Source organism: Podarcis raffonei, chromosome 13 (assembly GCF_027172205.1).
Source record: "Podarcis raffonei isolate rPodRaf1 chromosome 13, rPodRaf1.pri, whole genome shotgun sequence".
Classification (NCBI taxonomy): domain Eukaryota; kingdom Metazoa; phylum Chordata; class Lepidosauria; order Squamata; family Lacertidae; genus Podarcis; species Podarcis raffonei.
Genome location: NC_070614.1, coordinates 25786543 through 25846656, shown reverse-complemented (window position 1 = coordinate 25846656; position 60114 = coordinate 25786543). Strand labels below are relative to the sequence as shown.

At 45.0% G+C, this 60114-nt stretch overlaps 3 protein-coding genes across 3 annotated transcripts; all 3 read right to left on the bottom strand.

The window, feature by feature from the left end:
• Positions 1-22909: 22909 nt before the first annotated feature.
• On the bottom strand, positions 22910-30152 carry LOC128399897 (keratin, type I cuticular Ha4-like). Its single transcript, XM_053361741.1, has 7 exons — positions 29323-30152; positions 27398-27480; positions 25993-26149; positions 25164-25325; positions 24923-25048; positions 24205-24425; positions 22910-23467 (listed from the first exon to the last, which is right to left on the bottom strand). Exons 1-7 carry the CDS (start codon positions 29818-29820, stop codon positions 23155-23157), a joined length of 1560 nt encoding a protein of 519 aa, XP_053217716.1. The 5' UTR covers positions 29821-30152; the 3' UTR covers positions 22910-23154.
• A 6605-nt stretch (positions 30153-36757) lies between these two features.
• Positions 36758-43121, bottom strand: LOC128400075 (keratin, type I cuticular Ha6-like). The gene is made up of 7 exons (XM_053362057.1): positions 42705-43121; positions 41588-41670; positions 40901-41057; positions 39897-40058; positions 39654-39779; positions 39083-39303; positions 36758-37009 (listed from the first exon to the last, which is right to left on the bottom strand). The coding sequence occupies exons 1-7, from the start codon at positions 43119-43121 to the stop codon at positions 36859-36861; spliced, it is 1317 nt and encodes a 438-aa protein (XP_053218032.1). The 3' UTR covers positions 36758-36858.
• Positions 43122-49564: 6443 nt separating this feature from the next.
• On the bottom strand, positions 49565-59382 carry LOC128399973 (keratin, type I cytoskeletal 15-like). Its single transcript, XM_053361872.1, has 8 exons — positions 58737-59382; positions 55354-55436; positions 54920-55076; positions 54047-54208; positions 53417-53542; positions 52859-53079; positions 51597-51619; positions 49565-49954 (listed from the first exon to the last, which is right to left on the bottom strand). Exons 1-8 carry the CDS (start codon positions 59298-59300, stop codon positions 49818-49820), a joined length of 1473 nt encoding a protein of 490 aa, XP_053217847.1. The 5' UTR covers positions 59301-59382; the 3' UTR covers positions 49565-49817.
• Between the last annotated feature and the right edge of the window lie 732 nt (positions 59383-60114).

Sequence of the window (60114 nt, the reverse complement as noted above, 5' to 3'; positions counted from 1 at the left end):
ACCTCTTAAAAAATGGAAGGTTCAACAAATCTCTTAGGAACTTAAGAAAAAGTTATTGAGACCTGTTCAGGGACTCTAGGTCAACCACAGCCTCTCTAGGAATGGACAGTTCCACCCATTTTGGCCTCTCTTGATGTTTCTCATTTTCCAATCTTAAGGTCAGTCTTCTGCATTTCCCTATTACAATTTATTCTTTTTAAATAAATTGTTGCTATGTAGGTGCACATTTCCCTAATATACCCAATCTTATGCTTTTCCCTGCTTTTTATATGCATTTCCCCCAATATGCATTTTTTTGTAGATTGCCTCGGTTCCGCTGCTGAGTCTGTTCTCCTAACGTTTTGCCAAAATCAGGAGCATTCACTGCACAGTGGAGCTGGCCTCAGCACCAGCATTGCTGCTGCTTGCCTCAATGGTGTGGCTGTGGGGACACATCATCAGGAGTGCTAGAGTATTTCAGCTGGTGCCCCCATGTGGTCCTGACCTCACTGCTGCCCTGCCTCATCCCTGCAGCATCCAGGTGAGCAGCAGAGAGATGGGTGTCAGAAGAGCGGTTCCACAGATCCACCATACCACACCAGCTGCTGCAAGCCAATATCTGTTTCCTTGCAGTCTCCACCAACTGGCTCATGTGAGGAGCAGAGAAGACGTCTGCGCCATCTTGGACATGGATGGTTCCCTTTGCCTATATATATATATATCCTGCACAAATGAGAGAAGCCCCCGTCTCCCCCTCCCTCCCTCTCTCACATGCCCTCTGTGCATGCCTGAGGTTACTGTTTCTCATTTTTCTTGTCTTCCATTCAGTTCCCTACACTTCTGCAGTCATTTGATATTTTTTTCAAAAAAATATTATCATGAAAATTCATCATCATTTCGGTGTGAATTTCTCCGAATAAATGCATCTTTGTATGCTATTTCGAGTAATGTACACATTTTTGCAAGCCATTCTTGCTAACATAGGCATTTGCAATGTCATATTCACTAACATGGCACGCTTCCTCTTCCACCCATTTTTGTAAGCATTATTTAAATGGAGAACTGCATCATAGCGTTCAGAAAAGTGCAACTTTTGAAGGATGGTTGTGTTTTGGTTCTCATTATTCTGAAAAGTGCAAATTTGATAGATTCACTTTTAAATGTAAGCTGAATTGAGTTTCTCTGCCACCCCTTGTTGCAGTGACCACAAATGATGGATGGCTAGTGAGCCAACCTGTTGTTGAAAGTCAGTGTAGTTTTGCATACTCACAACACAGCACCCAGGGCCAAATTAAGACCTTTAGAGGACCTAATTGTTGAAAAGATTATGGTGTCCCGCATATGTAATTCAAAATGTATGTGTAATGAAAAGAACAGAAAAATGGAGTGTCAGGAAGTCAATCAAAGTTCTGGTCCCCCATGAGGACTACTTTGATATGTGTTGGGGTTTTTTTAAAATTCAAATGTCAAATTACTTTCAAAGAAATTTTCTCTCTTGACATCCCTGCTTTGTCAGATCAATTCATTGGACAGCTCATTTATTCCTGAAGCTCAGGCTTATCCTTTTGTGAGTCGAGGAACTGAACCCGCGTGGTGGTAAATAAGAGACAAGGACGCAAGAATTTAGGTTAAGAATGAGGCGCTGAGGCTGCCATGGTCGCTTGAATGAGACTAAGCCCCTCCCCCAGACCAGAGGGGGAGAGGTTCCCGCTCACAATACCTCCCCTCTGTGAGGAGGAGAGGCTTTCCTGGAACCTTTAAAAAGCATCCTTTGAAACACAAAACAACATAAGAAGAGTTCTGCAGGATCTAATCAGAGGCCTATTGGGAAGTTCCACGAGCAGGACAATGGGGGGGGGCAGCAGCACTCTTCCCCCATGTTCCCCAGCAACAGGGAGACCACTAAACAGTTGCACTAGTGCAATGACTTTTAGCGGTGCATCCTCTTCTCTCCCTGCGTGCCCTCTAAATGTGCTCTGGGTTTCCCCCCAACCCTCTGGAGCAGATTTAGGCAGGTAGTAGGAAAAAAGAGAGGTCAGGGAAGCTACACCGTGCAGTTACAAGTTGCTGTGCTAATGTAAATATTTAGCTGAATACTGCCCATTACATATAGCCATCATGATAAGTAATCACTAATAGTTTTATAAATATGTCGAATCCTCTTCGTAAAGCCACCCAACTTGGTGGCCATCAACATTAATTTAATTGATGTTTGATTCTAGAGTATTGTATCTTTGTAAGCCACGTAGAGACTATTGTAGTTAAGCGGTTTGTAAATTGTATAAATAAATCTCATGTGGTTACGGTTGCCATATTTCAAAAAGGGGAATCTGGACAGAAAAGTTATTGAGCTTTTTTTTTTGCAAAATCACAAATAAATTGGGCTTTTGGGGGGGGGGATTGACTAAAACAACACTGCCAACATCAGTTGCCATACATATGGATTTAGCCAATTTCTGCCCAGACACTGCTTTCAGATACAGTATTCCAGATATGTCAAAGAAATTCCGGACGTATGGCAACCCTACATGTGATACTGGATTCCAGAGTTTATGCACAGTGTCTTTCTGTCCTGTATTTTCCAACATTCACCTTATTTGACTCTAGCATTATGAGAAAAATTATCTCCTCCTACTTTGCTCACACCATACACAATTTTATATCATGTCATACCTTACTTACAATTTTTTTCTAAACTGAAAAACTAAGGTACCTTATCTCTCCCCCCCCCCCCACATACAGGAGTTGCAATAGCCCCTGATTTTGCAGAGCTTTGTCTGAGTTGTGATGAGTTACCATGGCTAGGATGAAATATCAATTACATTTTGAGTATTTGATTTTTATATGGCAGTGTCCTAAGCTGGAACCTACCTTATGAGCTGGGATGGAATTATAAAACCAGATGAGCTCCCTGCCCCCTGAACATTTTGGGAGAAAGCTCATAAATACTGAATTCATTCTAAGACAAGTTTGGGGGAGTTTGTCTATCACAGGGATTGGGGCAGCGGCTTCGGTTGTGAACCTATCTAATTCACACTTCAGTGGCAGACTTTGGCCAGTGCAGCTGAACTGGTCATGCTACCCTAAAACTGCCTCTGCACATTTTCTGAAACAAGACCCCAAATGAAACGCAGCCGTCCTTCAAAATGTACACTTTCTTGAATTTTGAGTTATCCAGTCAAATGATGTGCATAAAAATGCATATATTCATGAAAACAATGTGCAACAATGCATTGTATTAGAGGAAATCGCTTGGCAAAAGCAGACACACTTGTACATACAAATGTGTATATTAGAAGAAATTCACACTAAAATGCTGAAGAATTTCCATGAGGGTTGAATGGAAGGGGAATCGCATACTGATGTTGAAATGTGGAGAACTAGAAAAATGGGAAACCAAGAGAAACTAAAATCGACGTATTAGCCCATTATTACTTTTTAAAAACAAGGACTGTGTTTTCACATGGATAGTATTAGGAATCACGACATCAAATGCTCTGATATGAGGTCAACTAGTGGGAATGCAAAGGGCAGCTGTAGCACCTGCAGATATTTTTCTTTGATGCCGAATTATCTCACCCTCCATTTCTGGAGTTTGTTCTGTGATGGTTCTTCTTCCTGTGCTTTCAGACACAAGACCCCTGTAATTTCACCTTCCCTCGCCCCCAGTTCCTACACAGTCAAGGTGTTAATGACATGATGGAGTTGCTAAGAACAGTTAGGAAGAAAATCCCAGTGTGGTTTCTAATTATAAAGCGGCAGAGAGAATGGCAAAGCTCTGCAAAGCCTTGTCCAAACAAATTCTGACTTGTCCTCTGCCTACAACCGTTTTCTGTTATGGTTAAAAGATTGCAAAAGCTGCCAAGCGACACCTTCCTTTCAGTGTCAGCGGATCCCATGTTTTTCTCATGCTCCCTCCAAGCAGTCAGCCCTGTTGCCTTTAAGAAATCTGTCTCCTGCTCAGTGTCTTCATACTGTGGTAGGATTTCCTAGGCGGTGAGTGATTTTCAATGGACGAATTGCAGCACAAATCCGTTGTTGGCTTCAGCAGAGCTGTGCAACTTGCCTTTAACACCTGTGTTCTGGCAGTGCGGATGTGGGCAGGACCTACAGGAGAGAGTGCGGAGACGACATAAACCATTCACCCACTGCTGATGCAAGGCATCACGTCGCTGGTTGCCCCCTTTTGTTGCCGAGATGTCAGGAACTGGCTGGACGAAGAGGAGTGGTGAGAGGCATCTATTAATGAAGCCTCATAGGAGGAATGTTCAGAGCACAGGGGATGGGGGGGGGACACTGAGGACAGGTCAGAGGATGAAGCAGAGGATGAATGGTTGGCCACCGAAAAAGCAACAGGCATGAGTGAGAGGGAAGAGCCAAGGGCAGAAAGCAGTCCAGACTCAGCACATGAGGCTTCCCAGGAGCTTGCCTGTCCTATTATGTTAAGCCCCCCCCCAGCTCCAAGGACATGAAGAGCTATGCATGTGGCTGAACAATGAGCAACAGTTGCCTCCCGCCATAGTTTACATCTACGTAGGCAGTCTCCGGAGGAGGAGAGGTCTTATGGGGAAGTGGGAAGCAGGAACCGTCAGTCCTGTGCAACTGTGGTCCTGCCTCGAGACTTCTCTGTGTTGTTTGCTGTTTTCTTGAATAAAGAATTAAACGTCCGGCTCGTCTCTGTGTTTGAGTGCTGACCTGCTTCTGAGCCAGCCCTGGCACTAAAGAATGCCAGAAAAAGAACTCAAACACCCAGCTCAGTTTATGCCCAAGACTTTCATGCTTAAATGAGAGCGGCACATCAGCGAGGCACAGTTGCAAGGTACATCAGGTGTGCCAAGAAGATGAGATACACAGCTAGGCACAAGCTAAGATGTTGAGTCAACAAGCGACATGCTTCCCGCACCTTTGTTTTGAAGGATGGGGCAGGCACAGCACTTAGGGCAGCAAATGGCCAGAGTCCCAAGACTGGGCAAGCAAATGGGCACTTCTCTGGGTGGGTTGAGCTTGCGAGGTTTGTTTGTGCCTGCACTGGCTTCTCTGTGTCCTAGGAGATGGAGTCAGAGTTGACGGCAGCTCAGCATCCAGTTTACTCTCAGTAGCCCTGTTCTCTGAAGCAGGCTCATCACTGACATGGAAGGAGACGCTGGGAATGGTTCTATGACAGGCAGGGTCTGGTTAGGGGTGTCTGGTGTCCCTGGAGCAGAGCACTCCTCTGCTAGCCTGCTCAGATCCTTCCTGGGTTCCAGCTCACCATTCTCCATGCCATCAGCCCCTTCCAAGGCTTCTCCTACCCCTCTAGGACCCTCTCCCAAGGCCGTCCTGCTCCAGTTCTCTGAGCTCCTCCCATTCTTCCTTGGGAGCAGGCCACCAGTCCATGACATCTCCATGGGACTCATGACAGGAAAGCAGGAGATATTATACCTGCTCAAGGACACATTCTTCAGAGGCCAAGGCACTCAAGGGGGGTGCAGAGCAAGGCTATTGCAGAGCAGGACTTGAGAAGGAGCTGTGTCCTGGGGAGTTCCCCGTGGGCCAGGTGGAGTAGCATTTGACCCCTGGGTTATGAGGTTCCCCACCCCAGACCTACCTGATTAGCCTTCAGGTGTCAGGCAACCTTCTTCTTATTCTTCCAAGCCTTTTTAGGGAGTTCTCTGTCTGCTGTCTTAATTCACGTTTTGTTCAGCTTGTTGTTCTGCTATTGTGTTTCTCGCTTTTTATTGAAATGGTTAAGTAAACCACCCAGGAACCTTTTGTGAAGAAGGGCGGGCTATACATTCCATAAGTCAATAATATACCCTGCTTTTGAAACTCAGAGAGTGCCTCCCCATCCACTATCAGGGATTTCTTAAAGGATTTGATAACAGAGACATGGTAGCTAGTTGACTGATCTCTATCGTTGCCCTTCTCTATCATTTGCAGGCACCTCTTTGATTGGCTTTCCTGTTTCCCCCCTGCTACTGTATTAAGTGCATAGAAACTCCATCTGCCTAGCAATTAGGAGTGGAAGAAAATAAAAGGAAGACTGCTTTACTCCACTGAGATAGGAAGGTTGGAGTGAGATTGCCTGTGGCATTAAGGATACTACAGAGCAAGGGCTCAGCCAAACTCAGCTTCATTCTTTGGCACCGTTTTCTGGGTGTTTCTTCCAAGGTCTCCAAGGGCTGGTTTGCCTGCAGTAAAACCTCTCGCATGTTAGAGACCAGCAGTACTGCAACTCCCGGAGCACCGAAATAATAGCTGCTTGTTGGCAGCTAGTGATAAGGCAGAGGATTTAAACCGGGTGAGCAGGAATGTGGGATGCTTACGTGTCCTTGGTTCCATGAACAGACCCTTTGTTTGAAAATGCTGGCAGCTCAGAAGGAACCCAACCATCTTCTGTTTTCCAAGCACGATGCATTCGATGCCAACTCAAAATAGGGAAAGGGGGTGGGGTAGTGAATCCAGAAACAGACACAGAGCAACCCAGCTTATGCAGGCATTTGGCTGAAGTTGATTCAGACCAAGGGCACCATGGTTTGAGTTTTAGTGGTCAAGGCAGAAAAGGGTTGCTAACTGCGCTTTCTCCTACCACAGGGTGAGTCCAGTTTCACAGCTGAAATGATAGACATGCAAGCCAGCTATCTGAACACAGGCTCAGCCACCAGTCCTGCTTCTTTGTTCTTCCCTAGGCGGGTGGTGCTGTGGGTTAAACCACTGAGCCTAGGACTTGCCAATCAGAAGGTCGGCGGTTCGAATCCCCATAACGGGGTGAGCTCCCGTTGCTCGGTCCCAGCTCCTGCCAACCTAGCAGTTCAAAAGCACATCAAAGTGCAAGTAGATAAATAGGTACCACTCCGGTGGGAAGGTAAACGGCGTTTCCATGCACTGCTCTGGTCCACTAGAAGCAGCTTAGTCATGCTGGCCACATGACCCAGAAGCTGTACCCCAGAGTCGGCCACGACTGGACCTAATGGTCAGGGGTCCCTTTACCCTTTACCTTTACGCAACCTGTTTGCCCTTTTTAATTTTTAAAAGTGCCACGTGAAGTTACTTGTGTTTATAGATGTATCAGTTGCATAAATATGTGTGTTTTTATGGCTTTTTTTTAATAAAGAAAAGTTAAAAACTGACCCAGCATTGTGGAAGGACGGGTTTCTTGGTGACATTACAGAGACAGCTGTGGCTGCTACAGCCTTGGGAAAGTGGCTTTTCTGGAGCTGAAACACAAAGAGTAATAGGTGTGTATGGATCTGGGGTGAGGGTCCTTTGGCCACAAGGCCAAATGCCTCCCACCAACTCTCCCTATCTAGCCCTCAGGACTATTCCCCAGTCATACCCCTCAACTGATCCTGCTTTGTATCTCCATGAGTGTTTTTGTCAGGTTGGAAAGTGTTCTTGAGCTTGGGTAATGTCTCTTCCTTGCCTGGATGGAGGATAGATAAGTGAGAGAACGTGTAGAAACTCCACCTGCTTTTGCATCTGGCTCTGTCTGCCACCAGCATGCTGTCCTGTTGTCCAGAAGGGAATGCAAACCTTGGGTGGAAAAAGCTTTCGATTGACTGGAGTGAGAGCTCTTCCGAATCTGCCCCTTCCTCTTTGGTCTCTTGTGTTGGTCCAGGAAACTGGCACTGGAATCCATAGACTGTGGTTGCTGTAGAAGCATTGCACATCGAACTGCAAAGCAGTGGTGTTGTGATCCACACAGCATCACTCTAGTTCTAGAATTGTGGGGTAAGCAGAGCAGACGCCGGGGACATCACTGAAAAGATGTGTGCCACAAATAAGTTGTGCAAGCAGAGCAGTGCAGGTTTAAGTTACTACAAAATGTAACAGTGTTGAACACAGCCAGTCACATGACTGCAACGACTTCGGAGAGCAGATTCACCTGACCCTGCCAGATAATGTGAAATGTTTTGAGTGTAGAGTAGCAATCAGCAGCCTGGGATGCAATCCTTCTCATTCAGATGCAAAGCCAGGCTTGTCAGAACAGTGAGTATTGCTTCTAAGCTGTGGAAGAGAAAAGAAGAGTTGATGATTGGAGCCCTAGGCTTATCTCCATCCAAGCATAAAATAAGTGCTTTGACAGGGGAACAGCAGATCTCCTTTTAACTGCAAAAAAGGTGACAGTGGGGTGTGGGGGAAGGAAGAGGAAAAGATGTCTCCATCATGAGTTTGGCTGAACTGCGGAAAGGAATTTTTCAGTACTGCTCACAGAATTTTCTTTTCGTGCATCCTCTGAACCACTTGAGAATTTCAGCCCATGCATGGAAGAATTTTTGCAGAAATGGCTCATTTTAATACTATTTTAGTATGATTTTCTTCTTGCAGAAGGAAGCAACAGGCTTGTCCTCTGATCTTTTCAGTCTTCTCTTAGCTCATTGCATCCGTCATCTGCCACCAGTATGAACCAACACTGTAGATTCATTCAGTATGAACAAATCTGAAATTTCTCAAAAGGGAATTTTCTGAAATAGTTGGTGAGACTTAATTTGCGCCCTCCACCCCCCCAAAAAAACTAATGGAAAATTCTTTCCCCAAGAATATTTGGCAACCTCTTCCACCATTTTTCCATTTGCAAATAGGGAGGCTATTTCTACCCAATCCTGTCTCCAGCAGCTCTTTCTAGGTTGAGTAGCATTAGGGCTTGGACAAACAAAGACAAAAACCCCAACAACACCCTTGTCTTCAATGCATTGTTTTCTGGGCAGATTACAAATACTTAATTTCTATGGGGAGAGAATAAAAAATGCTTGTGTTTTATACATAGTTTTATGGGCAAAACAACAACGGCCACCTACAATCAAACTAGCAAAATTCAGAAATAGTCTCTCTCTCTCTCTCTCTCTCTCTCTCACACACACACACACACACGTTGCTGTGTGGAGTGCTGTTCTTCAAGGTTCTAGCCAGCCATGCTGAGCTCCATGATACTCAATTTCATTCCTCCTGTTTTTCTATTCCCCCTCCTCCCACCAACAGTCATTAATCATTCTGTGCTCACTGAGCATACTCTGTCCTTATTGGAATGCTTTGGGTCCCTCTCCCTTTGGGCTTTCATTCTTCCTAAATATTGTTTTGTCTTCTGCAAACCCTGTAGTCCCCCCAAGCCTGCTGCTACCTCCCGCTTTTGAGTGGCTATTTTGTCTACATAAGAATCCCTCCTCAGAGAATGGGTTGGCTGCTAGTACAGTGTTTGTGAACGTGGCTCCAGAGAACAACTGCAGGAAACAAACAGGTTTTTCTTGGTGCCTTGGGGCCACTTGACATATTACTGATCCGGAGTGATTGAGACATGCTGAGAGAGATAACAGGTTGAGGGTGGAACAGCACATTATGATAATTTCGGGACAGATGCCAAAATCTAGCAGCCTTGAGTCAAGTTCTGTATCTTCATTACTTGTAATAAAATGTACCTGGTCTTCCTGACATCATGACCTCTCATGTCATTGACTGTGATAACATGTGGTTCCACGCTTATTTTGGGACTGTGTGGCTTCGAGCAACTGGCCTGCAGAAGCATTCTGCTTCCAATGGTGGAGGGAGAACCAAGCCACCGTAACTAAGAGCCATGTTCCCATCAGACAGATAAATTGGCCTAACTGATGGAGGATCATATGGGGCAAAATTTGCTTGCGTACAAAGAGCCTTTTCCAAGGAAATAGGACCCTCCTTACAGAGGGTCCTGGTTGCACACGGGCCCCGGGAATGACCCCTCAGGATTAAATTGTTAGGGGCGTAGCTAGCCCTAGCCCCCTCAGTCCAGGGATCGCGCCAGGCTGTTTTGGCCAATTGCACGAGGTGGCGTGATCCCTGGGCTCAATATAGGCAGCAGTGTGATGCAATTGGGGGCACTTGTTTCACACTGCCAGACACCCGCCCTCCCTTTTCTGTTAGGCTGTGTCGGGTTGGCCTTGCTTTGGATTGAGTTGCCTGTTTTGGAACAAGGGCTGGGTAGGAATTTTTCCATTTGGCAGATTGGCTTTGGCCACTTGGTTTTTGCCTACCCCCTCAGCAATAATCACAACTTGTAATGATTTGGTGTTAGGCATTGGCTTTTGGAATGCGGGGGAGGGGAGGTGCGGCCATCACATGCCCCTCCAGGAATAGGGTATTCCGGTAAAGGAATCTGGGTGACCTGGTTCTTGTCTGAAGACCGCTTGAGGGGCTAGGGCCATGTAAGGACCACAGGAACCCCGGGGTGAGCATCGGTTGGTCTTCTTTGATGTTGCTCCCTCGTTTGGTGTTTACCCTTTCAGACTACCAGCCAGAGAGGCGGAGTCAGCTATAGTCTGTTGCTAATGCCTAAGCCAATACAGCCCATCCTTTTGTAATTAATAAAGTTGTGGCCAAAATTTGCCCAATAACTTAAACTAAAATATGTGTCTGTGTGAAGTTCTTTCGGGGGGAGGTCTTGGGGCCTCGAAGCACAATTATTATACTGCATCAGAAGGAGTTTATATGGTGACATTCGCTCTGTTTCCATTTTGCTGAAACTAATGTCATTAATTACAAGCAATGACCGTTTTAGGCGTCCAATTATCATGTGTCTGTGCACATGCGCACTGCGTTAGCCCCAGAAGTGGCCGGAGAAAGGGGCATAATGGGGGTGGGATGAGGGTGGAGAAGGCTTATCTGCACTCTCCTGACATGTTGGGAACTCATCCCCAGCACAAAGTGGTCGTTGCCTGTACGTAATTAATTTCAGTGCATTTCAGTGGGAGGGAAATGCCAAAAACAATGCATAAAATGACGTAATTGTTTATACAGTATATCATTTGCAGGCTAAAACAACAATAGCAAATATTGCTCATAGTCTACCCATCGTACTTGCTTGTGTGGTTCTTGTTCTTGGCCTCGAGCAAACACACAGATTGTGGCAACTTCTGCTCCCATTACCGTTTCCAAAGGAATTCTGCAGCATCCCTACTCATCGCCCTCACCCTTAGCGTTGGAACAGCCGAGTAGGAAATGTTTCTTAAGAGGCCTTCTTGACCTTTCCAATCACAACGACTGTGACAATTGACACTTAATAAGGCACTTGCCTTTCGGAAGCCTCCCTTCCTGTTTATAGACTCACACTATCCCTTGGGCAGTTGTAGCAATTGCTTTCATGGGTGTTATCAAAAAGGAAGAAACAAACAAAAGAATTTTAATGGGTTGCTTTTCCAGTTTCTTTTAATGAACTTGAGAGCAAAGTGAGGCAGTGTGGTGAAGTGGTTAGAGGACTGGGCTTAGAACAGTCAGACCCAGGTTCCAAACCTTGTTTAGCCACAAGGCAATTCTTGGTGACTTTGGTCATGTCACTAACTCTAGTCCTAACCAACCTCACAGGATTGTTGTGAAGATAAAGCATTTGTCACTCTGAGCTCGCTTGGGAAAGATGATTTACAACAACACATTTCTGGACCACATGTGAAATGCAGTTTTCATCTCCAGTCATACATAATCATTTACTGACCTTGGCAACTTATATGAGTTTTATAAAGCTAGAGGCAGGTACAGTGTTTGTGGAATGCGTACTACTTGTAAAAGTTCATAGATTTTTACATCATTAGCCAAGGAACTTTTCAATTTAGGGTTGGTGGCAGGGGCCACAATTCATATCTAATTTGTAACATTTGGCAAGAATTTGTAAGGTTCAGAGCAGATTCTTTTTGTTTGTTTGTTTGTTTATTGTGAATTTATTCCTTTAACCATTAACGTCTATAGTATCTGCATTTTTGTACTTTTTATCATTCTGCATATAAATATTCAACAGTCAAGAAATAACTTTTTTTAAAAAAACATATCCAGTTTTCTTCACTTTCTTCCTAAAATGAAGCTGTTCATTGCTTCAGTTCTGCCCTGCTCCAAAAATAGGGACATCCCGTTTCCATTAGAGCTTTCAGAAATGTCATGATGAGTTTGTTTGACAAGAAGTGCGTTAAGATTTCCAAAATGGGAACTTGATTTCCCCCTTCCTTTTTTAAAAAATAATAATAATCCAATATGGTTAAGAATAAAGCATTTTTACTCATTCTATAAAGGTAGGGAGAGAGAAGCTGATGGTATTAATCTGAATCAGTTGCCCTTCGTACCCCAAGAGAACAACTTGATAACTCTTGAAGAGGGAAGAGGCATGTGTTTCATGATAAGGTGTTGTCTTTGTACAAGATAAACACAGATAAGCTTAAGGGAGGCTTTGAATCCTTCCCAGCAAGTCCAAACAACCTGCACAGTATATGAATGGAGATAATTCCATAATTACCTTAGAAAAAGAATGAAGTCATGAGAACATCTTATGGGCAGGTGACAGCCAAGGCAGGGGGTGGGGTGGGGGAGAGGCTGTTATGTGCTTGCCAGTAGGCACGGATATGAAGCAATTAGTAAAAACGAAGGGGGGGGGGAACCCTACAGATCGACTTATTAGGTCCTGGTTTGCACTAACACAGATCCATGGCTTAGATCAGGGACTTATTTAGGGAGTGAGAAGAGCCTAACAGGATCAAGCCAAAGGTCCGTTCAATCTAGAATCCTGTCCTCATAAGTGGCCAAACAGATACCTATGGGAAGCTCACAAACAGCAGCTGAGCTCAGCACCCACCCGAGCTTCTGTTTACCTTGAGAGTAGGTGGGAAATGGCCTTCTTTGTGGTGGCACCTTTAATTGCAGAATGTCCTGAGAACTGTATAGGATGAAGACCCTTTTATTATTCAGTCTTTCAATTCAATTTGATCTGTTTTGCCCTTTTACTGTGTATTTTTTTATGCTGTTCATTTAGATTTTGCTGCTTTTAGCATATTTTAGTGTACATTAATCTTGGTTTATTGTGTGTTCCATGTTTCGTAACCTGCCTTGGGAATTTTTTGATCAAAGGGCAAGGTATAAAAATCAGGGATCGAGAAGCCTACTGTGCCCCGCCCCCCAGATGTTGTGGGACTCCCATAAGCCCCAGCCAGTAGGGCCCATAATCTGGGATGGTGAAAAGTAGAGTCCAGAAACATTTTGGGTTGGGGTGGGGGGCGGTACAGATTCCCTGTCCCTTGTAGAAATCCTCACAATAAATAAAATAACTGTTAAGTTGTGGGTGAAAATATCAGACGACACAGCAATTCTTCAAACAGCTCTTGCTTATTCACAGGCCAGGACAGAACTGAACTGAAGGGTTCAGTCAGCCTGCTTATATAGAGCTCCAGTACAATGTAACTGTAACAATTTTCTAAAACTATCCAATCACTGAATGTCACTTTCGATCCCTTATTTGCATAACTATCTACAGTATCCCCCTGCTGGCCCAGGGTGAGAACTTCAGTACATAACAATAACAACCATATAATAAATAGGATAGCCAGAAGAGGATGTTCTGTATCAAAAATAGAAAATCATCAACACAAATTCTCTTTCACTTCAGCACACCAGGTGTTTCCACACTTATTTGCAATCAAGGAAAAGGCTTACCAGGAATTATTCTCTGCCTTTGACTCCAATACAGTTTGATGCATTTCCAGCCTCTCTCAATGTTATCCACACACCGCACCCTGCATAGCTCCTGTAACTGCTTTGCTTGTACCTCTGCCTTGGAATTTGAGAGAGTTTACGATATTTAGCTTGCACAATCCTGTCAGACACAATTAAATGACAGGGAGCCTTAGACTTCTTTTCCATTCAGGTTTAATGATTAATTAGTAGAAACAATGCAGCAAATGCTAGGTTACAGGGTTGTTGTTTTTTTCAGACGGAACTCACCGGAATCGAGTTCTGGCACCTCTGAGGTGGGCGCCATTGCCATTATAAGAGAACAAGGGAGGCGTTCGTGGTGAGTACTGGCACCTCTTTTTCTAGATAAATAGCAATGCTAGGTTAGCCTTAAAAACCTCCTCCCCTGGTACAGACTAAGCCATTCTTTGAGGTTTTCTGAGGGGATCCTTGTAGTCATTTCATGACCAGAAGATTGCCCCTTGGTGACCCATGTGGAAAAAGGTCCTCTCAGCAATAGAGTAGTACCCACCTTGTGGGATGCTCTCCCTCAGGTAATTCATGAGGTGGCAGCACCAATGTCCTTAAAACACATGTTTAAGACTTTTGTGTTTACCTAAGAGTTCCTGGACAGTGGACCTCAATTTTTATATTTGTACACTGCTAATTTTGAACTGTGATGCACACCTGTGTGGATTTTTTTTGGTCACCCTCCCCCCCCCATTGAAATTATTAAAAGAGGGTAAAATTAGATAATTACAGTTGCAAGTGTTATTTTCTGGTTTATTTACCTGGTTTATGTGAGCATAAGCACTTAAAACTCCCCCCCCAACTTTGTTCTCACACCCCACCTCTCCCCCTATGCGTTCCAGGGTTTGGGTCCTGAGTTGAGGGAGCTTTTGCTTCTCTCCTTCCCTACCCCCCTCCGCTTGTTTGCTCACCTGCCTCCTTCCCATCCTCCTTCCCGCCCTCTCCCTGCCTGCCTCCTCCAGCAGCCCAGGAGCGTGGAGCAACGGTGCACCACCTGCCCACGACTCCCAAGCCTCCCCCGAGCTGTCAAAACGAAGGGGGAAGGGGGGAAGGCCGCTGGCAAAGCGGCGCAGCTCCCCCTTCCCCCGATGGCTCGGGGTAGGCTTGGGAGTCGCGGGTGGGCAGCGCACCGAATGTCGCTCCCCTCAACAATGACACCCAGGGCAGTCTGCCCCCACCGTACCCCCTTCCTATGCCTCTGCCCTCCCAAATTTGCTCCAGAGGGTTGAGAGAAACCCCAGAGAAGTTATTTTTTTGGGGTGGTGGTGGCTGGGATTATGCAGGGGAGGAGCAATTTTATTGTGTGAGTGAAAGTCATCCTACTTGTGCAATGACTTTGTGAGATACAACCCTCTGCCTTCTTCCCCCCCCCCCAAATGTATTCTTTGGAACTTTCAGAGACTTTTATTTTATTGCTCAAGATCTTTTGTGTAACATTCGTGTACATATTTGCAGCCTCTGACCCCTCTCCCATGACTACTCTCTCTCCTCCACTCTCTGGCCGCCATTCTTCTACAGCTGATAGCCGTGTTGGCCTGCTCTGCCTCTGTGGTTGAAGGCAGCTGTCAGGTGTGCATGCAGGAGTCAGGCCCTGTGACCAATAGGACTTTGCAGGACTAGGGCCTTCCTAAGTTTGTTCTGAAGAGGCCGGTTGGTAACTCACAGCACCTGGTGGCAAGAGCTGGGAAAGGATATAAAGTCAGCATTTCCCTTCGGCTCTTTGCCACAGCAACATGCTTCCTGCCTTGCTCTGTTTGGCTTCTTGCTTCTTGATCCTTGAACCTCAGCTTCTTGACTCCCTGCTTCTTGATCCTCGGACCCCTGACTTTGTAACTTCTAGACTCCCAGCTCTCTGACCCCCGGACTCTTGGCTTCCTGGCTCCTGGCTTCTGGACCCCCGTTCCTGCTCCCACCCCGCCATCTTGCCCCCGGTCCTGACGTCCCCTGCCGGGACTTCGATCACCCATGAACCAGACCGTGACAGCAGTAATGCTTCTGAATACCACTTGCTGGAAACTACAGCGAGGGGAGAGTGCTGGAGACCTGCTTTGGGGCTTCTCATGGGCATGTGATTGGCCTCCGTGAAAACAGGATACTGGACTAGTTGGGCCATTGGCCAGATCCTGCAGGCTCCACTTATGTTCTTATGTTAAGGGAATGTGACCCACCCCTCCATTCCAGTAGCTGAAGGCCTCTGGTGAAAAGAGGTGAAACCACACATTGTGTGTCAAATGAAAACAAACCACCCTGAAAGTTGCCTGCACAAAACAACCACCACCAACAACCACCATTGTGTAAGAAGGTTGGTTGCTTCTCCTGGCTGCTGGTGTTACACAAATGGGCCGTGCCGTTGTGCAATTTCTATTCATGCGGCTAAAGGTAAGCATCGCTCCTAACGTTTCCAGCTCTCGTCCAAATATGTAAAGGGCTTAACTGTATACAGAGTTGTTCAGGAGCACCGGAGAGCCAGTGAGTGATGCCATTGTCCTACCTGCCACGGGTTTGAAAAGCACCCAGCGAACTGTGGAACTGTTTTGTTTTAATGGCTTCTCCTCCACCTCCACCCTTCGGCAAAAGGAGAAGCCAGCTAAACACAAACAGTTTGAAGGGTGGCTGTCAACATCTCAGGTCCGCCTTGGCCATCAGACAAATGCATGTTGCTGATAAAGGCAGTGGCACCTCATGGAGGCGGTGCCTATGAATGGTTATTAGCCACAAAGGCTAAGTTCTCACTTCTACCAACCTTACTGTACGCTTGTGAAACATGGACCACTTATAAACACCACCTCCAACTCCTTGAAAGATTCCATCAACAGTGCCTCTGAAAAATTTTACACATCACCTGGGAAGACCAGCGAACTAATGCTAGTGTACTGGAAGAAGCAAAGATCACCTCTGTCGAAGCAATGATTCTTCAACATCAACTTCGTTGGACTGGTCATGTCATGCGGATGCCTGATTATAATCTTCCAAAGCAACTACTCTATTCCGAACTTAAAAATGGAAAGCGTAATGCTGGTGATCAACAAAAGAGGTTCAAAAGCTCTTTCAGTGTAAATCTAAAAAAATGTAGTATAAACACTGACAACTGGGAAACACTGGCCTGCAAGTGGTCCAATTGGGGAACAGCCTTTACCAAAGGTGCCATGGGCTTTGAAGACTCTCAAACTCAGGACGAAAGGGAGAAATGTGCTAATTGCATGCTTGGCAAACCCTCACCACGATCAATTTCCTCCTGGAAACCTTTGTCCCCACTATGGAAGGATGTGTGGATCAAGAATTGGCCTCCACAGTCACTTACGGACTCAATTTAAAACCATGTTTATGGAAGGCAATCTTCCTCGGCTATGAGTGATCGCCAAAGAATTAGCCACAAAGGCTATGTTCTCACTTCTCAGCTAAAGAAGAGTACGAATGATTTGAATGCAGGTTGTTTGGAATCACAAGTAGGCTGTTGTACTTAGGTCTTGCTTGTTGGTTTCCCACAGGCATCTGGTTGGCCAACATGAGAAAAGGATTTTGGACTAGATGGGCCACCAGGCTGATCCAGCGGAGCTCTTTGTTATGTTCTCATCCAGCAGCAATGCCACACAAGAGAGACCTCTTAGCACAAAGTGTGGCCCATCCCCTGGCATTGAAGACAAAAGGGCATCCTATTGATGCCAAGCTCTGGATTAGATTGCAAGCTATGCTGGTCATTGACTGTAATAAAGTGATTGATTGATTGATTGATTGATTGATTGATTGCAGCCTGCGGTTAATTCTCACCATGTCTGCACTGGTGCAAATCCAGGAATTCTAGCTAGAGATATATATTTTCATTTCATTTTCATTTATTCTATTTCTATGCTGCTTTTCACTTGCATGAGTCACATACAATGAATAACAACCTAGTAGAACATTGCAATTACAGCACAAACCATATAAAATAATTAACAAATCATCCGTAAAAACAACCACCTCTATAAAACACTGTTAACAAAACAACTTTTAAAACAGGCTAAACAGTACAGCCACAAGGAAAGTCATATTCTAAAAATTCACAAAGCATTACAGCACTCCTGATCCCCCAAATATATTAACATCATTAACAAACTAACAACCAAAAGCAAAGTAAGCACTCATAGTCTCCCACTCAGTTCATTAAAATACACATAAACGTGTGTGTGTGTGTGTGTGTGTGTGTGTGTGTGTGCTTATTAGAATGTCTGGTGAATTTCCTGGGTTGCCAATTACACATTGCCAAATAAAGAGGCACATTTCCCCCCAACTGCAATGAAATTAAGGGGGAAAGGCTTAAGGGAACATTGTCTGCAATGCAACAATTTGGTTTCTTTCATCACTAGGCATGGCTTTGACTTCTGTTTCAGGATGTGGCCTCATTCAGGTTTGCTCTACTTCCTGCTAGAGACCTGTTCCTTTCCAGATTCTTGTCAACTTTGTGGAACCAGTCATCCTTGCTGGTGTGGTCCAGTTTCTCAATTTCCTGGAATGTCTCAGAATCCAAATCAGACACCTCCTCTATCCTGTTTATCTACACCAGCTGGAAGCTGTTCTGACGCTTTGTAGTTGCTGGTCCAGCAAAGCTTTTCCCTGTGTGCATGAAACATCCAGGGGTTCTCTGAACTGGCTTTTGAGAGATATTTAAGTTGTTCAGGCTTCCTTTACTTGTTCTGTTAGTCCCTAGTTACCACTGGTATCTGCTAGAATTGTTGCTGTTCTGTCCAGCTTGGCTCAGACACTTAAACAAGAACTTTCCTCCCAGGAGAATAACTCTGTCCCCCCACCCTTTAGGCAGTGTAGAGAAGTTCAGAGCAATGTTTATATCCCACAGGATTGCATTTAAAAGCCCTAAACAATTTACAAGAAATTTTAAGGTCATCAGTACAAACACAGTTAAGAACAATTGAAACATTCAGAAATAATTAAAATGAACAGTATAAAGGACGTTTTAGCACATCAGCATCTACGTGCCTGGATAGGTTTGCCTAAACAAAAATGTTTTAAGCGGGTGCTGGAAAAGATTGCAGCAAAGGTGCCCGACTGATGCCAACAGTTCCCAGGTTTAGGTGCCATCACACTAAAAGATTGATTTATTATGACACGGTTTGTGTGGCACCTGTGCAGTGCTGGTTCTGCCGATGGAAGAGGCTGAGGTTCCCCATCTCTGAGTTTTTCTGAGCTGTCTTTCCTCCATGCTGCCGTCATGAGCAGCTGATGCTGCTCTCCCTTGGATCATATCCAGACTTCCTGTTTATTTATAATTCATTCTGTTTCATTTGCACAAAGCTTGGGACAGAAATTAGGTGATGTTGGTATTGAAAACATCCGTTCTGATTCTTGGGGAGACATTGCATAATGTTCTGCCCATCTAGTGTTACTCTGCTTATTCCCATGAATTTCCCTGCCACTTTCCTAACAGCAAAAAGGCAAATTCTGGGGCAGTTCTTGTCATGCAAGAACACCAAATCAACTATAGCAATGGCAAGCTGAATTTGCCTGCAGCAGATAGAATCCCCCACAAAAAGGATAACAGTCCAAAGATTGGCTTTCATCACATGACATATTGCAAGTACGACTGCTGCATGTTTATAGGCACTCAGTTTACTTTGGACATAAAAAAAAACCTTTGTGAATTCTTATAAGATGACTTATTTTGATTGTACTGTTTAGCCTATTTTTTCAAGTAGTGTTTTTCTAGAAGGTGGTTATTTTTACTTACGCACACCCTTTTGCATGCAATTTCCCCAAACACAATACAGTTTGTATGCTGTGTTCACTATTATTTCATTTTTTTCTGCAGATTTCCCCCCAAATAAATGCATTTTTTAAAATACTGTTTGCTTAGCAAACTGCATTGCAAAATTCAGAGAAGTGCAAATTTTGAAGGACGTCTGTCTTCTGGTTCTCATCCTGTTCTGGAAAGTGCAGAGTTGATGGATTCACCTATAAATAGGAACCAAATCAAATTCCCACCATCCCTAGTGACCAGATGGAAAAGGGGAGAAGCCTGTGGTGGTTTTGTCAAGGAACCCATGACCACTTGTTAAATCAAAGCTGCTTTAAAAACCTTGAATTCCAGCCTTGGGCAAGAGAATCCCTAGGTTGGATTTCTCATTCAGTTGTCACAATTAGCAGTGGGGTATCCTACCCCCCCCCCGCTACCCATTCATGGACCTGATAGCCGTGTCTTCCAGGTGATGGAACAAACTACATGGGTTCTCCTGCCACTTTGCACAAGCTGAATAGCACTTTTGCTCCCCCTTGTGGTTACATGTCAGTACTGGACGCTGACTTGGGGAATTTATTTGTGGAATCCTTATTTTCCTTTGCTACCCCCTCATTCCAAGATATAGTTTCTTTCTGTGGCCATGCGCATCGGATTACAAAGCAACCTACAAGGCAAACGTGGGTGGGAGGCGATTTTGGCTGCAATCGCACCCGTCATTTTACTGATGCACCCATGGAAAGCATTGGTTTGGGGACCTTTTGGAGGCAAAGAAAATGGGAACTGCATTCACAGAGTCATAGAACTGTAGAGTTGGAAGGGACCCCGAGGGTCATCTAGTCCAACCCCCTGCAATGCAGGAATCTTTTTGCCCAACATGGGGCTCGAACCCATGACCCCTGAGTCTCGTGTTCTACTGACTGAGCTCCCTCCTTCCCTCCCTCCCTCTTTCTTTCTCTCTCTCTCTCTGTGAAACAGCATGAGAAATAATGAAAGAGAGGGAGGAAAGTCAGGTTAGGAAGAAAGATTATATATCATATTTATTTATAATAAAATTTATATCCCAGCAAAACAGACAGAAAGGAGAAGTGATGTATAGCAGGGATGGGGAATCTGTGGTCCTTCAGGTGTTGCTGATCTGCAGCACCCCTCATCCCCGACCATTGGTCATGCGAACCAGGGCTGCTGGGCATTGAGAATCCTGCAATTTCTACAGGACCACAAGTTCCACATCCCTGATTTTCAGGTATAGATGGAGAGGTTTTGCAACACAATCCCATGCATGCCTACTCAAAAATCAGCTGCCTGTATTCAGCCAGGCTCACTCCATACTTCCCTTGGAGCAAATGCATTGAAGGCATGCATAGGCTTACTGCAGAGCAGATGGGAATTGGATTGCACGGTTAGTTGTATGTTTCAACATTTTGGTTTTATGCCAACCTACTCGGTATATTTAAAATCATAGATTAGCCATAACATTGTGAAAACCACAGTGCGCTGATGAGATATGAATTAAAGTAAACACCACTGAGGTTTTTAGGTTATAGGGCATATGAAGTCTCGTGAGGCACATTTAAGATTTCTAAGAATGATCTTGCTGGGTTGTATCAATGATTCATCTATTCCAAGGCATTCAGTTATATATTATTATTTTGCGTGTTCCAGGCATAGGTCCTGGTTCAAGTTCAAGCATTGAATCAGACCCTCCTGCAGTTCTAAGTGTACCTATTATCCTGCAGCCAAAAATAGTATGACTTTTAATGAGACTTCAGGACACTGGGTGGATCTACACACAGGGAAATAATTGCTATAAATAAGTCAGAAATTAAATAGTTATAACGAAGGGGGGGGGACCCAATGCTATGTAAAATAGCAAATAACTTTTTTTGCTCTCCAGCGCCATCTGGTGTTGCATGTTTATAACACATTCAAAGCACTGTTTTTTAAAAACTAATGTAGCTGAGTCCACTGATTCCAGTAGAACTGCAGGGACCCCAGATTTTTCTTTAAAGTTTAGTAAGGTCACAACACAGATGAGTGCTGCTGTGTCTGCTCTGTGACAGAAACAGTAGTTTCATGGATCTGATTATGTGTGCTCTAGTCCGCAAATGCACATGCTAGAAGCGAGCCCCACCGGATTCAGTAGGACTTGCTTCTAATTAGGTTAGGATTGTGCTGCCTGGCCTTTAAGAAGGCTCTCTGTTGTAGAAAACGTAGGTGTTGTTGACTTTTCACTTTTAACACTGGGGAGGAATTATGATGCTGCGATAAAGCTGCAGTGCCTGCTACCCCACCAACATTGCAAACAATAATTGAGGTGGTGGTAGTCACCCAGCCCTTTCTCCACACCCCTGGGCTGCTATTCCTCTTCCCAATGCCTTCTCAAAGAGGGGTTGTTTTTGTGAGTGGATGGGAAAGAGATCAATTATCTTCTTCAGGATGTGAATTCTGCAGAAATCCTGGAATGAAAGGGCCCAACTAAAAGACAACCTAACTCTGGATATATTTTTTTAATGAATTACTATGCTGGGAATTTGGAAGGCTAAAAAGCCATCCATGTTGTAGCACTTGCTGGTTTTCTTTCTCCTAGTTTGTAACTGGAGCAGCACACCTGATTGCTTCGGTGGAAGAACCCAGTGTGCTTCAGGAAAATCTCTTCTGACACCCCCAGGTGGCAGCAACACCTAAGGTTACATACTCTTCATTGCAAGAGGTTAAAACAGATGAGTGTAATAACTGCTTTGCCTTGAATGATCCAAAGAAGCCATGATCAATCTCCTACCTACCCAGAGACCCACTAGGATTTTCATTAAGGTTGGAAATACCCTCAAATAGCTATCTATTTCTTGCGAGAGACAATTCATATGTTCCAGGTCCTGGGAACACCTTTGTTCACAATCCTCATCAAAATGCTATTATATACCCCCTCATTTAATCTTAATGAAGAAGTCCACGTGTGTGTGTGTGTGTGTGTGTGTGTGTGTGCTTATAATGGGATATTCTGTAGAAATGGTAAATCCAAATTAAATGGGAAGATGAGTTTGGACGGCATTTTGATAAGGACAACTTTGTGTGGATTCTGCATGAAGCATGCATTCATGAACAGCACTGAGGTGAAAATGAACTCTGGAAGCATCCCTTGTTCAGCCAACCCAGGACTGACCCAAGACATTTTGCTGTCTGGAACAGGAAATGGTGCTTCCCCAGAGGCAGAAAATCCCACAAGCAACTCCCTTCCTCCCATCAAATAAAAGAATTGCAATAATTATTTCACGATCAGTGTGCTGCTTTTGATGACTCCTACAATTAATGGCCCGAGACAGCCACCTCATCCTACCTCGGTGTGATCCTGTTAAGCCTTTTATCTGGCCCTCAGAACTCTCCCCAGGCCACCCACCCACCACAGGCTACGCCCTTCATTGGTCCTCCTTCAAATCCAAGAGTTTTCGCTTTGCTGAAATGTATCATTGAACTCTGACAATGCCTCATGTTTGTCTGGATGGAGGACAGAGGGGTGTTTGAATGTGTGTACTAACTATCCTACTGACCGAAGGAAAAATGTACCTTTGTTGTTCCATCGGCTTTTGCCTCTGGTCCCTTCCATCCCTGAAAAGTGCCACCACTTCTGCCCCTGGAGAACCTAATCTCCTTCTGGAAACTCTTGGTCCTATGTCATAAGCAAACATCTGCTTAGAAAAACATATAGCAGATGCCACATTTTTTGTATGCCAGAAAACAAACGTTTATTAAGAAGTCACCTGAGGATCTTCTGTGCATCCCGGAAAGCGTGAAAGCAGCAGGGAAGGGAGGAACCCTGCTACCAGAGCCACCTTGTAGGCAGAACGTGCCTAACTTTTAAAGCAAGGTTCCTAGAGGAGTTTTCTAAGCATAGGATAGGAGTACATAAATTCCCCTTCCCCTCTAGGTTCAGGTCCTCGTCTGTTCCATGTTGCCTTTGGATTTGGTGCCCAGGCACTGAGATTTCACATGCGGCAGATCTTAGTGTTGATCCGTGGTCCTGGTGGTCCTGGTGGGCATGGGCCACAAGGGGGTGGGCACATTGGACCACGTGGGCCACAGGGAGGAGGGCCACAGGGTGGAGGGCCACATGAGACAAACTTTGGCCCACAGGGGTTGACACATGAGGGAGCCAGGTTGGGCTCCACCACGGGCACACATGGCTTGCAGGTTGGTGGGCAGACGGGGGCACAGACTGGCTCTGGCACACAAACTGGCCGGCAGACAGATGAGCGAATGGCGGTCGTGCACTCTGGATCACAGGGGCGATTGGGCAGCCTGGAAAAGAAGAACACATCCATGGTTAGACAAGAAGAGTGTTTCTCTGGAGAAGGCTAGCTTCCCAACAACGTGAGATGGAGAGAGGAAGCGTTAAGGAGCTAAAGCAAAGGGTCTTGTGTTCTTGGAGCTGTGGATGCTTTCACAGCGACAGCCTGATGTGAGTTGGTGCTATTCCCCAGAAGGGCCAGGAAGTGAGCTGTAACCTCAAGATGAAAAAAATGCCCATCTGTTGATTTGAACTGGGCGTTTCCAAATAGCTGCTCTTAGGACCACAGCATAGGTAAGTTGTTAAAACCGTGTTTATGGAAGACAATCTTACTCGGCTATGAGTGATCGCCAAAGAAGAAGTTTCAGGTACAAGTTCCAGGCTGTATGGTGCTTGTGGATCCACTCAACTTGTCTATCCTCTGCTGGGGGGGGGGGAATAGCTCAGTAGTGTTTACACTGATTAACAGAAGTCCTCTAGGATTTCTGACTGGGGTCTCTCTGAGGCCCACCTGGAAATGCCAGGTGTTGCAGCTGGGACTACATTCATTGTTCCATCCACTTTTGTCTCTGGCATGTGGCCCTTGGAAGGTGGACCAGAAGGGAAGGTGGCCTTTGGGGTAAGAAGGCTCTCTCTCTCTCCCCCACCCCACTATTGGATCACAGCTGAGTTGAGGTTAACATGCCTAAAGCCAAATCAATCCAGAAGAGGCCATTCTGGCATCGACTACTGCCCTCATCTTACATACTTGCAGTCTTCTCCTTCCAACATGTTGCGGTAGGTGGCGATCTCACAGTCCAGGCGGGCTTTCTCGTCCAGGAGGGTCTTGTACTCGCAGTTCTGGCGCTCAATGTCACAGCGGATTTCGGCCAGCTGGGCCTCCACGTTGCTGATCAGGCACTGGAGCTGGGAGAGCTGGGTGCAGTAGCGGGATTCTGTTTCTTGCAAAGTGCCCTCCAGAGCCCCTTTCTGAGAAACGGAGAAGAAGGCAAGAGAGAGAGAGAGAAATTCATCAGGGCATGTTCTGCGCACACAGCAAAACGAACTCAATGGTGCCATAATGCAAGGGTAGCCAACCCGATATCCTCCAAATATTGTTGGACTACAACTCCCATCATCCCTGGCCCTTGGCCTTGCTGGCTGGGGTAGATGGGAGTTGGAGTCCAATAACATCTGAAGGGCACTGGCAGGGACTGGCAAAATGCTGATGAGTGTGCACTGGGGGAAGGGAGTCTGGAGTCTGACTCGAGAGAGGGGGCAGTGATTTGTGGGGACCTCTACCAGCCAGGATGCAAGAGTCAGAGGAAGGGGAAGCTTCAGAGCTGGAGGGTAGAGGAGAGTATGGGTTGGAAGAAGAGAGGGGAAAGGCATGACAGACAGGAGTACGATTCACAAGATGGTGTGAACATGCAAATAGTACTGCTGAACAACGTACCTGACACGGAGCATTCTGGATTCCTACTCACCATGCTCTGCTGAGCCTGTAGGTCAATTTCCAGGGCTTGAACACAACGTCTTGTCTCAATGATTTCTGTCTGGCAGCACTGCAGCTGTTCTCCACTGGAGAGCACTTCCCTGTTGAGCTCTTCCATCTGGTGAATATTTTAAAAAGTCCAGAAATTAGAAGGTCACGGGGGTTCTGTCATGAAAGATGGTCAGTGAGACACCTGATTGGGATGGAATTGGCCACTGAGGAGGAGGACCTACCTGTGTACAGTACCAGTCCTCAACTTCCCGGCGATTCTTTTCAAGATCAGCCTCATACTGGCACCGCATCTCGTCCAGGACCTTGTTGAGGTTGCAAGATGGGGCAGCATCCACCTCCACATTGATGCGGTCACCGAGCTGGGAGCGAAGGGCACAGGACTCCTGCAGGAGAGAACAAAGAGGGGAGTATATCTGGAGCCATTTATCATCATTTGCATATCACTTATTCAAAGGCACTGCTGAATATAATTTGGTTGGCTCTTTGATGGTAGACTGGTATTGCAAACTGGTTCCCTGTTTGGGACTTGGACCCTGATGGGATTTTGATTTGGGGAGATTCAGTGGAAGGGGTGCACAGATGGCCATAGTTTGACTAGATAGAAATTTACTCTAGTGGTTGGTGACCCTTAGGGATTTTGCCCTTTACCCATTGTGTATTGGTTGGTTGCATAAGTGGTCCAAAACTCTGCATGTATTTATCCTGGAATGCCCTTATCTCTGTTGGTGGTCTAGATTGTGAAGACCAATCTCAAGGTGGACTAGGTGGCTAGATGTCCCTGGTTTTTTATGTGAACTGGTCTAGACCAGGGGTAGCCAATGTGGTACCTCCTGGATGTTGCTGGACTACAACTCTCATCATCCCTGCCCACTGGCCATGCTTACTGGGTCTGATGGGAGTTGTAGTCCAACAACATCCAGAGGACCTCATGTTGACTACCCATGGACTAGAGGATGATCCCAGTGCACTTCCAGCTCCAAAGATCTATGCTCCTTCACCCGTGGTTCAGCACCTGTTCTGGTTTTGGTAGAAGAGATGTTTGGGGCATACCTCCTCGTGGTTTTTCTTCAGGCACATCATCTCCTCAGTCAAGGACTCGAGCTGAGCTTCCAGGTCAGCCCTGCATAGGGTGAGGTCATCCAGCACTCTCCGAAGGCCATTGATGTCAGCCTCATCCCGCTGACGCAGACTTAGCTCATAATCATACCTTCAGGGGGAGGAAAGACAGATTATCGCAGCATAGCTGAGAGGGCAGAATGTTAAACCTGGACCAAGGACTGCTGAGTACCAATCCAAGCTCCAGTGGGCAGCAGTTCTCGCTCTCTTCTGCTACTCTAAGGTCATCCAGAGCACAGCAAGCCACTGGGATTGTTTCTGCTCAGCAGCGCCTGTGTGGTGACAATCCCCACTGGGAGTGGGACTTGCAGTAAACACCGAAAGCAAGTCCTACTTTCAGCAGGAATCTTTGCAGCCCCAGCTTGGGACCAAGCCCTAGCTTCAATGATTCTTCCTTTCCAGTCCCAACTTAAATTAAAGTCAATCTGTAAAGGAGAAAAAGAAGAATGATGAGCACACAAATGTGCTCTCGATTCCTCCTCTGAAGTTTGACACCTGGTGATTGATGGGTTGGCTGCCCTATCCAGCTGACAAAGGTGGCCCTTGGAGGGTGGGCCAAATCTGGATCCAGTTCCCCATCTCTGCTTTGAGTAGGTGCCATACACCTCAAGGAGACTTACCTCTAAGCAGACATGGATAACTGTCCTACGCTTTTGTATTCTCAGTGGCAGGGTGATCTACAAATGTGTGTCTGTGGGTCCATGCCTTTTCTGGTGCATGTTTATGGGGCTGCTAAAATGTGAGCGATTTTGTATGCGTCTTTTCTGAAATCAAGGAGTGTGATAATATGTGTGCATTCTGTGTGTTTTTGTGGGGGACAGGACAGTTGGACAATTACTCTTAGGGCCTTAAACCTGTTGTAAACCAATAGATGAGTTGGGGCTTACATTGTTGATTTCAGGCTTACGTTGATATGTTCCTGGTACAAAAATGTACAGCCAGTTGTCAGAGGACTTCCAAATGGAATTTTAATCTGAATTCCACTGAATTCCTTTAATGTGGAAGCTTGCCTTCTTAGCGCTGCTGGCTATTCCTTAGCAAAACAGTCCTCATTTTAGAACTGCCTGGGTCTTTGTAGAAGAGACATCAACACTTCCCAATAATAATTTAGCTTGAAAGTGGTGATCTGGCAGCCCTTAGTACTATCAGCAGTCACTGTTTTCAGCCTGGTTTCCCTACAAAACTGCTATCGGCGAGCCTCTGTTTTCTTTCTGGGAATCATAGTAACACAAGCTGGTTTGAATGATACCATGGGGTGGTGGTGGGGTGGGGAGTATGACAACATACAGGGTGGTTGGCTAGCTTTGACCCCCCCCCCACACACCAAAAAAAATCTTACTTGGTGCAATAGTCATCAGAAGCCATTTTGAGATTGTCAATATCCAGGCAGAGTCTTGCATTGTCAGCCTTAGTACAGCAAATCTGGAAAGAAACCCCCCAGAGATATTTCATTTTAATCCAGCCAGATGGATTAGGTGGGAGCAGATGGAGAGCATCACAGAATGATAGCTCCTGCTGGATCAGGCCAAAGGCTCATTGAGCCCAGCATCCTGTAGCTGAAGTGACCAACCAGATATCTATAGAAAGCCCACAAGCAGAACCTGAATGCAACAATGCCCTCTCCACTTGTGGCTCCCAGCCACAGGCATTCAGAGGTCTCCTGCCTCCAACAACAGAGGGAGAACATAGCCATCATCATGGCTAGTTAGGCACGGAGAGCCTTCTTCTCCATGAATTTGTGCAATCCTGTTTTAAAGACACCCAGGTTGATGGGAATCACTACACCATGAGAACAAATTCCATATTGCATTGCGTGACTTTCTTTTGCCTTAAGGCAGGCATAGGCAAACTCGGACCTCCAGATGTTTTGAGACTACAATTCCCATCATCCCTGACCACTGGTCCTGCTAGCTAGGGATGATGGGAGTTGTAGTCCCAAAACATCTGGAGGGCCGAGTTTGCCTATGCCTGCCTTAAGGGCATAGGAGCAGACACCTGAAGAGGGCAAGAAATGAGTCTTCATTTCTCTTCATTTCCTTCCTTTCCTTTCCTGGGAAATGATATATAATGAATTGAAAAGGATGTTCAAAATAACATTTGTAAAAAAACAACCCAGAAGCTTTTCTTTGGGGAATTATAGGGACAGAACTACTAAACTGTACAGAAACTTATTTATGTATGCAACTACAGTGGCAAGAATGTTACTTGCCCCAAAATGGAAAGAAGCAGAAGTCCCAGCAAAGGAAGAATGCATAGAAAAACTTACGGAATATGCAGAAATGGCAAAACTTACCAGAAGAATAAGAAATCAAGATAACAAAGTATTTATAGAAGAATGGAAATGGTTTATTGAATTACAGCCAAATTGTAAACAGATAAGAACGTTGGCAGGATTATGGTAATAACCTGCAGTTTTATAAGAGTATATATTTAAAGTAGATGAGTAAATGAGCAAATTAAGTTAATTTGGGTATGCAGAAGATATTGGGGGGAAATTAAGGAACTGCAGAAAGAGGCGGGAAGGAAGTCAAGTTTTGAAATGTTAAAATGATTGTAAAATTAGTGAAATGTATAAAACTGAAAATATAAATAAAATGTTAAAAAATGAGTCTTCAGCTACCCCTTTAAAGCTTGCATCAAAGGGCAGATCTGAAGCAAGGACAGAATGACTCTCACCCTTTCCTTGTAATAATAATAATAATAATAATAATAATAATAATAATAATAATATTGATTTATAGCCCCTCTGGGCGGCTCCCAACAGAATATTAAAAACACGATAAAACATCAGTCATTAAAAACTTCCCTAAAGCCTTCAGATGTCTTCTAAAAGTCAGATAGCTGTTTATTTCTTTGACATCTGACGGGAGGGCATTCCACAGGGCGGGCGCCACTACCGAGAAGGCCCTCTGCCTGGTTCCCTGTAGCTTCACTTTTTGCAGTGAGGGAACTGCCAGAAGGCCCTCAGAGCTGGCTGAATTATGGGGGTGGAGATGCTCTTTCAGTTATACTGGGCTGAGGCCATTTAGGGCTTTAAAGGTCAGCACCAACACTTTGAATTGCGCTGGGAGCCAATGGAGGTCTTTCAGGACTGACGTTATGTGATCTCGGCGGCCACTCCCAGTCACCGGTCTTACTGCCGCACTCTAAAACCACTCTAAAACCAAATAAATCCAGAAGACTCCATAAATAACCAAAGTTTCCATGGAACTGGATGACCGTGGAAGACACTCGCTCCACACACACACATGAGCCATTCCTTACCTGTTGCTGGAGCTCGTCAATGTTGCAGTAAAAAGGTTTGAAGTCGGTGCACACGTAAGCATTTTCGCACTCGTACCAGTCTCGGATCTTGCACTCCAGGTCAGCGTTCTCTTGTTCCAGGCAGCGCACCCTTTCCAGATAGTTCCCCAGGCGGCTGTTCAGGAACTCCATGGTTTCCTTCTCATTGCAGTTGAGGATCCCTTCGTTGTGGCCGACAGGGTAGCAGTTCAGAGGGCGGGCAGGAGGAGGGATGCAGGGTGGAGGGACACAAGAGGAGCCCATGCGAGTAGATGACATATGGCCCCCACTTCGGCAGCTGTTGTGGAGAGACGAGGCCGTATGGCCTGGAGGGGGCAGGCAGACGCTGGATCGCCGAGGAGGAAGGCAAGGCCCGGGCCGGCAGTTGACTGAGGCAGCGCTGTTTGGGTGGCAGTTTGCTGTGACCCGGCAAGGGCCTCTGAGAGACCCGCAAGTGCGAGTGGAAGTGGTGGCAGCCATGGTTGAAAGGAGCAGCTAGATGGAGGAAATGAGTGAAGAGACCCACGAAACCCAAGTCTGACAGATGATCTCCTTCCTAGAGCTTTTTTATACCATGAGCACTGGGGTGTTAGCTCCTTTACGAGGCTTTCTCCTCGTTAATATTTGTGGCGATTCCTGCCCGGCTTCTCATTAGCCTGCTCATTACTTGCTTGAAAAGCATTTCTTGGCTTATAAATTTGCCCTTCCGCCTCACATTTCACTTGCAGAGTCAGGACTCTACTTGATGGCTGAGTCCCTGGAATGGCAGTTTTTATGGGATGTCATCAAAGCGGTCTGTCAGCATCAAACACCAACCTGGGCGTTGGTCATTTGAGCAGAATTATGGGCTTGGTGTTTCGCAGTGGGATTACCCCTTTCCCTCCTTCTGCCCTACTTTGACCAACCAAAAAGCCAAGTCAGGATCTCTGGTAGACAGCAATCATGAACCTGAGACCTTCTGGAAATTCTACTCCAGATATCTCCTGCTCTGCCCTCATAACTGGTGAAAGGACACCCAGGTAGCTTCTTCTGCCAGATGTGCACAGTCTTTACAGCAGAAGAGATTTCTGGATCCTATACTGAGTCCGCTAGCCTTATCTGCTCTCCTAGTCTGCTTCCTGCCTTATTGAACAGGAAGTTCAGCCATGGAACAGATCTGCCGGGAATGCAGTAATTGCATCCCACACTGCGGATCGTGCATTCAGCAAAGGGTTGACATGGAGGACCTCCAAGGTCTCTTTTGGCTCTCTGTATCTGTGATTTGAGATGCCTGCTTCTTGGGAGAAAAGCAATAACAAACCTAGACAGCATCTTAAAAAGCAGAGACATCACCTTGCCAACAAAGGTCCGTATGGTTAAAGCTATGGTTTTCCCAGTAGTGATGTATGGAAGTGAGAGCTGGACCATCAAGAAGGCTGATCGCCGAAGAAGTGATGCTTTTGAATTATGGTGCTGGAGGAGACTCTTGAGAGTCCCATGGACTGCAAGAAGATCAAACGCATCCATTCTTAAGGAAATCAGCCCTGAGTGCTCACTGGAAGGACAGATCGTGAAGCTGAGGCTCCAATACTTTGGCCACCTCATGAGAAGAGAAGACTCCCTGGAAAAGACCCTGATGTTGGGAAAGATGGAGGGCACAAGGAGAAGGAGACGACAGAGGACGAGATGGTTGGACAGTGTTCTCGAAGCTACCAGCATGAGTTTTACTAAACTGCGGGAGGCAGTGGAAGACAGAAGTGCCTGGCATGCTCTGGTCCATGGGGTCATGAAGAGTTGGACACGACTAAATGACTAAACAACAACAACAGCATCTGTGATTTGACTTTTCTCTGGGTCAGAATGCATGGTTTGTAGACAATGGCAGGACTAGCTGTTGCGGTGAGAAGACTGCAATTGAAGCCAACATTTTACATGCAACTCTGGCCACTTTCCCCTGAATATTGGAAGTACTTTGCATTCCATTAAGTACATAATGCAAATGAATGAACTAATGAAATAAAAAAAGTCTTTTAAGTGCAGATTGCTATCCCAGTCTGTATATATACTGGGTACTGGATTTGAAAGTTAGGTTTTTAGGTTTTTCTCATATATATATATGCATAATAGCATCTTTTGTGGGCTTTTACATATGGCATTGTTTGTTATTCTTGATGTTTTTGCTGTAAAATCACTTGTAGATATTTTATGGGCAGCAATTCATCAATGGAATCAAATGAACACTTAAATAAATATTCTTTTGCTTATTAATTTCTCTCCACTGTTATTCAGGAAGAAGAAAAACAGCAACAGGCTGTGGACCAGGTAGACTGTTTCCTCCAGTTTTGCTTCAGGGGAATTATTCTCTGCTTGTAAAAGTTGAGCTTTGGCCTTTTTTCACCTGCTCTTTCCTACTTTAAGGGGAAACTAGTCTTGCTCATGATGTATTTATTGACCCTGCCAACGTCCCCCTCAAAACGTTTTAGTGCAAACTCAGTGAGAGTGCTTCCAGACTGTCACTATTTGGTGGGTGGGATTCAGCAGCCTAGGGGAAAATCCATATTGTGCGATTGAAGTGGTTTGGGCATTCTTATAAAAGAAATCAAACTTTTTACAGTAAGGAAAGTGATGGATTTATGTGGGATAACAATTGCATGTTGCAGCATCATACAACTTCAGAACAAACACTTAGTAAACAATTGATATTGTATAATCTCCCTGCAAACTTTGTGCCAACGAATCAGGGTGAATGCTCAGCATCTGGAAGTGACCCAAGTCTCTAATTAAAGATCTCTAGGTAGTTTGCAAGCAGAAGTGTGGAAAGGGGCAATTACAGTGTGACAGTAAAGTAAAATGTGGGGTGAGAAACATCAAAGTAAAATCTTGCTGAACATTTTTTTTTTTTACTATTGAGTCAAGATTCCAAGAGAGGACAGCAGATCAAGCAAGACGGAGTATTAGCAGAATGGAGACCAAGAGCTCTGTATGACAGCAGCCCTTAGTGCTCCAGTTTGCAGATATAATTCTATCCAACTATAACGAAAGAGAAATTCTATGCATAAGGTGTGTGTTTTCACTCTCATTTCCTGCTAGAATAGCCAATGTATGACTTAGAACAACAGACGTTCTGCTGGAGAAGAAATTTGGCTGGATCTACACACAGGGAAAAACACACACTATAAATAAGTAATAAATTAAATCATTTTGTGCCCAGAAATTGCAGCACATAATTTTTAAATGCAGGGGGCTGTCAGAGCTTCGTTCTCATCAAAAGCCACATGCACTGAACTGATATTCCCCATGCCTACTCCACACATCTGTACAGGCTAGTTAAATTTATTTAATGGTAAGGAAAAAAAACGCGAGCACATGTTGCGATGCATTCCCCCATTCATTAATGCTTCACATACCACAGATCTGGAAGTAGGGGGTGCAGAAGACAAAAGCCATAGCGGGGCTGCTACATGGAAACGTTATAAATAGCAATTGTTCAGTACAGCACGGGTGAAAACAGCAGGGGACTGAGGTTGGTGTGTGCACTGGCTTCCTGTATCGGTTGTCATCTGTGAGTCAGGAAGACGGGCTCTTCTCAAACAGGGATCCTTCCTGGCATCTCTACCACCAGCTGCTGCAGAAAACTGCCTTGGTGTGTTAAGACTTGATCCAGGCTAAGTTAGACCACATTCACACCATACATTCTTTGACGATACCACTTTAAAGAGCCATGGCTTTCCTCAAAGGATTCTGGGAGCTGTAGTTTGTTAAGGGCATTCAGAGTTGTTAGGAGGCCCCCGTTCCTCTCACAGAACCCTTACAATTTGCAGAGTTTCCTGGGATGACGAACTGATTGTTAAACTACTCTTAGAACTGTAGCTGCTCCTAACCACTGTTAGCACCCTTAACTACAGATCCCAGAATTCTTTGGGGAAGCCATGACTGTTCAAAGTAGTATAATGATGTTTTAAAAGTACAGTGTTAATGTGGCCTTAGTTGCATTTATGAATCAACAGGAATGAAGTTGTGACTATCTGGTCCCGTTGACTTACAGCGCAAGTCTGTTCAGGTCTACTCAAAAGTAAATCCCATTACGTTTAAATCGAGATAGTACCAATCTGTCAATTTTGGTTTCTCTCAGTTTCCAAGGTTTCACCAGTCTTAAATTTCTACCTCAGTTTGCAATTTAAAAGCAAAACAAAAACTCCACAACACATTTTCTCAGAATGGATACATTTGTACACATTTCTGCAAAGTGATTTCCCTTAAAATAACACATTTTGCATGCCATTTTCAACAATATATGCAGTTTTATGGACACTACCCCAGTATATATACATTTTCTGTATATGCTACCTGACTGAAAAACTGCATTGCAAAATTCAAAGAAGTGCAACTTTGAAGGGTGGGTGTGTTTTTGGTCCTTGTACTGTTTCAGAAAGTGCAAATTAGGTCAGTTGTCTCTAAATGAGAATCAAATTTAATTTCTCCCCTACCTGTACTGTTGATGAGGCTTCCTCCCTGATAAGTTAGGACTGCCGCATTAGTTTGGACACAGCCCATTATGAGTAGGCTGTCTTCTCCACATGTTAAGCTTGGCTCCACCCCCAATTTCTTATTGGACCCTGGGTCAACTATAAGAAGTTCTTTGTCATGCCTTGGTCTACAAAAGAGCAAGAGGCCGCTTGAAGCTCACGCTAATTTCTCTGCGTTACAGCTCCCCCCCAGAGCCTCCCTTTCTTTCTGGTGACTGGGAGCGCCTGCCAAGACCACATAACACCGGTCTTGAAAGACCTACATTGGCTCCCAGTATGTTTCCGAGCACAATTCAAAGTGTTGGTGCCAACCTTTAAAGCCCTAAACGGCCTCGGTCCAGTATACCTGAAGGAGCGTCTCCACCCCCATCGTTCAACCTGGACACTGAGGTCCAGCTCCGAGGGTCTTCTGGCGATTTCCTCACTGCAAGAAGCCAAGTTACAGGGAACCAGGCAGAGGGCCTTCTCGGTAGTGGTGCCTGCCCTGTGGAACGCCCTCCCATCAGATGTCAAAGAAATAAACAACTATCTGACATTTAGAAGACATCTGAAGGCAGCCCTGTTTAGGGAAGTTTTTAATGACTGATGTTTTAATGTATTTTTAATCTTTCATTGGAAGCTGCCCAGAGTGGCTGGGGAAACCCAGCCAGATGGGAGAGGTATAAATAATAAATTATTATTATTTCTCATTGCCAATGTTTTGCTCAGCCCTTTTCATTCCTAAACCCTGAATTATCTTTTGTGGGCAGATTCTTAGGAAAGGATCTCTGCTCATTTGGTCTCAGATGAACCATTCCGCAGTCTTCTGTACTAGGTGGCTTTCTCAGCAAGGCTTGGTGTACCCAAGCCACCCAAATACCTGTCCTCGGTCTTGCTACATCTCAGTACACCCCACTGCCAGATCCAGTCAAGACTGTCTGCAATCAATTGTTGACTAACTAGAAATAGCTTTCACAAGGCAGAGCAGGTGCGACCTGGGAATATGTCCCTGTCATGGATGAGCCTCTGTCCCTGGCTTGATTTGTGCTTGATTCTCCATAATTTGGACAATTGGTATTAATCAAGAGGCGCCCCTGGGCATATCCATGGGCTGCAATCAATAAGCTGCTGAAAGGACTGGCATTGGATCTTTGAAGATATCTGAATGTGGGTTTTTTGAAACTTGAGTATCTTTACAACAGTTGGGAAAGGATGGGGGAGGACAAGGTGCTTTGTGGTTTCATATGGTTTTCAAATGGTTTCCTTTCTTCTTGTCGTCCCTTGCAAAATGAAAAAGACGTGCGTAGCTGCTGTTATGCTATTCTGTTTGTTACCTCAGAAAAGAGGGGGAGGCTTTTGATTTATGCTCAAGTAGGAATTTAACAAGGTTTTACTACGCCCTCCCCCCTTGACCGAGGCTGAATGGACTTTATTTAAAATTATTCCTGGACTGGACCAGGAGTGCTGTTGGTGCAGTGAAAAAAGAATGAATGGCTGCTGAATAGATCTGGTAAAGAGGCTGAAATTGAGAAAAGATCTTGTTTTTAAATGTGTGCCAAGGAAGAACTCCAGAGCAGAATTTTAATAGCAGAGACTGGACATGCGCTCTGAGTTATTTATGGCCGCAGCTTGTACACTAGTCGGTAAACAGCGGAAGGAATGGAATGCAACCTTGTACCATCCAGATAAACACCGCAAATAACTGAACAATGGAAAATATTAATTAACTCTAACAGCACACCAGGTCTGGAACAACAATGTATATGAAGGACTACACACGTGAAACAGATCACAGTCATACCTCGGGTTACAGATGCTTCAGGTTGTGTTTTTTTTTTGGGTTACGGACCTGCCGAAACCTGGAAGTACCGGAACGGGTTACTTCCGGGTTTCAGGGGTCGCACATGTGCAGAAGCGCTAAATCTTTGGCCGCCCAGAGTGGCTGGGGAAACCAGCCAGATGGGTGGGGTACAAATAATAAATTTATTATTATTAATTATTATTATTTTGTTTGGAGCTTGAATGTCCCTAGTTAGTGGAAGTATATCAGTGAGCATCACATTCCAATAGATGAGAGCAACTCAGGATTGTTAAATTCGTTTATTTTAGTGTTGTGGAAGATATAGGACTATGCCTGAGCAAGATTTCTTTTAGGGGAAGAGCCTGAAGAACTGTTTCAGATGGAGGTGGCAAGAGGTGAAGTATTGGGGCTTCTTGGCAAAATAAAAGTAACAAGTCATCAGGCATCCATTTGAGAATTTACAGCCATGGTACTATGATAGTCTCAGATAGGCATTTCATTTCTCTTCTAGCCTATACAGTGGTACCTTGGGTTACAGACACTTCAGGTTACAGACCTCGCTAACCCAGAAATAGTACCTCGGGTTAAGAACTTTGCTTCAGGATGAGAACAGAAATCGTGTGGCGGCAGTGTGGTGGCAGCGGGAGGCCCCATTAGCTAAAGTGGTACCTCAGGTTAAGAACAGTTTCAGGTTAAGAACAGACCTCCAGAACGAATTAAGGTCATAACCCGAGGTACCACTGTACCTACAAGGCCAGAAAGAGAATGTCATGCCCCTTGCCTCAGGGGCCCAGTATTGGCCTGGGGAAGACTCTGGTTCAGGTGATAGATAGGCATGGTCAAGATCACACTGTTACGTCTTTGTCCTTGATGCTATAACTGGCACACATCCTTTTGTCAGATAAAGTCAAATAACCAACACCAGTAGCTTCTAAGCAATAAATGATAGAGGCTAGCACAAATGAAAGACAACGTAAGCCAACATTTCTCCATGCGATAGGAGGAAGACAAACAAAGGTTTATTGAAAATGCTGATATTTCATCCCAGTGGCTGAATCACTGTTGAAGTGAAGCGACTCTTTGATTTGAAAAGTTACCATAGGCACCAAAGTACTGAGGCACGATCAAGAAAGCAGAATATTAGCCCTGAAAATATGTGCAGTGGCACGACAGAATGAAGATTTCTCCCTTCTGACTGGACGGATTGGCTTTGTTTTTTGATGTATTATTGCCTTAGAGGGTGAGGTGCTGGACTTGTTCCCGAGACGATATGATCTTCCCATCTTTAATCTCCTCTGTGATGGTGCGAATCTTTTTGGTGATCTGGGGGACCGGAGCACAGACTGGAGGGGGACATTCTGGCACACACAGAGCCCTAGGGAACCTGAGGTTGCGAAGAGATTAGGGGTGAAAATGGGAAAGCGAAATTTGGCACAACATGCTTAATCCCATAAAGCTGCCCCTTGTCCTCCCACCCCTGAAAATTTTCCCCATCTTTTCCCTTAATTTCTGAGTCCACACACAGAATAAACAGGAAGACACTGTTTCCTGTTGCTGCTGAGTTAACTAAGGTCACAGCTTAGAATCATAGAATCATAGAATCATAGAGTTGGAAGAGACCACAAGGGCCATCGAGTCCAACCCTCTGCCAAGCAGGAAACACCATCAGAGCACTCCTGACATATGGTTGTCAAGCCTCTGCTTAAAGACCTCCAAAGAAGGAGACTCCACCACACTCCTTGGCAGCAAATTCCACTGTCGAACAGCTCTTACTGTCAGGAAGTTCTTTCTAATGTTTAGGTGGAATCTTCTTTCCTGCAGTTTGGATCCATTGCTCCGTGTCCGCTTCTCTGGAGCAGCAGAAAACAACCTTTCTCCCTCCTCTATGTGACATCCTTTTATATATTGAGTAGAGGAGATCTACATGCAATTCTGCCAGACTACAATTTGCATTCTGGGTCTTCTTGGACTACAGCTCCCATGAACCCTGGTCCTGACCATCTTGCCTGGGTCTTGGAATCCAGCTACATTTCTAGGGCTCACATAATGCTTGAAGTCCCAGGCATTGATGAAGGCAAAATGGCAGCCAGGATGCCAGCACCATTGCTGTCACCGCCATTTGCAACAATGGCAATAACAACCACAAAAAGTTGCCAAATTTCTCCAGGAGGAGAAGTTCTGCAGCAGATTCTCAACCTGGTCAGCATTTTGTATCTTCCGCAATGCATTAGCCTTGTGGCATTCTGGGGCATTGGGTGGGTAGTTGTGTGGAAGGTGGCCACCATGAAAATGGTGGACAATATATGGAGAAAATTCTGGAAAGTGGTCTTCTTTTTCTGAGGTTCTAAGAAAAAAACCAACAACTCAATACCTTGTCCTGAGAAATTAGAATGCCTCAGATCTTTTTCCCTAGTGGGAACCCCACATTCACTTTGAAATGACACTTTAGTTGACATCTTCAGGTGGCAATTTTGATTGATGGTCCAGCGCCAAGGGCCTTCTGGCAGTTCCCTCACTGCGAAATGCCAAGTTACAGGGAACCAGGCAGAGGGCCTTCTCGGTAGTGGCACCTGCCCTGTGGAATGCCCTCCCACCAGATGTCAAAGGGGGGGGGGAACTACCAGACTTTTAGAAGACATCTGAAGGCAGCTCTGTTTAGCGAAGCTTTTAATGTTTGATGCATTCCTGTTTTTTAATATTTTGTTGGAAGTCATCCAGAGTGGCTGGGGAAGCCCAACCAGATGGGTGGGGTATAAATAATAAATTGTTGTTGTTGTTGTTGTTGTTGTTGTTGTTGTTGTTGTTGTTGTTGTTGTTGTTAAACACAAAGGCATTGTATTGTAACCCTGTGGTTGGGCTCTACCATTTCAGACTGCAGGCACGGCCCTACAGAGCTGAATGGAATGCTGCTCAATACAAATCACACAGCCGCCGAGAGTGGCTGGGGCAACCCAGTCAGATGGGCTGGGTACAAATGATTTATTATTATTATTAGTAGTAGTAGTAGATTTCTATTTGTAGGAAACTTGTTATTTTTTTGTTGGAACAGTCCATCCTGCCACCTGAAATTGTACAGTCCACACACAGATTTACCACCTCAGTGAGAATGAGAACTTCATAATTTTTAGACCTCACTTTGTCTAATGCTTGATAATAACTAACTAGCTAGCTCACTAATTTATTTATTTATACATACATACACACATCACCCATCTGGCTGGGTTGCCCCAGCCACTCTGGGCAGCTTCCAACACACATAAAACATAATAAAACATCAAACATTAATAATAACAATTTGATCCAATGCAAAAAAGCCACAATAACTTTAAAATAAACTACTTATATCAAAATAAAGCGATACTCAATAATTCATTAGAATCTAATAGTAAACAGTAAAAAGAACAACAACCCTAAAATGGAGTTGTACAAACGCAATGCCCGATTGAGTTATACATACTTGCAATCTTCTCCTTCCAGCAGACGTCGGTATGTTGTGATCTCTGCTTCTAGGCGTGTCTTGACATCCAGGAGAATCTTGTACTCATGGCTTTGGCGCTCCATGTCGCACCGGAGGTCTCCTAGCTGACCTTCTATGTTGCTGATCAGGCACTGGAGCTGGCCCAGCTGGGTGCTATAGCGAGCCTCCGTTTCTTGCAGGGTGCACTCCAGAGCATTTTTCTGAGAGGGGAATAAGAGAGATAATTTTGAATGAAGAGCAGGAGGATTTCTCTTCTTTATGCACAGTCAACTGATCTCATGTTTCTAGGCCTCCCCAGGTAATAAGTTTCAAAGAATCATAGGCTTTGAAAAGGCTACAATCCAGTGATGGAAGAAATAGACAAAATGAATATATCCTCTCCGACCTTCCTCAACATTCCCACAAAATTCATGTCAGCTTATTTTTCAAGAAAACTATTTATGCAGACAAGGCATGGAATGTTGCTCCTGGAGGTAGCAGACGGGCATCTGGACTGCACAAGGCAAGATCCTCTCACAGCCCCCCCCCAAAAATTATCCTCTTGACACACCATGTTATGTTGGGCATCCAGGTCAATCTCAAGGGCTTGGACAGTGTGCCTCAGCTCAATGATCTCTGACTGGCAGGTCTGCAGCTCTTCACCACTGGAGATCACCTGCTGGTTCAGCTCCTCCATCTAAAACAAGCAGGAAGGTAAAAAGAAGAAGTCAGAAAGGGCATGCACCTCCATTTTAAGGTCAACCACTCACTGGTCCTACATTACCACTTAGAGACGACTTCTCAGGATACCCACCTTAGAAGTGAACCACGTCTCAACGTCTCTGCGGTTTTTTTCAGCCAAGCTCTCATACTGACTCCGTATCTCATCCAGGATTTTGTTCAGGTCGCATGACGGGGCAGCATCCACCTCCACATTAACTCTGGCCCCGAGCTTTGAGCGCAGTCCATTTGCTTCCTGGAGGATGATAAGGCCCATGTTGCATAATGCACATTTCTGGGTGGTCATTGTTTGATATGGACCTCGATAGCAAAGAGGGAGTGAGGGTCACTGTACCTCCGCAGAGGGTTTGATTTAAAGCAGCACATGAGAGAGGCTGACTCCTCTTTATGCATGCTGTTTTCCTCCTTCTACAGCACCTGCCACACTACTTTTCTCTATCCATTCTAACTAACATGCAGCTGGGAATCCTGATTTGCGTTGGGTGGAAGGAGAAGCTGTAAACACCTGGAAGTGTTCAGTTCCCCCTGCCATCTGCCTCTCCTCCTCCTCCCATGGCCTACTAGAGGAATTGTGATCAGAGTACCCAGACCCATGTTTGCCACAAGTAGGGTGGCCTGGTGAAAAAGAGGATCTCCTGCCCCATTAATGATGGGGTAGAAGAGGGAATTTCAGCAGGTGTAGCTTGTTGGACTCTGGAAAATCAGAAGAGGAAAAACTCAGGGATTCCATAAACATGGAGCAGGTGAGGGCATCTTAATCTCTCAATGTGCCCTCAGTGCTTCATTTTTGGTCATCTGCTGTTATTATAGAGATATTATCAGTTGATCCTCAGCAACAGGGGTAGCCAGTTTGTTGCCTTCCAGATATTTTGGGTTGTTGCTCCCATGATCCCTGACTATTGGCTAAACGGGATGGGTAATGTAGTACAAGAACACCCAGATAGTGCCATGTTGGCCAACCTTCTCAATACCATGATGGCACGCCTATGAAAGGATGCGATTGTGGAATGCGATTGTGTCTACAACAACACAAGGTGGCATTTTGTCACTTTTTCCCCAGTGAAAGTTTGCTACTACCTCCTCATGGTTCTTCCTGAGACAAATGAGTTCCTCCTTAAGGGATTCAAGCTGAGCTTCCAGGTCAGACCGGCATAAAGTCAATTCATCCAGGATTCGGCGCAGCCCATTGATGTCAGCCTCAACACTTTGGCGAAGAGCCAGCTCTGTCTCGTACCTTTGGAACAGTAAATGTTAAAAACAACAAGCACAAGGTTCTTTTCTATTTCAGCATGGAAAAGAAGAAGCAAGGGGTCATCATTTGTGGGGAAGGTATGAGGGGCCTTTCCCAGGTTTATCATTTATTTATTTTATTTGACTCGAGCATAGACCACATTTTAAAAAATGAAATTACAGGAGAAGATGTGGGCATTCTATTATTTTCAATCATAAGAGTCTTCTATAGTTCCAATATTTAATATTTATACATTTACCTATTTATATTTTGGTGGAATCGCTGCAAATGAGTTATGATTACTTAGTATGCTTTTACTTTATTGGGATGCTTTTCTCCAGCTTTTAAACATTTATATTAACTTTGTAAATGCATAAGTTATATTCTTATTAGGAAGTAGTATAATAGGGTGATATTTCATTAAACCGTAACATCTACAACACAGTAAGACTGGTATCAAAACACCAGAGGCCCAAGAAAATTTGAAGTCACCTCTCTGCCACAAGTTCTTGCTCTGAATAAGATGAACTTACTTGGTCCTGAAGTCGTCAGCAGCTAGGCGAGCATTGTCAATTTCCAAGACCAGCCTGGCATTGTCCGTCTTGGCGCACAAGATCTGGAGAACAAATTGCGGAGCTGTGAATTATTTTTAAAGTTGCGAAGAAAGCAGGGGGCTACAAAGTTAGGGAGAGAAAATCAGAGTGTCTTCTCCAAAAGGGCTGGGACTGGAACATTATTAAAACTAGCAATAGACAAGTGGAGTTCTTACAAATGCTGTTTTTTTAAAAAAAACTACCAACCCCTCCCCACACCCCAGATTTGGCCAACCAAAAGGAACAGGTGGCTGGGGCAGGTTATAATGTTTGAGGCTTTTTAGCTTAGATAAACAGTAAGGTGGGAGCATGAGAGAGGTGCATAACATGGCATAAAGGACGTGGATAGGATGATGCTTTCCTCAGCATCTTATAATCCTAGAGCTCCAGGCCATTAAATGGATGGTGTAAGAAATAGAACAGATGAAACAAAGGACCTTTTCCTGCACAGACAGGGCATAGCTGAACCAAGCAACTTGCTACCACAAGATGTAAGAATGGGGGTGCCAATTTGGATGGCTTTAAAAAGGGAATTAGGGACGCGGGTGGCACTGTGGGTTAGGCCACAGAGCCTGGGACTTGCCGATCAGAAGGTCGGCGGGTCAAATCCCTGCGATGGGGTGAGCTCCCGTTGCTCGGTCCCTGCTCCTGCCCACCTAGCAGTTTGAAAGCACGTCAAAGTGCAAGTAGATAAATAGGTACCACTCCAGCAGGAAGGTAAACAGCGTTTCCATGCGCTGCTCTGGTTTGCCAGAAGCGGCTTAGTCATGCTGGCCACATGACCCGGAAGCTGTACGCTGGCTCCCTCAGCCAATAAAGCGAGATGAGCGCCGCAACCCCAGAGTCGGTTATGACTGGACCTAATGCTCAGGGGTCCTTTACCTAAAAGGGGATTAGACAACATTGTGGAGAATAAGGCTGTCCCTAGTTAATACAGGTGGTGCAAGGGGTCAGTGCATCTGGCTGCCAACCAAAAGGTTAGTGGTTCAAGCCCACCCAGGGATGGCTGTGGGCAGGATTTCAGCACTGCATGCAAAATATACACGACGACCGTTACCTGGTGCTGGAGTTCCTCAATGATCTTGTAATAAGATTGAAAGTCAATGCAGACGTAGGGGACTTGGCATTCATACCACTCCCGGATCTTGCATTCCAGGTTGGCGTTTTCCTGCTCCAGGCAGCGCACTCTCTCCAGGTAACTGGCCAGGCGGTCGTTCAAGCACTGCATCAGCTCCTTTTCATTGCAACTCAGGATCCCTTCATCATGCCAGCCGTAGCTTCCAAGAAACCCCGGCCCAGGTGAGCAAATGCTCCCAGCTCCCAGCTTCATGGAAGAGGTGGAGATGCTCCTGCTGCCAAAAGCCAGGCTTGGTGCTCTGCATGAGCCGGTGGAATGGATGGAAGACATCCGAGTGAGACCCCCGCCCTTGACAGACCCAGAAGATATGGTCTGAGCATAGTACTTGGAAGCCATAGCACCAGCTGGGAAGCCAAAAACCAGGGTCACTTGAGCAGATCTGCGCAGCTTAGATAGCCTCAAATTTGCAAGGAAGTGAAGCTGTCCTTCCCCACTAGTGGGCTTTTATACTCCACATCTTGGGTGTTGCCAAGCCGGTTTCTCTTGGGAAAGTTTGTGCCAGCTTTCCTCTCTGCATCTCACAGCCTGTGGTTTAACTGCCCATCAGGAGGCATCTTCCCCATAAAAAAACACCAAACAGCTTAGATAAGTCAGGACTCATCATTAACAATTCCTCACCATTTACAATGTTCATTTTATAGCATCATCAAAGAGATATTTCATCACCATTAAGCAGCAGTCGTCATTAATGGAGCGTGGGGATCCCAGGTAGCAACTGTTGCGAGAGAAGTTACACTTTTGGGTGTCTTTCTGGATTCTTACAACAGCTCAGTTGTAAGCATGTCTACTAAAAATAATAATAAAATGTCCCATTCAACTCAGTGACTTACTTCCTAATGAATGCAGCCTGAAAAATTAGAGACTCTCCCAACAGCTGCTCCCTGCAATAAGACCACAACGGGTACCTTTCCATCAACCCCGCCCTCCCCTGTTCATAGAATGATGAGGACTGGTATTGTGGAGGTATGGCAACATGGAAACACTCATCATTGAGAAGTGATCCACAATGGACCATCACAATGATCCACAATGGATCACAACAGGAACATCTACTTGTGTTGTAAGACATTCAGAGATTCGACAATTAAATGGTGTAGAACGTTTAAAAATAAATGAAATAAACTGATAGTCTGAAGACTTGTGGACTTGAACAGTTGCCGCCTTGAAAACCAGGCATAGGCAAACTCGGGCCCTCCAGATGTTTGGGACTACAATTCCCATCATCCCTGACCACTGGTCCTGTTAGCTAGGGATGATGGGAATTGTAGTCCCAAACATCTGGAGGGCTGAAGTTTGTCTATGCTCGTTTAAGACCATAAGAAAATAAGAAGAATCCCGTTGGATCAGCCAAAGCACCATCTTGTCCACATCCTGTTCTTACAATAGTCAACCAGATGCTTATGCAAGACCTAGGTGCAACAACGCTCTCCCCACCTGTGAATCACATCAACCAGCATTCAGAGGCATACACCCTCCAACAGTGAACATAGCCATCATGACTAGTAGCCATTGCTAACTTTGTTCTCCATGAGATGGTCTAATCCAAGTTGGTGGCCATCACTCCATTTTGCAGGAGCAAATCCCACAGTTTAACTGCGCTGGGTGGAGAAGCATTTTCTTTGGGTCTGCCCTGAATCTTCCAACATTCAGCTTCACTGTATGTCTCCAAGTTCTAGGAGAAAAAAGGCTGTCTATCCAATTTCTCCACACTACACACAATCTTATACACTACTCTCCTGCCTTCACTCACTTGACTTTATCTACACTAAAAAAGCCCTGAATCTTGTAACCTTTCATTCAATTTGTCTCACATTTAAGGGTGAATATGCCTAATCCAGGGGTCAGCAAGCTTTTCCAGCCATGGGCCGGTCCACTGTCCCTCAGACCATGTGGTGGGCTGGACTATAATTTGAAGGGGGGGGAATGAATGAATTCCTATGCCCCACAAATAACCCAGAGATGCATTTTAAATAAAAGCACACATTCTACTCATATAAAAACACGCTGATTCCCGGACTGTCCATGGGCCAGATTAAGAAGGTGATTGGGCTGCATCCGGCCCCTGGGCCTTAGGTTGCCTACCCCTGGCCTAATCCATGCCTTCCAGAACAAGATGCAAACCAAAATGCAAGCATCCTTTGATATCTGCACTTCACCGAATTTTGCAATGCCACATACCGGCAATGTGTACAAAAATGCACACACTACTGCACAAGTGTGCACATACGAAGATGCAAAGATACATTATTTTAGGGGAAACTGCTTTGCAACAAGGTGCATGTTGAGGAAAGGTGCATACAAAAATGTGTATATTATGAGAAATTCACACTATAACGTGGATGAATTTTCATTAAGATTCTTTTTATAAAATTTCAAACTGATGCAGAAATGTGGCGAAAAGAGCTTAAGATTGGAAAAATCAGCAATGAAGAGAAACCAAACTGGACATCTTTGCCCATCCCTACTTGCAAGTCTAATAAATACACCAAGGGTGTGGGAAAAGGCAGACAATTGATGCTGGCAAAACTGGCCTTTGTAGAAACGTTTTATATGCTTCTCCTGTTAAAGATTTCAGAAGTGTCTTAAATCTTTATAAGCTTCTCTCTTGAACTGCAGAGGTGCACCTGTCTGACAGGTGGGGTGTTTATACACCTTTTAATAGCTTAACAGTATAAGTCTAGCACTGTCTACTCGGGAGTAAGTCTCATTGGTTTCCGCGTGGGGCTTACTCCCAGATAAGTGAGCTTAGAATGGTGTCCTAAAGCATAATATATCACTTTATTTTACAACATTACTCATGAAAAATTTACAATAAGAAGATAAAAAGGTTGAATGTTAAAATTAAAGTTTTATTTAATTTTGTTTTGTTTTTGAAAATCAATAAAAAGGTTTTTTTTAAAAAAAAATTACATTAGCCAAGCAAGCAATCTTTATCTAAGAGAATGAAGGGGCGCAGGTCTGTATTCACCTAACTTCTATTCAGAGTAAACTAATTGAAATTAGTGACTCTGAGTTAGTAATGATAATTAACGTCAGTGGGTCTTTTCTGAGTAGGGCTAGCATTGGATGCAACCCGCAAATCTCACATTTTTAAAAAGGGGTGTACAAAAATTAATGGAAGAACGGAAATTAATGCTCTAGCAAATGAACATGTTTAGATTCCTGTCTCCCAGCCAGCTGTCAGATTATGTTCTTTACAAACAGATCAGTCTATTTATCAGCCACCATAAATCTGTTCAGTCCCATTTTCACATTAATTTTTTAAAAAAGAAAATGCTTTAAAATTGTACTTAAATTTTGCTTATATACTTATTTGCACCCCCCCCAAATACATTTATGTGTATTTCATCCAATGATACACAATCTTGTGGAATTTTATGCCTTTTTGAGCCGAAAACAGCCCCAGAAAATATGGAGAATTGCAAAAAAAAAATGATAACTACCTTCCAATCTGCACATTGGTCCATGGCCTGCAGATCATGTCACTTCGAATCTGAATCCACAAAGAGAGAATTCCTCAAGCAGCTCTTGTTCTTTGTCTCCTTCATGTTCATAGTTCTCACCTTGTCCACTGGCTTTATTCCCTTCTGTGCCTCAAGCTGTAATTGATCTTCTGAACTGTATACCTTATTGATGCACTTCGCTTTACAAACCAGGAGAGCTCAACACCATATTCAACATGAGATCTTTTTAATGCACCTTTGTTGCTCAGCAGTTCGGCCGCCTTTTGTGACTGCATCATATTGAGCAGCTTGGAGCATTTTAATCAACATTCAATCCAAATGCAAGCCCAAATTTGTGAAGTTTTTTTTTCACAAAAAAGGAAAAAAAGATCTGTTCTTAGTGAAGAATCTGGACACATCACTTAGTCCCCAAACTAGGGACCCACTGAGCATTTCTATGGGTTGATTACAAAAAGGTCAAACAGCAGTCTTAAGAAATAGAAACCCATGTTTTCCTCTAATTGCATCCATAGAATGGTTTATCACCAGTTTGGCTGTATTCCAAATATCCACGTCATCTGCATCTGTAAGAACAGCATCATCCAGCAATAATTTTGTTGTTGCCTTGATTATTGCAACCATTCACAACACAACATCTTCGAGTGACAACCCACTAGTTTACTTGAGAAATAGGGTACCACATTTTCATACAAAGAAAGGCAACTATATCCTGGTTCAGGGAAGCAACAGGAATTCACCCATAATTTGCCATCCATTGTGTTTAGGTTCTGCCAGCACACTTTGCTCTTCAACTCCATTGTTGTCGTTCCCCAAAAGAGGTCTCAATTTTCCTCTACCGACATCAGCTCTGTGTTTTCATTGCCAGTCGTCTTCCTCTTAAGACACCTTGAGAGAATATGCTCCTTTCCCCCTCGACTCTCTTGTCCTCGACTTTCATTTGTTGTCCCTCCTTCTATTAAGTGTCATTTGAATTGGTGGCTGTATAATTTAGATCAGTAAAGTGATTTTTTATGACATTCCCTATAAAGGGCGATATGCATTGGGTCGTGTGTGCTGACTCAGGAATAGCAGCTGAGCTGATGTGGATAATTTTTACAAGTGATAATGATGAGCCTCTGAAAGCCCCTTGTTTTGTCTTACCTGCCTGCTGGAATGCAGACTGGATAACATACTATTATTTTTTATTAGCTTGCCAACACTCATATTTAATACCTGAGAATGCGCCGAGCTTCCATGAACAGGCGCTAACATACCTGAATCATTAAGATTTTGTAATAATGTCCTTATAAAAGATTGAAGGATGCAACCCCTTCTTTCAGTTCATATCTGGAGCTTGTCATTTTCATTTGTTTTATCTGAGCAGTCAGCTGCTGTTAACTCCTTGAATTGGGCCTTACCTGGGTTGTGTCTAAAAGTGAAGCATTGCCATCATCGCTCCACACTCAAAACCTAGTTTTGCATATTTGTTATCCTTTGCTTATTTGTTATACTGTTGGTTTCTTGGTGACTCTTCTATCGGCAATGATTCCAAGGCAGCAAAAAAACAGCCAGCGAAACAAATATTATGCATGCCCACATTTGAGAGACAGTGCGGTGTAGTGGTTAGTGTCAGACTAGGACCAGGGTTTGGAATGATGTTGTCCTTCAGCTTCAGGGTCCAACACTGCCACCTAAGGGCTGCTGTAGAATTGCACCAATCGTTTATTATAATAAGGAGCAGGTACAGTGGTACCTTGGAAGCCGAACGAAATGTTTGGAAACCAAGGCGCGGCTTCTGATTGGCTGCAGGAAGTTCCTGCAGCGAATCAGAAGCTGCAGAAGCTGCGGCGGACATTCGGGTTCCAAAAGAATGTTTGCAAACTGGAACACTCAATTCCAGGTTTGTGGCATTTGGGAGCCGAAACGTTCAAGTGCCAAGGCATTCGGCTTCCAAGGTACGACTGTATTTCGTAGACAGCCTTTATGTTGCTCTGGCTTTTCAACTAGTCTGGAGAATAATAATAATAATAATAATAATAATAATAATAATAATAATAATAATATCATCAGCCATGTGGCACAGCCATTGCTGTGATTCAGAATTACACAGAGGCATGGCAATGAAAAAGCTGCTGACCTGTGCAAAGTTCTCTGACGCACCCCATTGTTCAAACTGACTTTCCCATTTTACAGACCTTGTTTTCCTCCAATATTTTTATGTGCTGTTTTCTTTGCTTTTAATAAAACAAATAAGAGCACCCCTCACCTGCTTTACAGGGGGAGTTGTCTTTTATAAACTGGATTCTAGGATCTCGGCCAAGAAGTAGAGTTGGCTTACTTCCACCGCCCCCTCTTTGAGACAGCGGTGGGGAATGTGCACCCCTAAGCCGCATTTCACGCCATGGTGCGAGCCCCATAGAGACAGGAGGAGAGTTGGGCAGGGGACCCAACATGGATAGAGCAATTGAAAGGGGTTGAGGCACTTAAAGTTTTAATTTCAGACCATTGGCAATGGTGAAAACATGGAGTGGATAGAGCAATGGATGGGAAGAACCCTCTGGAAATGATCAATTCATGCCTCTGGGGCAAGATGAATCTGTCCCTTCCCCCGGCATCTCATGGGGCAAGGAGGAAATGGCAGAGGGAAGAGAGAAGGGATTGGCAGAAAGAGGGGGAGAAGAGATGGCAGGCCACTCACTTTTGGCTCCACCATCTCTAGAAATATTTCCCTGGAGGGAATGTGGCCTTTACAGTACAAAACACCCCCCTGCTTCAATATACCATCTATTAAATCTGATTTAATCAGGGGGTTATAATCACTATATTAAAAAACCTCAAATGGTTATTACAAGAGATCATAGGTTGATGAAGGGGACATCAAAGTCTGTTCAGCTGTAGGAAATATGCAGTTTGTGTTCCATGAATGCAAGGCGTTGAATTTCTCGGGGTTCAAATTTCAGTATGAAAGGGGGAGTTGGGTGGGACCCCGTGTGCTGTAGTAGCTAGAGTGCTGGACTTGGATCTAGGAGGCTGAGAGTTCAAATCCCCACCGGCCCTTGAAGCTCACTGGGCGATCTTGGGTCAATTTCACTGCCTCTTAGCCTAACCTGCCTCACAGTGTTGTTGTAAGGATCAATTGAGGAAGGGGAGAACCATGTACACCACCATGATCTCCTTGGAGGAAAAGGTGGGATATAAATGCAATAAAATAATAAGTAACTTCCCCTCCATCCTTTTTTTGGTGTGTGTTTGTGGACGGTGTCAACAGAGGCGGCTGGCCCAAATTGCAAAACCCAGTTGCTCCATGGAGCTACCAATAAACAACCCGACACGTGATTATTTGCAAAAAGAGCTTGAGGTGACCTCTTTATTGAGAGCGTTACAAAAACGTGCATCTGTCGTGATGATGACGAGGAAGGCAAAGCTGGTGAGGGGATGCCGTTAAGAAAGTGGCCAAGCCGAGGCACACTTGAGTAAAGCAAGGAGGGGTGCATGCATTTCTCGCAGTGAGCTGTGGGCGTCTTGCGGGCAGGTTTCTCCCCATAGGTGAGCACAGTTTTCGGAACCGGAGCGTCGTTCCTCAGGAGATTCAGAAGTTGCTGGTGGAGTGCTTTTTGCTGGTTGTGATGGTGGTGCTGCTGCCATAGCCGCCGCTGCCACCACCGCTGCCGCTGCCGCCACCGCTGCTGCTACTGTGGTAGCTGATGCTACCTCCACCATGGGATCCTGAGAGAAAGAGTGGAAGAATGTATTAATGAAGGACATCGTGAGACCCCTGTGTTTCATACAACCTCAAATCCTCACTGGTTTCTAATTCCATAAACAGCGTGCCATGGTGACAATTTTAAGTCAGACAGTAATCTTCCTTCTCTGGTTGTCTACCCAATGCATGTCTACTTGGAAGTAAAGCCCACTATGTTCAATAGAACTAACTCCCAGGTAAGTATGTACAGGATTGCAGGTTTTTCTTATATCCCCCACAACCCCAAAATCTTCAAACCAAGAGGAAATGTCTGGATCCCTGTGAGGAGGGACTGGCTGTGAAACTACTCTGCAAATGGGGAATAGGGCGTCTCCTAACGACTCTCAGGACGAACTACAGCTCCCAGAATTCTTGGGATCGGGAGCCATGATGCGTTAAAGTGGTGTCATAGTGCTTTAAATGTATAGTGTGAATGTGGTTTAGATGACCTCCTAGATCTTCTTCAGTTTTTTGCTTCCAAGATTGTGTATTCCAGCATTCCTCAACCTTGTGCCTTCCAGACGCTGTTGGACTCCAACTCCCACCAGTCCAAGCCAGCATGACCAATGATTGGGAATGATGGGAGTTGGAGTCCAGTGATGCCCAGAGGGCCACAGATTCCCCATCCCTGTTAGAATAACTCGAATGACTCTGACAGTGTAGTTAGGGGCCGAGAGAATGGGTGGGTGAAGGAGGACTGCTGGTTTTTTGCTTGTGTAACCTAGAACTCTCAGTCTCAAGAAATGAGAGTTTTACCCAGTTGCAAGTGCCTAACAAAGTTTTAAGGGGAAATGATATGCATCTGTGTGCTTGAAAGGTCTCTAGGTACTGTATAGAGAAGCTTTTTGGAGAAACAAGCCTTACAACTTTGAGACAAACTGCATAGCATGCCAATGCAAGATTTCCTTCTAAGGCAAAATACAGCTTGGGTGGAAGGCAATTTTTGCTGTGACTGCAGAACTGGGGTGGAAAATTCATTCCCCATTCCTCTGTCAGTGTCCTGACATACATATTTGATAGCAGCGCCCATGCTTAACACGTTGTGCAGTTTTGCTCCAGGACTGGGGTGGGGAAATTGTGGCTCTCCAAAGGTTGTTGGACTTCAGCACACATCAGCCTCAACCAGGAGGGTCAATGGCAAAGGATGATGGGAGTTGTAGTCCAGCAACATCTGGCGGGTCACTGGTTCCTCATCTCTGCCTTAGACCAAACCAATGCTGCACACATGGACTGATAAGAAATCCTCCACTATCTCAGCCAGAGATATTTCCCATCCCAAACCTTGAGATCCTTTCACTCAAGGGTAGACACCCTTCAGATGTTGCTGGACCACAACTCCTACCATCCTTGACCATAGGCTGGGACTGATGGGAGTTGTAGTCCAACAACATCTTGAGGGCACTATTTTGGCTGCTCCTGCTTTAACTGAAGGCTGAACATTTGAACCTGTGATCTTCTGTATACAATGCATATATCTGACTATGGTTCTGCAGCTCCCTCTTGGGGCGTGTAGTAGCATTAGCCTTCCAGAAACAAAGGCCAGCACTGCAAGTCATCTTTTGCAGCAAAAGAACCCACCCGGGCTCACTTCACAAATATATTTTATATGGCAGTGGGAATCCTTACCTTCCTTTGACCATCCTGTCATCCTGTAAAGAAGGAGGAAAAGAAAGGGCAATTAATAGATGATTACAAGCAACAGTAGTTGCTCTGGGGAATCTCTGTCCCTAGATGTGTCAGAAACAGCAGGACAAAAGATGCTTTGAGATATAGTAGGGCACCTTCTGATATGGCTGACCATTGGGATTGCTGACCCCATGGAATAATGGATTTATTATAATGTGGGTAGTTAACAGAGAATGCAAAATGAATTGTAATGCACAATATTGCCCTTTCCCCAAATTATGAAACTATTCCCTGGGAAAGAAGACATCAGCAAGGTCACAGCAGAGACATCAGGACAGGAAGAGCTGAAAATACCCACTCTCACTGTTGAGATATCACGGGACATCACATCCCCAAAGTAAATCTAAAGTCAGACAAAGCTGAAAACTTTTTATGGTCATTGTTTTCAGTGAGGTAAAATAAGGTTTATCCTTAACCCTCCCACTGGACAGAGAAGTGATGGAGCAATAGACAAATTTGCAGAGGAGAGGGCTATTGACAGCTGCTATCCATGGTCTGCCTCCATGGTTGGAGACTGTCATGCTTCTGAGCACCACTTGCTGGAAGCCACAGGAGAGAAGAGGGTTCTTATGCTTGGCTCTTGCTCGCAGGCTTCCCACAGGCATCTGATTGGCCACAGTGCAAACAAGTTGCTGGATTAGATGGGCCATTTGCCTGCTCCACCAGGGCTTGAGTTCTTACGATGCAATGGGTGTCACTTCTAGTATCGCTATTGATAGAAATAGGCAACCTACACCTTTAGAATAACAGACATGGGGGCAGGCCCCACTGTCCACGGAGTAAGCAGCAGAAACAGAAAACAGGTCAGAAAAGCAGCGCGCCATTTTTCAATGTCTTAGGGATGACCTAGAATTTGCGCACCTCTTCCCATTCTAAAAATGAAATTGACATCAATCTCAGCACTGGTGTTTCTAAGAGGCGGGCCAATAAAATCAGGGCCATTTTTATGCGTTGCATGGTAAAAAGAAATCTGATTTGTCACTAACTGGATACTCCAAAAATTGCCACTGGCTCTCTAAGAGAACATCTATAATATACACTTGTTTTCAAGCATTTCTTTCTCATAATCATGCTTTACATTTGTACAGGGGAGGGACACCTTAAACACTGTTTTAGATGCACACCTAAAAACATCACATATGATGAAGCCTTTGGGAGCTCTCTCCCCTTTAGTGGCTTATTCTGATTGCCCAGTTACGTACTTGGAGTCCTGGCCCTCCAACAGGTTGCGGTAGGTGGCGATCTCCTGTTCCAACCGTGTCTTGATGTCCATGAGCATCTTGTATTCTTGGTTCTGGCGCTCCATGTCGCTCCTCAACTCGGCCAAGTGCTCTTCCACACCAGAGATCTGGTTCTGGATTTGGGCCAGCTGAGCGCAATACCGTCCTTCTGTCTCTGCCAAGCTGGTTTCCAAGCCAGCTTTCTAATGAGGGAGAAAAAGCAGAAGATGCAGAAATCTACAAACACTGCAAACCGCAAACCTCTGTAAGAATGCTGATGACCAACTCTCTATCTGTCGGTGTTTCTAGATCTCATGAAAGTTTGAGTATCGCCGATTACTGATACTTGCAGGAAATAATGGTGAAGGTAGCTCTCACTACCTACTTCCGTTGGGAATGTCTGTGCCATTAAGATGTCTGGTTAGCCATGTTGGATAGACAAAATATGCCAACTAGCTATGCCATTGGAGTGACCCCAGCGTGGCAGTTCGTAGGCCCTTTATCTGTCAATCAACTTCATTCAAGGAAGTTGCCACATACCATGCTAAGCTGTGACTGCAACTCAATCTCCAAGCTCTGTATTGTGCGCCTCAGTTCCGAAACCTCGCTCTTGCCACTCTGTATCTGCTCTGTATGGGTGGCGACTTCGCGGTTCAGTTCGTCAGTCTGAAAGAAGGAGGGTGAAAAAGTTTCATGCTGGAAATCTTCACAATGAAATGAAAAGAAATCATGCTGTAAGTAATACAGACGCCACTCAGAGCATACCCACACGGCAGACTGACAGTGCAATCCTATGAATGTCACACTGTGTTGAATGGGACTTCATCCCAGTTAAGGAGGTATAGTAGGGATGAGGAACCAGGGGCCCTCTGAATATTGATGGAATCCAACTCCCATCACCCCCAGCCAACATGGCCAATGGTCAGAGATGATGGGAGTGGTAGTTCAGCAACATCTGGGTCTGCAGACTGGAACTGTGTTAATACACATTCTCCTTTTTTTAGAGGGGGCCCTGGAAAGCAACTCTCAGAAGGATTTTTAGCAGGGTCCTCATTAAACTACAATTCCTAAGATTCTTTGGAGGGGCTCAAGACCCTTAAAGTGATATGTTGAACTAGGCAATATGCTTTCGGTAAAGCGACCCCCAGTCCCTAGGAGAGAAGACCCTACCTTGGAGAAGAACCAGGCTTCCGCATCTCTGCGATTCTTGTCCGCCAGTTGTTCGTACTGCTCTCTCATCTCGGCCAAAGCTTTGGTGAGGTCGATTCCGGGTGCGGCGTCCATCTCGACGTTGACGGTTCCCGTCAGTTGAGTGTTGTACTCTTTCATTAGCTTGGTAGGGCAAGAAGGGAGAGGACATAGGTGAGGATTCCCCCAGTAGGCAATGGGTTGCACCTTTCAGCATTCTGCAATAAGTCGTGATGTACTTGGAAGCCTTGCTGTGTAGAATGGCCTTCGTGAGATCAACAGCAAATGGCAACATGCAACAGGGCTGCGCACATTTCTGCTAAGCTTGGTACCCAACCATTGTTTCTATTGGTCAAGAAGGCCTGGCTTTCTTGCTTCCTGAAGGGGGAAAGTAATTGTGGCCCTTTGTATTTGCCGCTCAGGGAAGGAGGTTTCTAGGGAAGGAGTAACCTGCCATGTGTGCAAGAGAGAAGGTGGGCGAGGGATTGTAAGCTTGTTGCAACCCCTCCCTCTGATCCACGACATTGATGCTGCACCCCAAGATGCATTCTGGTGCCATTTTGAAAGAGGCACTCTGTGCTCTCTTGCCAGTAGCTTTGTCAGGAATGGTCAGCTCATATGGTAAGTTTCATAATTTTTTTGGGGGGGGGGTTGCCGTTGGTGAGCCCCTGCTTTGGCACTTGTGGGCTCCTGTTTATGAACTTCTGTAGGAATTATTGTCTTATGTAATTCATGCAACTTTTGTGTACGACGCTCACATTGAAAGGCAGACCCAACACCTCTTAATGGATGCCCCCAAACTGAATTGTAAAGTTGGCTGCAGTTTCCCTGCCCCTTTCTTTTTCCTTCACTCACCTCCTCGTGGTTCTTGTTGAGGTAAGCCAGATCTTCCTTCAACCCTTCGATCTGCATCTCCAGATCAGATTTGGACAGAGTCAGCTCATCCAGGACTCTGCGCAGACCATTGATGTCAGCCTCAACGCTCTGGCGGAGGTGCAGCTCATTCTCATATCTGCCAGTTTCAAAAAAGAAAAAGGAAAAAGTCAGCAATGGGTGATAAACATTCTCCAACAAAGTCTGCCACCTGTATTGCTTGAGATGTATTTCTTGAGGTCTTCCTCCCTCCCTCCCTCCTCTTCTGGTTTTCTTTCAGCTGATATTTTAAATATACCCTCCACCAAACTTTCTGTCCCTCACTTCCTTTCCTTTTTCCTTCATTCCTCTCTCACTTCCATTCCCCCAGTGAGAGACCTCGAATAGCAGAAAAACAAAATAGAGAAGAAACTTACTTCAGTCTGAAGTCATCAGCAGCCAGCCTGGCATTGTCAATCTCCAAGACAATCCTTGAATTGTCAACTGTGGCATGATGGATCTATACCAAAGGGACAGAGAAGAGAGGAGGGCCCATGAATGCCAGCAAACATTTTTCATTATCTGAGGATGCAATGGTTGTTCAAGTGGAGAATTGTCAGGGACTTAATTTGTGGGCGATCTGTAGAGGTCATGACATCAACATTAGTGATTGTGAATATGCATCTAGAGGACAGTAGATATTCTAGACTGACATTAGTCAACATGGTGCCCTTCAGATGTTGTTCCATCAGCCCCGGTCAGCTTGGCCAATGGTCAAGCATGATGGGAGTTGTAATCCACCCACATCTGGAGATCACCAGCTTGGGGAAGGCTGTTCTAGATTAATTAATTTGAAATTAATTCATACAAACTTCTTCAGCAGCCTAGGATTTTTCTGAGGAGAAACTAGTTAACCTAATTTCTTTCCTGGCTTGTCTTAGCATCCTCCCATCTGGCATGGTGTGACCTGTTCCTTCTTTTTTTCTACATTATGTTTTTCCCCTCAGAGGATTATAGTCTAGGACCCAACTGAGGCTCTGTTCCAACCTTTGCAATAAAGTATGTTCTACCCAAACAGTTGTCTGCCATCTTTTTCTTGGCAAACATCCAAGGGCAGTTTTATGTATTTAAGTAGAAGATGAGCCATCCAAATTAAAGTAGCAGACCCAGTCCTGTACAGGTGAGCCCTTGACTGAATAAGTTTAGGTGCAGTTAATCTATAATGCAGTATAATTGACTGGCAGACTTCTTAATATTTCATTAAAAATAAAATTATGATGACTTCCAGCCATATATCTAAGGGTATGGAGAATGTGCAGCCCTTAGAATAGGATTCTAGCTTCTGGCATGGGGGGTAATGACTCCCCAAGGACTCTTTGGAATAGTCTAGGATGACATGGAATTCTACCTTAAATGATGCAAGAGCAGCATTTAGAAGCTGTTCCTCCTGAAATGTAGTCGTATGAAATGCAAACTTTTTTTTCAAAAAATGGATTTATATATTGCTATAAAAGGTACACTGCCACATCTTTCATAAATGCAAAGTTAATTATGGCTGTGATCCAGTGGATCTGGCCCATTGGATCTGGACCTAGAAGAACTGAGTTCAGACTCTGCTCAAGCCAGTCTGGACTTCCAGATCTAACAAAAGTATTCTGTGCCCCTTGAAATCAATAGGGACTCCAGATATTGTAGATTATAATTTTCACCACCCATGACCATTGGCCATGGTGGCTGTAGCTGATAGAAGCAGACCACAACATCTGGAGGGCGCCACATTAGCTGCTCCCAGGCTGGGCATTTAATGTGCAATTAAGTTCCACTGACTTCAGTGGGACAATGTCTGTTTTGCTGGATTTGATACCCTCGGTATATTAATCTTAGCTCATCCAAGTCTAAAGGGAAACAAAACGATCTGCTCTACAGGATTGTTGGTGAGGAGGAATGAGGAGGAAGAAGAAATGAGTGCACAGTGAAGCCCTATAGGCAAGGTGCCCTGCCCTCTTCTAATATTGGAGAGGGTTGTATTGGTCCTAATGGAGTGTCATAGGAAAATGATGGAGGACAGCAGAGACACCATTTCTCAGTGATAAGAAGTCGTGGGTGACACAGTCAAGAGCATCAGTATTTGATATATGCGTGGGAAGGTTTCCAGTTTGGGGCATGTTTGAATAGATACCACAAAAGGAAATATCAGTGATCTGAATTGGGGGTGAGGATTCTGTGGTCCTTCGGTTGCTGTTTGCATTGGGCCATGCTGGCTGGGAGTGATGGAGAATGGAGTCCCACAACATTTGGACAAAAGTGAATGGCAGAAGGGAGACCTTCCTTCCAATGACATCCTAAAGCAGGAATAGCTCACCTAAAACAGGGATAGCTCAGCTCCTGCTCTTGAATTACAGCTTCCACCATCCCTGACCATGCTGACTGGGGTTGATGGAAGCTGGAGCCCAGCAACATCTCAACCGCCACAAGTTCCCCATCCCAGGACTAAATAGAGCCCCCTGGTTTTCCCATCATGGGCCATTCCTTTAGTTTATTACTAATAAAGACCTAGTGAAGTGAATAATTCAAGCACGTTATTAGTTTATTAGCTCCAAGGAGCAATGGTGGGCACAGACTAGAAATTTAGGGTCAGTTGCTCGCTTGTGCATGCTCACCCACTGATGACTGCAACATCCCATGTTTACTTGCATGTGTGAGTGAGGCATCACAGAGCAAATGTGTCAGAGTCTTCATTTCCCCTTAAACACAATGTTTCTCAGTGGGAGCCATTCATTAAGTGATTGGTTTGTCACTTAGCAATAAGGCTGCACTCAAACAAGTGCCAAACAGCCATACATTTCTATAACCCAGTCCCTCGGATTTTGTGGGGCAGTAACTGAGTGCCTTGGGACCTGTACACAGTTCCTTTCCTTCATTGCTATGTAACCACAACCACCCTCTGCACTATTCAGAATCAAAGATAAAAGACTTGCAGGTCTGAGGGCTTAAGCCAACCCAAGGCATGGCATGAAACACACCCAGAGCCTAGGATGCAGATAGGGTGATGGGTAAATCCTAGGTTACAACAGTAAATTCATTGAATAGATTGGCCAGTACCATAACAGTCTCTACTCCTGTACTTTTAACATTAGTCTCATAGTCAGAAATTAAGGTGGTGAAGCTTTTCCTAACACAGAAGTGAAGTTTTCTCCATGACTTATCTTCTGGTTCAGTACCAAAGTTAGAAACTTCAGGAGTTTATTGCAGCAAAGCTATGCACATCAGAGTGAATGACTAGTCGCTGTTTGCTTTTCTGTCTCACACACAGCCTAATTGAATTAGTCTGGGCTTGGTCCTAAACACTTTTAATCATGTCTTGCTATTTTTGTGATGCCCCTTAACTTCATTTTTTTCAAATCAGTTGCATTTATCAGTTTTATTATTATTGTTGTTGTTGATGATGATGATGATGATGATTTAGCATAATAAAAACAATTACTTCCACAATCCAAATCAGGAATTGTGCCATAGATTCCTGCCAAATGATGGGTTGTAAGCATCACAGGAATGATGATGATATCTGATACATCGTGATTAAATTTGCCATTTTCTACAGCAACAAAGTATTAGAAGATGGAAGCTTCAGAAAGCCATCTCTCATCCCTGGCATATCCTCCTCGTGAGGCTGTGGACTCTCCTTCCTTGGAGGTTTTTAAGCAGAGGTTGGGCGGGGCTCTGTCATGGATGCTTCAGCTGAGATTCCTGCACTGCACGGGGTTAAACTAGAGGACCCTCAGTGTCCCTTCCAACTCTACAATTCTATGAATGATCTTACCTTGTCACGGAGGTCCTCAATGATCTTGAAATAGTGGCTGTAGTCCCTGGATGGGCTGGTGGGAGCCTGCTTCATGTGCCATTCTCGGATCTTCACCTCCAGCTCTGTGTTGGCTTCCTCCAGAGCACGCACCTTGTCCAGGTAGTTGGCCAGGCGGTCGTTCAGGTTCTGCATGGTAATCTTCTCGTTCCCACTCAGGAGGCCTCCATCGCCACCGCCGCCGCCACCCCCGGCCAAAAAGTCCCCAAAGCCATAGCCACCTCCACCTCCAGCACCATAGCAACTTCCATAGCCTCCTCCAGCACCAAAGCCACCGCCGTAGCCAAGACCACCACCAGAAACCAAGGCACTGCCATAGCCTCCTCCTAAACCTCCTCCTACCCCACATCCATAACCACCTCCTACTCCGGAAGAGACAAGCCTAACGGAGGAGGAAGACACACGGCCGCCGCCTCCACCATGGATGCTGGACGAGCCAAAGCGTCCGGAGGAGATGCGGCTGGAGCCCCCGCCAGCACCCAGGCCACCACCATAGGAGGAAGAGGAGCTCTGATAGAAAGACATCGTGGCAGCAATGAATGGAAGTTCAGCTGTGAGACTGTTACTCGGCTTGGCTGAGCATGGAAAAAGCTGGCCTTGGCAGTGTCAGCCAGCTCCCTTTTATACTCCTCACGGGGCGTGTTCTGTCCCACAGTAGAATACACCCTGCTGAAACCACACCCTCAAAGGTGAGGCTCCGTGAAGATGATGGGCTGTCTTTGAAATGCAGCCACTTGTCCCTTGGTGGGCTGCCCCCCCTCTGTGTGTGTGTGTGTGTGTGTGGCGGCTTCTTAAAAACCCAGTTAACCAAAGGAGATTTCATTCAGGGTGCATCACTGTTATTTTTAGCCAGTGCCAAGTGTGCAGATCACATTTCCCTTCTTCTTTTTTTATACATTTAACCAAGGGGGGGGGGCAGCACTGTCTGCAGCCAAGCCTGGCCTCATCTCATATCGGGATTAATTTATTATAATCAAGCATAATAGCCACAGATGCACTCAGCTTCTTCTTCCAGGTATGCCTTTCACTTAACCCCCTTTTCCCTCCCCAGAATGCTTAACAAGCAATTCACGATTCATTTACTTTGCTTCCTTCCCGTCTTAATTGCTGTCAGGATTGTGGAATCATAGAGTTGGAAGGGACCCCAAGGGACCCCAACCCCCTGCAATGCAGGAATCTCAGCTGAAGCATCCATGACAGATGATCATCCATGCTCTGCTTAAAAACCTCCAAGGAAGGAGAGTCCTCCCAAAGGAGACCTTTCCACTGTCAAACAGCTCCTACCATCAGAAAGTTCTTCCTGGTGTTCAGTCGGAATCTCCTTTCTTGCAACTTTAAG

Coding starts and splice junctions, on each gene's coding strand:
- LOC128399897 (XM_053361741.1), bottom strand. CDS start 29,820: ATGGCTGCCACCACTTCCACTCGCACTTGCGGGTCTCTCAGAGGCCCT. Junction 25,326..25,992: donor TGAAGAAAAACCACGAGGAG/GTATGCCCCAAA, acceptor TCTCTCCTGCAG/GAGTCCTGTGCCCTTCGCTC. Junction 25,049..25,163: donor AGGACTGGTACTGTACACAG/GTAGGTCCTCCT, acceptor AATATTCACCAG/ATGGAAGAGCTCAACAGGGA.
- LOC128400075 (XM_053362057.1), bottom strand. CDS start 43,121: ATGGCTTCCAAGTACTATGCTCAGACCATATCTTCTGGGTCTGTCAAG. Junction 41,671..42,704: donor TTGAGGAACTCCAGCACCAG/GTAACGGTCGTC, acceptor TTTGTTCTCCAG/ATCTTGTGCGCCAAGACGGA. Junction 37,010..39,082: donor CTGGAAGGAGAAGATTGCAA/GTATGTATAACT, acceptor TCGCAACCTCAG/GTTCCCTAGGGCTCTGTGTG.
- LOC128399973 (XM_053361872.1), bottom strand. CDS start 59,300: ATGTCTTTCTATCAGAGCTCCTCTTCCTCCTATGGTGGTGGCCTGGGT. Junction 55,077..55,353: donor GCTGATGACTTCAGACTGAA/GTAAGTTTCTTC, acceptor TGAAACTGGCAG/ATATGAGAATGAGCTGCACC. Junction 54,209..54,919: donor TCAACAAGAACCACGAGGAG/GTGAGTGAAGGA, acceptor TGCCCTACCAAG/CTAATGAAAGAGTACAACAC.